This window comes from Lissotriton helveticus, chromosome 3_2, assembly GCF_964261635.1.
Source record: "Lissotriton helveticus chromosome 3_2, aLisHel1.1, whole genome shotgun sequence".
NCBI lineage: Eukaryota > Metazoa > Chordata > Amphibia > Caudata > Salamandridae > Lissotriton > Lissotriton helveticus.
Genome location: NC_136062.1, coordinates 361,405,279 through 361,477,367, shown reverse-complemented (window position 1 = coordinate 361,477,367; position 72,089 = coordinate 361,405,279). Strand labels below are relative to the sequence as shown.

Sequence of the window (72,089 nt, the reverse complement as noted above, 5' to 3'; positions counted from 1 at the left end):
CTCCACTCTGCACTCTCCATGCACTCTCCACTCCCTATGCACTCTCTATGCACTCTCCACTCTGCACTCTCCATGCACTCTCTATGCACTCTCTATGCACTCTCTATGCACTCTCTATGCACTCTCCACTCCCTATGCACTCTCCACTCCCTATGCACTCTCCACTCCCTATGCACTCTCCACTCTCCACTCCCTATGCACTCTCCACTCTCCACTCCCTATGCACTCTCCACTCCCTATGCACTCTCCACTCCCTATCCACTCTGCACTCCCTATCCACTCTGCACTCCCTACCCATTTGCTGTTAATCACCTTTGCAGCACGTACTTTATGGCCTCTGATGCTCTTCAGCGCTTTGCAGTGCGGTTAGGATATGAAGCGCTATATAAATTCAACTGTAATGCATTACGAAAAATGCCAAACCATGAAAAAACTCCCTGTTGCAAATCTTATGAGCAGTTTTACAAGTGTCTCACGAGGGGCACGAGACGCTTAGCCCATACGAGTCTATTTAGGCCGTTTGGGTACTGGACACCCGCAGTTTTAAGGACATTATTAAAACGGACTGTAAAGTCGAACTGAAAGAATGAAAACTTATGCATGCTGCAACAAAGGGGATCAGCCGAGCAATTTCATATCAGACAAACCACTGCGGAGTCCTCACTACAAATAAAGGGGCAAAAACTACTTTTAGCGCCCATGCACTTGATGAACAGCCAGATCGTGGCCTGTGTCTTCATCATGTATTTTTAACCAACGTACACTGAATTCACGTGCTCCACCACTAAAAAACAAGCACTCACCTGGGCTTCCTCGCATGGAATGACCAAAACAAACACAGAGGAAAAAAAACGAAACTCCGCCCACCGCCGCGATGACGACATCGCAGAGGTGGAGAGGGAAAAAACCGCGGGAACGCCCCCGAATCTGGTCCGGCCTTGACGGACAGATCCGGCTCCCAATGGCTAGCCTCCATTTATGGAGCTAGCTAATGGGAGGTGGGGGACGTTCCGATAGCCAATATGGTAAACAAAAGATTTCACCTGCGCGAACTGCTTGCGCAGATCGCCAGGTCGAAACCTAAAAATGTTTGTCTTTCAATACTGTTCTGATAAAATGATTAACTGGTTTCAGTGTGATTAAATAACACTGCAACTACAATTATCTTTTGCTTTGATTCCTCAATAAGAATATTATTGTATCTCTTCTCTTTTGACACGATCATGATGTTTTAATACTGGGACCACTCAATATATATTGTTTCATGATCGTGCTTGCAGTTCTGCTGTGTTCCATGATCATGCCTGCAGTTATGCTATGTTTCATGTTCATGCTTGCAGTTATGCTATGTTTCATGATCATGCCTGCAGTTATGCTATGTTTCATGTTCATGCTTGCAGTTGTACTGTGTTTCATGATCATGCCTGCTGCGGTAATACTGTGTTTCATGACAAGGCTTGCGTTTATGCTGTGTTTTTTGATCATGCCTGCAGTGATTCAGTTTCATGATCATGCCTGCAGTAATGCTGTTTCATGATCATGCCTGCAGTAATGCTGTCAGGTTTCCAGTTATGCTGTTTCAGAAGCAGTGTCTGAATGATGATAAGTTAAGGTCTAGACCACTAACATCTTGGCAGTGATAGCTGAGGCTCACAGACTGTTGCCGGCAGAGACATGGGCTCGGGAATTGAGATGGCAGGCTGTCAGTGTCTAAGGGCCATAGCCGAGGACAGAAATTACTGTATTACCTCTATTTTCTTTTTTTCTTTGGGTGTGGGGTACTAATAATTCATTGTAGTGACACAAGCAAAGTACAATAAAGGCCTTGCTCAAAAGCAATCCCACACTGAGACATATTATTTGTTTTTCAACCATTGCTGAAAATTGCTATAAGGAACTCTAAGGTGCGCTATATGAATTGGTGATGGTTTGGGAGAAGGTTGTTGTATATTCTGAAATAGCATATAATACACACATCTTCTGCCTGCCTGTTTGTGACTGCTCTCTCTTCTGCCTTAGCGCACTGTTATAACATTTTGGATATTTGCAGGGTGCATACAGAAGCAATTTTTTGTATGACTGTGTTTCTACTCCGACGGTGCTATGACAGCATTTTAACAGCCAATAATCCCATGTATTGATGATGTTTCGCTCCCTTGATGAATAATGGGATCATCATCCGGACATGTAAAATGTATAGAGTACACCTGGACCTTAAGAAAGAATCAGAGACCCACAGATGAGTTACTAGAACAGAACAGAAAAAAAGTAAGAGGGAGAAGACGAGAGAAGAGAAAAGAGTGGAGAAAGGGAAGAAAAAAGGGAAAAGTGGGGAGAAAAATTGCATGGAGACAGAATTACTGAATCAGGTGTCCCAGCTGGGGACATGAACGCCTCAAAGGTCAAAGAATGGGAGGATTAGTCGCAGGTAAGTTAGTTACATGTTTGGATAGGGTTGGAGGTGGTACTCTAAGTAGTAGTGAATAAGCCACAATGGTCAAATATCGAATAGGCTTCTTGTGTACAAAACGGAGAGGTGATGTGCAAATGTAAAGATTTCGTTGTAATCCATTGATAAGAAGCAAAAGGCACCATTTATAGTGAGATGGTAGTCGTATGCTGGCATCACATCACAAATACTGTTCGGCCGAGATGGAACACTGGCTGGATACAGACGGAGTTCCATCAGCTAAACAATACCTTGTGCCTGGGTGTGGAGATACAAAGCCCTTCCAAAGGGTTAGGCTTGCCAGCGCTGAGGAATCGTTGACGAGAGCTTGCGATGCTAGGTGCTATGTCAAGATGCATCACACAGTGGAGAATAGATCCATCAATAGGGTGCTTGCTTAGTCATTGAGAAAGCCGCTGGCGGTTGCAAAGACTTGCATTGTGATGCTTTGGTGCTGTGGTTGAGGTGCATCGTACTTGGACGGTGCTGGAGAAGCAGCTGGGACTTGTGAGGATTTGCCTTCAGATGTCAAAGTCAAAGTCAGATAATTTATATAGCGCGCTACATACCCAGAGGGTCTCAAGGCGCTTGAGGAAGGGTGGGGATTTACTTGTCGAATATCCAGGTTTTAAGTTGCTTTCTGAATGCTAGGTGGTTTTGAGTGAGGCGAAGGTGAGTGGGAAGTGAGTTCCATGTTTTAGCCGCCAGGTAGGAGAAGGATCTTCCTCCCATGGTGGTTTTGTTGATGCGAGGAACAGCAGCAAGGGCTTGGTTGGAAGAGCGTAGCTGGCGGGAGGGGGTGTAGAAGGAAAGTCGCGTGTTGAGGCATTCGGGTCCAAGTTCGTAAAGTGCTTTGTGTGCGTGGGTGAGGAGACGGAAAGTTATCCTCTTATTGACGGGGAGCCAGTGGAGGTTTTTCAGGTGACCAGAAATGTGGTCTTTACGCGGGATGTCTAGTATGAGTCTGGCTGATGCGTTCTGGATGCGTTGGAGTTTTTTCTGAAGTTTTGCGGTGGTACCGGCGTAAAGGGTGTTTCCGTAGTCCAGGCGGCTTGTAACCAGTGCGTGGGTGACCGTTTTTCTAGTTTCGGTGGGGATCCAGCGAAATGTTTTTTTGAGCATGCAAAGAATGTTGAAGCAAGATGATGAAACGGCGTTGACTTGTCTGGTCATCGAGAGTGAGGAGTCCAGGATGACGCCCAGGTTCCGTGCGTGGTCCGTCGGGATGGGTGCTTTTCCAAGGGCCTCTGGCCACCAAGAGTCGTTCCAGGCGGAGGGGGAGGTACCTAAGATAAGGACTTCTGTTTTGTCTGAATTTAGTTTCAGACGGCTGTGCTTCATCCACTCGGCTATTTCTTTCATTCCTTCATGTAGGTTGATTTTGGTGGTGTTAGGGTCATTGGTGAGTGAGAGGATCAGTTGAGTGTCATCAGCGTAGGAGATGATGTTGAGGTTGTGTTGGCGTGCAATGGTCGCGAGGGGGCTCATGTAAATGTTGAAGAGGGTGGGGCTAAGAGAGGATCCTTGTGGCACGCCGCAAATGACTTCAGTGGCTTCTGACTTGAATGGTGGGAGGCGGACTCTCTGAGTTCTTCCGGCAAGGAACGAGGTGATCCATTCCAGTGCTTTTCCTTGGATTCCGATGTCTCTGAGGCGTTGTAACAGGGTGCTATGACAGACTGTGTCGAAGGCTGCAGAGAGGTCGAGGAGGATGAGGGCGACTGTGTCTCCATTGTCCAGTAGAGTTCGAATGTCGTCTGTTGCTGCGATGAGTGCGGTTTCAGTGCTGTGTTTGGCTCGGAAGCCGGACTGTGAGGAGTCGAGGGATTTGTTGGTTTCGAGGAAGGCGGTGAGCTGGTTGTTGACAGCTTTCTCAATGACTTTGGCCGGGAATGGAAGGAGCGAGATGGGGCGGTAGTTTTTGAGTTCGGTGGGGTCAGCTGTGGGTTTTTTCAGAAGGGCGCTGAGTTCGGCGTGTTTCCAGCTTTCCGGGAAGGCGGCGGAGTTGAGGGAGCAGTTGATGACGTCTCGGAGGTGTGGTGCTATGATGGAGTCTGCTTTGTTGAAGATGTGGTGAGGGCATGGGTCTGTGGGGGATCCTGAGTGGATGGAGTTCATCAGGCCGATGGTGTCCTCAGTGGAGATTGGGTTTCAGTTATTAAGGATGTTCAAGGGGGGTGAAGGTATGGTAGAAGGTTGTGTCATGCTGCATCCATCCAGGCCGGTTGTCGGTGTCCAGATGTGTCGCACTGGGTCAGTGCTTGTGTAGGATGTATGTCACTACAACGCGGGCTATTACCACGCGTGCCATTACAACGCTGTTTTTACAACGCAAGTCGTTACAACAACTTGCGCTGTAAGGGCTGGATAGTGGAATAGTTTAATTTTCTATTCCAACTCCAGCCCACGTTGATAGTAGGGAAGGTGTTGGAATAAAAAATTAAACTATTCCTTTGCCAACAGCGCCCTCCAGCGCAAGTCGTTGAGACGACTTGCGTTGTAAAAGCAGCGTAGTAATGGCAGCGCGTGGTAATGCCCGCGTTGTAAAAGATGTTTCCCGTGGCTTGAACACGAGGGAAGCTGATTCACCCTTGGAGATCTTTGGAGTCCTGGGACAACACAGGTAAGCTGGAATTAGCAAGGCAGCTTACAGCAGAGTAGTGAAGGTGCAGCACCATCAGGCCTTGGCAAGCAGAGCAGTCCTTGGTCAGCAAGTAAGTCAGCACAACATACTTCACAGCTGGGCAGTCCTTCCTGGCAGAGTCCACCGGTCCATAAGTGTTCTGAAGAGTTGGATCTGAGAGTCCAGTATTTCTATTAGGTGTCAGCTTTGAAGTAGGAGATGTTTCCACTCCTAAATGTGTTTGGAATTCCTTTACTCCCTGCCCCGGCCACAGCTTGTCTGGGAGCATAAATGACTAGTGTTAAACCCGTTGTGAATGTGCTGTGGCACATTTTCTTTGATGAGCAAATGAGGTAGGGGGCAGCTCTTACCACTCAACCTGACAGAGATAGCACATCCAGCAAACACCTATTTCCCCTTTCTCTCATTGTCTGTGAGGAATACGCAAGGACCAACTGCTAGCTACACTTAGTCATGTGACTCAAAATGCAGGCTGAAGGTACCAAATAGTTGGGAAAAGAAAATGCCTACTTTCTAGAGGTGTCCTTTTCAGAATTATTACTGAAAATCCAACGATACAAATTCAGCATGTTTTATATTAAAATTCTTTAGACACCAAACTTGTCCTTCCTACCAGCTCCCAATAAACAGTTATCACTTATTAAATCTAATAAGGTAACCCAATAGGAGAGGTATTAGGCATTGCCGTACTGAAAAACTAATTTATGAGTTTTTCACTACTAGGACAAGTAAATTGTAAAAGTACATGTCCTACTTTTTAAATAAACTGCACCCTTCCAAGGGTCTAACCCAGGACTGTCTTCTATGTATTAACAAGCTTTGGCATAGCCAATAGGTCTCGACTTTGGGACATTATAAGTGTTTAGCCATTCAACAGTTGATGTTGCACCAAGGATATTGTGCTGCATAATTAAATACTTATAAGGTACCAAGGGAGAGATCTAGTGGCGATGCCATTGCTTGTTGTGTTTGCTTTCTACCTCTTCCTGTTTAGTTAATGTAGTGTAACGCCCTCTCTTCCCTTTAGGTTTCCCATGAACCTGAGAGCTGCTAAATTAAATAAACAAACTGTGCAGTGTTATTCATTTAATTTAGAACACAATCCCAATGAATTACAGCCAATGTAATCACTTTGGTGTTTTTTTGGGCAAAAATATCAAAGGTAGTTTACATTTAAAAAAACGAAATCCATGACTTTATTTATAATAATAAAAACATAATAAGATGAAGCCAATATAAGATCTCTGTGCAGCACATTCTAGCGGTTAGCTCTGTCCCTCTCATATCACTGCTGCCTTTGTTGCTTCTTATGCCAAGCTTTGCAAAGAGGGTACAGAAGGGCTGGATTAACGCCAAATTTTCTGGGCAGCTTAATAAGCTACATTTATATGTAATCTAGTTATCAGTTATTTACTTTATCAGAATGTATCCTTAAAGTAAAATAAAACATGCCATTAGTTAAAGTAAAGGGTTTAGTGCACACTGTTCAAACTGATGCTTGAAGCATACAATAGCTCTGGACCAGGGTGACAGGAAATGAGCTGTACTGGTGGAGTGTTTGTAAGGCAAGTCTACACTGCTGCCCATAATGATGATGTATTGATTAGGTTGCTTTGTTAATAAGGAGAGAAATGTGAAAATCTCAAGTGAGGCAAAGAATGTAAAACATGTATTTACTACAACTGCCTTTACTTTCCGTCCACATCAGCTTTAAGGGGTTTGGGCACTGCCTTGAAGTCGGTACACAGCGTGTGATAAGTAAAAACACAAAATGTAACCACAAAGTGTTACTTGCCTCTAACCATTTGTTTGCTGTTTGTCGTGCTGTAGGTATTCAGGCACCACTGACCTCCCACGTGAATGCAAAATAGAGTGGTTTTTAGTTTGTGGGCATAAAATGAAAAGCTCAGTAAGGCCAGATACTATTTCCAATAGGGGAAAAATACAGTAATCTAAGACGAAGTCTTTGTGCTGATGCGTTGTGAATTTTGTTGTTTGAACAAGATTCATGCTGAAAATCAAAGCTTAAATCGTAATATAAACAACTTTTAATATACTGAAACCAATACTAGGTAGGTGGCAGGATAGTGCACAACATGTAAATATACAATGCATGCTTTAATCAGTTGGTTAAAGTTAATTAATGTTTTTCTCTTAGGTGAATCAGTGAAGCTGCTAGTTCTAAACAATCAATATATTGAACAATGAAATTATACAACTTCTCCTGCTCATTAGACCTCTTTAGAGGGTAGCCTGTGAACTGCAAAGTTTTAAATATTGAGGTTAGTTTTATTTGTTCTGTGGTATGGAAATAGTCCATCTCATCGGATCGGCTTATTTGTGTCATGAATGTAGGCATTTGTTGTTACCTGATAGACTGCAAAGTGCAACAAGCATTTGAAAAACCAATAGGACTCACATTTGTGGAAGTGCAGCATCATCTAAAGTCTAGGTAAATTTGTGATGTAAGACTAGTAATTTAACATCAAAAGCCAGTTTGAGGCATGGTTAACTGTTGTCTAGCATTCATGTATCAAGCTATATATACGTTCATGAAATCACTTTGCAATGCCGCCCAGTCTACCATCCACTTTGCTCAATAAAAGAAGGCTCCATTGCCATACGTACATCCTTGTTTTTGTTCCTGTGTGAAGTGAAGCACCAGACCACGGTGACAGGAAATGGGCTGTACTGGTCTAGTGTATGTAAGGCAAGTGTTAACTGCTGCCCATAATGATGTTGTTTTGATTAGGTTGCTTTGTTAATAAGGAGAGCAATGTGAACCTCTCAACAATGCTTTTATGGGCATGTTGGGGGATACAGCAGGAGCAAAACTAGAGAAAGGGCTGGCGCTTTGAAGGAGGGGCCAACAGCCAACCCAAAGAACGTAGCTGCTGTTCTTTGATTGCGCGAGCAAAAAGGAGACGGAGAGGGCAGAGCGAGTAAGTGGCCGAGGCCTGTGGCGAGGAGAGAGAGGGAGATGAGGTAGGGAGCAGGAGGTGAGCCTGTGAGTGGTGCGCGTGTGCGCGTGTGGGAGAGCAGTCTTCACTTTTCAAGCACTGCACTCATGCTTGTGGCGCGCCGCTGCTCGCTCCAGCAAGCTGGCATGAGTGCAGTGCTTGAAAAGTGAAGACCGATGGCAAAAAGCCCTCATAGTGCAACACATGCGTGCTGCCTAGGCGAGACCTAAAAAAGGAAGTTGAGGCCAGGAGAAAGGTATATTTTGCCAGGTTGAATTGGCTGTTTAAAACGAAATACACACGCAGCAACGACTGGCCTGACACATGTTTAGACGGCTGCTTACATGGGTGGCACAATCAGAGCTTCAGAGTCACTCCGAGCATATAATTTACAGGCACTGGGTACATGTAGTACCACTTTATTTGTTACATAAAAGTAGATTAAAAAGGCCAATTTATTGTAAGCCGATTTCACCATGTTTAAAGGAGAGAGCACAAGCACTTTAGCACTAATAAGCAGTGGTAAAGTGCACAGATTCCTAAAAGCCAATAAAAGTGGGTTCAAAAAACAGGAGGATGAAGCAAAACATTTGGGGATGACCGTGCTGAGAGGGCCAAGTCCTACAGGGAATTTTTAACTGAGTCAAGATTGTGGAGTAACATGAATGTTAAAGTTTTTCATCAATCATACTTTCTCAGGTAGAAGAAGGTAGAATTTATTCTGACTAAAGTGCCTAGAATGAGTGAGCACCTGCATAACTCTGTGTCATAAACAATAGTGGTGCAATTGTACCCCACACTGTAATTACGGTACCCTCAGTATCAATATTTCTCAGTGCAATGCTACCGTAATAGTTTGCCCCCACACCTCGTATTGGTAGGTTAGCAACAAAACCTTTAAGGTTATTCTATCCTTAGCATTGTAGAGACAAGAGGTCAGATTTACCATGTCCTTGCGACACTTTTGTGCCACTGTTGCATCACTTTTGTGACGCAGCAGCGGTGTAAAAAATGCAGCCGATTTTCAATGTAACGCATGTAGGGAGAGGTTTCACTTTTTAAAGCCCTGAGTTAAATTATACCTGCGTCAGGTATAATGTATGCAGGGTGGGTGTTCCCACGCAGGAAAACCTCGTAAAAGTGATGCAGTGACATCTACAAGATTTTACTGCATCACTATTAGGACGCCACTGGAACAAGCAGGCGTAATGAGTGACGCAGTGTAGTGGGAATAGGCCTCAGAATGCATTGCTGGAGTTGCGTTGTGATTGCGACACGACTCCAGCAATGTGTAACTTTTTGCCCAAAAGATGCATTAGAATTTCTGACGCATCTGTCAATACTTGCGCCATGGTGTGCCATATTGTAAATTTGGCGCATCCATAGTGATGCAAGGGTTTCTCAGGGTGGCGCAGGGAAAGTGACACATCTCTACAGATGCATCACTTTCTTCTAAATCTGCCCCAAGTTCTTTACTCTCCCTCTTGCTCAATGCTAACTCGATGGCTAGGCTCTGTGATTTTTAAAGTTGCCCAATTTGCTTTTGTCAATTTAGTACATATACGAGGCTCTACATGTTTTCTCTTTGAGATTACTCATGCTGATCAATCACAGTTTATTAACTGTGCATTAATCTCAGTTTTTTTATTTTCGGGAATTACACTGTACATTTTAAGCACTGAATTCTCTTTTTCTGCTTTTATTTCCCCGGATAGGTGCACTCCTGTACCTTCATCTCTTCCTTTAAAGTGTACCTAATTCCTTCCTTTTTCTTGTAACCTTCTGTTTGTTTTTATCCTATATGTTTCTTTACGCCTAGGAAAGCCCCTAGTACCCCCTGCCACTTTCCCTTTCAATTTCCCTTTAAAGTAAACCCTTCCCCTATGCTATACATTTCCCTTATTATCACCTATACAATCTTCACTTGTGTGCACATTTCCCAGTTTTTCCCCCATAATATTTTTGGTACCCCAAACGTAGGTATTAAACAGAGAAAGGATGTCACCAGCTACAATTTGCAGTATCTGGGCATGAATTAATAACTGCACCTTTCACTATAGCGACACATTATTTTCAAATGGTGAAAGGAACATTTTGAGCACATCCAGTGACAACAGGCACATGTCAATGTATGTTCTAGGACTGTTGGTTTCAACCAGGGATCACGTATACCTGGGCTATTCCTAGGACTGAAATAGGGTTTACTGAGCTCCTAAACCAGAAGCAGGAGACTAGAACCCATATGACAACCTCATCAGAAAACTGTAGGGGCATATTATCATTGAACGGCATTAAATTTATCGCCGCTTTAGCGGCAGGAAACTACTGCTAAAGCAGCGATAATGGGCTTCTATTGAAATTCTCCAGGGCATATTATCAAACCCATTGCCGCTTTAGCGGCAGTTTCCTGGTTTTCGTTCACGTTGGCTCCACCCATCCATGATACTTACTATTTAGAGAGGAATCAGTACTTTGAGATCCGCTTAAACTTTCCTTTTCACAGGGTTGAATTTGTGGTCTCAACACTACACTACTTTCACTTGTAAGATGCTGTATTGAGAAGATAAGCCTCCTCCCTTTCCTTTAATCAAGAGTTTCCTTAATCAGCACCTAACATTTGAGGATGCCTGACATAAAAGGTAAAATAAGAAAGACTAAGCTTGGAACCAGAGTACTTCTCCAACTATAACATTTCCTAATTACGTATTTGCTTGTTTTGGTAAATGGTTGTGTACACGAGCATTGCTGTCTTAAGCACTCTAAAGCTGAAAGGAATGTAGAAGAAAGAAAAGAACGAACATCAATAAAGAAAGTATGCAGAACACGTCACAGGAAATAGGACAGTGGAGAAAGTGCTTCAGTGAACAACAGGGTCAACAAGTTCTTCCTAACTAGGCTACTCGAGGGCTCTCCTCTCGGTTCTTTTAGTAGACAATCGACAAGCCCTTCAATCAATGAATGCTCACTCTCTCTAAGGAACTGTTTCTAAACCTTGAGGATCACCAAAGCGCTATATCCGGGGAGGCCAAGGGCAGCCATTCTCAGAGTATGAGCATCATTGCTGAAAACAAGTTGGGCAATGAAGAAAAAAAAATTGGGATCTAGCCTTTGAAAGTGATGTGTCACAGGTCAAGGTTTTGAATGTCATCATATATTTTTAAGTGGAAAACAACACTGGGTGTGGACTCCCCACAGTAAGGCCAAGCCTCTGTTTAACTAGAAACATAAATAATTGCCAATACTGTAATCCTCAGTAAATCATTTCTTCGCTATTGGAATTAAACTCAATATGCGAGCAAGACTAATAGTTCAGTCTGAACGAATCACTTTTTATTAGTACAGATCTCCAAAACTTATACCATCATTGAAAAATGTTTTCATAACAGAAATATTGTTGTTTATGGTGATGATTAAATGTACCATTGTATATTAAATTGTATATAAAGTGTGTTAGTTGTGTATGTGTGAGAGTGTGAAAATGGATATTGGATTGTTGATCAACAGAGGATGATAGCAGAGTATGAATTTGTGTTAATCTAGTAGTTTTCTATCACAAATTTATTCTTTTTGTATGTATCGTTGCAGCCTATAAATGTGAAATTGGTGAATTATAACCAACAAATGAACTAAAAATGTACTAATAAAAAGTGATTTGTACAGACTGAACTATTAGTCTTGCTCGCATATTGAGTTTAATTCCAATAGCGAAGAAATAGAGATGATTTACTGAGGATTACAGTATTGGCAATTATTTAGTTTTCTAATCATATATTTTTAAGCATGACTACATCAAGAACGATACAGGCAGAGTAAAAGCATAACTAAAGTTATGATATAAAAATAATAACATGATTTCTAAAACTTCCTATTATGAAATTAAAAAATAATATGGGAGGGAACCCTCCAAAGATGATACCTTGATACTTATCTTCTTACAGGTGCCGGGTTAATTGTAATCGTCCGGATCAAGGTATCTTCTTTGGATTGGACCCTCCCATAATATTTTCTGATAGCACAAATGTATCTGCCTGGATGGATCTCATCCGTGAAGATGTGAGATATTTCCTACATTAGACATTTATCCAAAATACTCAGATGAATTTCATAAATAAGATGAAAGAAATCTCCATATTGGAGTGTAAAGCAAACACATATGCAAGAAACAGGACAAAGTACAAAATCCTGTTTGAATGAAACACGTTGGCTGGATGTTCTGTGAATGAGAAAAATGTCTTTATGGACACAAAGCAAAGAAAGAATAAAACATATTTTGAAATATATATACTCTATGAACTATGATCTTTCTGGTGCACCTTACCATTTACTATTGCAATTAATTTCTGATAGACAGTGGTACTGTACAATTACGGATAACAAAAAAGAATTGCACAGGGCCATCATTTGTTGTAACTTTTAATGATGTGCTGTCTTCCTAATCTGCCGTGGATTTATGCTTTTGATTACTATCATTTAATTATTTCTCAAGTGGTGTGATAATTCCCTACACTCAATACTAGGCTTGCTATCTCTTTAAAGTTGTCAGAACACGTCAGAGGAACAACTCTTTATAGTAATGTCTAGGAAGCAAAGTATTGTTGTTATCAACTGATCATTGCACTTTCATTTCTGTTAGCATTTCTAAAAATAGTTTCATGTGCCTCACACTGCAAAACTCACAATTCAAGAGTAGGGCAATCCTGAACTATTGCCCCTAACGTAAATACTGGGGGTCTCATTTATGAAATGTGACGCATCGCTGAGTGAAAACCGCAATGCGTCACTTTTCATTACGCCCTCCTTGCGACATGCTGGATGCGTCACATTTACAATATGATGCATCATGTCGCAAGGAGTAACACATACGTCAGTATTTCTGACGTATCTGTAGGCTCAGAAATGACGCATTGCTGGAGTTTGTCACAAAAGTGACGCAAATTCAGAAATGGGTCATTTAACATGGGCAAGTCCCATTTCAATGTGCCTGTGTCAGTCTTCTGCCTGCTGTGAGGCAGGCGTAAGATGTCAAAGTATTTGCGTCCTTGAAGTGGCGCAGTGAAATGTTATAGATTTCACTGCATCACTTCTACGAGGCTTACTAGCATCAGAATACACACCCTGCATACATTATAACTGGCGCAGGTATAATGTGGAGCAGGGGTTTACAAAGTGATGCATCTACCTAGGTGCGTCACTACGTAAATATGATGCAACTTGGAGCATTTTTACGCTGCGGTGTGTCACAAAAAGTGACACACCGGTGGCGCAAACATGACGCAAGGGCTCATAAAAAAAAATCTCGTACATTCATTGCATAGAAAGAGTAACGAGATGGACTTGGCATTAGCGAATAGGATCAACCGACCGAATAGGACGAAGGCCCCGCCGAAGGAGGAAGCCCTTGCCCTACCACGAACCTATGAATCCCCAGATCGTGAAAAAGAGGAGAACATCAAAACAGTCCCGATCGACTCTAATAGAACAGCAAGAAAGAAGGATAGGAAACCCAACCACAACAATTTAAAATAAGTCCAGCTTAATTCCGAATATGAGAATCTGAATTGTAATAACACTAGAAAACAACTGACTTGCCTCCTACTCAACTGTCGATCGGCTACCAAACATGCGTCAGACATAGCAGACTTCATCATTAACAAAGAAATCGATCTGGCAATCCTGATAGAAACGTGGCTTTCGGAAGCATCATCTCCAACCATGGATCTCTTAGTACCACCTCAATATAACATTGTGAGACTAGATAGACCTAAAAAGTCTGGAGGAGGAATTGCTTGCATTCACCGATCAGATATCGAGGTCAACCAAATTCAAGCCGATCCTCTAGAATCCTGCGAATACTTAGGTCTCAATATAAGATCGGCAACCAACCAAAGATGCAATCTACATGCGTTTTACCACCCACCAGGAGAGAACGCTAAGTTCATAGAGCAGTTAATGGAGATCATTACGACCAACTCTAACACGGATGCCAACAACATTTTCCTAGGAGACTTCAACTTACACTGGGATGACTGCAACGACAAACTAGTTAACACACTCAAGGATTTCCTTGCCGACCTAAACCTCAACCAAGCATGCACACAACCCACACATTCTAAAGGAGCAACACTGGACTGGATTATCTCGGGCAACAAAAAGTCATCAATCCTCTCAATAGTCCCATGTGACTGGTCGGACCACTATGCAATAACTTTCCTGATACCTATATTGAGAAAGGGCAAGACCGTTCAACCTGCCAACAGCAAAAAATGGATCCGAGACACAAGGGAGGCTAATATTGAGCTACTAGTAGAAAGCTGTGAGAGAGACTTAAGGCCTCCTAGCTACCTGCAGAATGCAAATGAGCTGACAGATCACTACCTAACCTCGGTCGGGAATATCGTCGACAACACCTTGCCTTTAAAACTAAAAAGAAGATGAAAAATCCATGGTTTGATGGATCACTGAACGAAGACAGGCGCAAACTGAGAATGGCCGAAAGAAAATGGAGACAACACCCATCATCCCCTGAGCTGAAAGCCCTCAGAAAAATTAGAAAACAATATAAAAAAAGATCATCAACTCCAAAAAGGAATTTATAAGATCAGAATTGGATAATTCCAAAAACAGACCTCGGAAACTCTTTGAAATCCTGAAGCAACAATCTAACAAACTAGCCAAAACAGCACATGAAAACTCAAAAATATCTTTAAGCTGCGAGGAATTTTCCACATTTTTTACGAAGAAGGCCAATACGCTGGAAACAGAGCTCTTAAGTGCTGCGAGTAACCTCCCCATCCAACCACGGACTACGAGCGATCATAACCCGATACCAGTATGTAGCAAGTTAAAAAACAAGGCAAAGTGGGACACATTCGAACTTTATGATCAGGACACGATCGCCAAAACGCTATCGAAAATCAAACCCAACAACCACTACCAAGATCCTCTACCCGCGAAATGCTTAAGAGGAATCAGCCATATTGTGGTGCCAATCTGGACCAAAATAATAAACGCATCATTGTCACAAGGGATCCTCCCGGACTGCCTAAAAACAGGTCAAGTGGTTCCCTTGATCAAAAAACCAACGGCGGATGCTACAGACCCGAACAACTTTAGACCAGTAACTAACATCCCTGTATTGGCCAAGCTTATTGAGAAATGCGTGCAGGGCCAACTGAGCCAACACATCATTAAGTTCTCCTTACTAGATGAATGCCAATCAGGATACAGACCAGGACATAGCACGGAAACAGCGATACTCCACATTGTTGATGATGCGCTCCAGGCTCTCGATCGAAATCAAGCATGCTTACTAATTCTCCTGGACCTGTCATCGGCATTTGACACAGTAAACCATGAAGCATTACTGGCCAGGCTACAGGACAGGATGGGAGTATCTGGAAATGTGCTGAAATGGTTTGATTCTTTCCTACGGAACAGAACCCAACGATTCCTGGTCAACCAATCAATTTCTCCACCTTGCCCCAACTCAATCGGAGTCCCACAAGGATTGGCACTATCTCCTGATTTGTTTAACTTGTATGTCGAACCTTTCACAACAATTCTCAGAAACTCACAGATATCCTACCATATGTATGCGGATGATACGCAAATTTACATAAAGATTGCCTCTCTTGAAGACATTGAGCTAATGAATGAAACTTTAACAAGCATTGAAAATGCAATAGGTCTCGCAATAGAAGAGTTTGACATTTTTCGTTTTGCATATGGATGAGTGGCGTTGCGTGGATGAGTGGCGTTGCGTGGATGAGTGGCGTTGCGTGGGTGAGTGGCGTTGCGTGGGTGAGTGGCGTTGCGTGGGTGAGCGGCGTTGCGTGGGTGAGCGGCGTTGCGTGGCTGAGCGGCGTTGCGTGGCTGAGCGGCGTTGCGTGGCTGAGCGGCGTTGCGTGGGTGAGCGGCGTTGCGTGGGTAAGTGGCGTTGCGTGTGTGTGTGGCGTTGCGTGTGTGTGTGGCGTTGCGTGTGTGTGTGGCGTTGCGTGTGTGTGTGGCGTTGCGTGTGTGTGTGGCGTTGCGTGTGTGTGGCATTGCGTGTGTGTGTGGCGTTGCGTGTGTGGCGTTGCGTGGGTGAGTGGCGTTGCGTGGGTGAGTGGCGTTGCGTGGGTGAGTGGCGTTGCGTGGGTGAGTGGCGTTGCGTGGGTGAGTGGCGTTGCGTGGGTGAGTGGCGTTGCGTGTGTGAGTGGCGCGTGGGTGAGTGGCGTTGCGTGGGTGAGTGGCGTTGCGTGGGTGAGTGGCGTTGCGTGGGTGAGTGGCGTTGCGTGTGTGAGTGGCGTTGCGTGTGTGAGTGGCGTTGCGTGTGTGAGTGGCGTTGCGTGTGTGTGTGGCGTTGCGTGTGTGTGTGGCGTTGCGTGTGTGTGTGGCGTTGCGTGGCTGAGTGGCGTTGCGTGGGTGAGTGGCGTTGCGTGGGTGAGTGGCGTTGCGTGGGTGAGTGGCGTTGCGTGGGTGAGTGGCGTTGCGTGGTTGAGTGGCGTTGCGTGTGTGAGTGGCGTTGCATGTGTGAGTGGCGTTGCATGTGTGAGTGGCGTTGCATGTGTGAGTGGCGTTGCGTGTGTGAGTGGCGTTGCGTGTGTGTGTGGCGTTGCGTGTGTGTGTGGCATTGCGTGTGTGAGTGGCGTTGCGTGTGTGAGTGGCGTTGCGTGTGTGAGTGGCGTTGCGTGTGTGAGTGGCGTTGCGTGGCTGAGTGGCGTTGCGTGGCTGAGTGGCGTTGCGTGGCTGAGTGGCGTTGCGTGGCTGAGTGGCGTTGCGTGGGTGAGTGGCGTTGCGTGTGTGAGTGGCGTTGCGTGGTTGAGTGGCGTTGCATGTGTGAGTGGCGTTGCATGTGTGAGTGGCGTTGCATGTGTGAGTGGCGTTGCATGTGTGAGTGGCGTTGCATGTGTGAGTGGCGTTGCATGTGTGAGTGGCGTTGCGTGTGTGTGTGGCGTTGCGTGTGTGTGTGGCGTTGCGTGTGTGTGTGGCGTTGCGTGTGTGTGTGGCGTTGCGTGTGTGAGTGGCGTTGCGTGTGTGAGTGGCGTTGCGTGTGTGAGTGGCGTTGCGTGGCTGAGTGGCGTTGCGTGGCTGAGTGGCGTTGCGTGGCTGAGTGGCGTTGCGTGGCTGAGTGGCGTTGCGTGTGTGAGTGGCGTTGCGTGTGTGAGTGGCGTTGCGTGTGTGAGTGGCGTTGCGTGTGTGAGTGGCGTTGCGTGTGTGAGTGGCGTTGCATGTGTGAGTGGCGTTGCATGTGTGAGTGGCGTTGCATGTGTGAGTGGCGTTGCATGTGTGAGTGGCGTTGCATGTGAGTGGCGTTGCATGTGTGAGTGGCGTTGCATGTGTGAGTGGCGTTGCATGTGTGAGTGGCATTGCATGTGTGAGTGGCGTTGCGTGTGTGTGTGGCGTTGCGTGTGTGTGTGGCGTTGCGTGTGTGTGTGGCGTTGCGTGTGTGGCGTTGCGTGTGTGAGTGGCGTTGCGTGGCTGAGTGGCGTTGCGTGGCTGAGTGGCGTTGCGTGGCTGAGTGGCGTTGCGTGGCTGAGTGGCGTTGCGTGGGTGAGTGGCGTTGCGTGGCTGAGTGGCGTTGCGTGGGTGAGTGGCGTTGCGTGGTTGAGTGGCGTTGCGTGGTTGAGTGGCGTTGCGTGGTTGAGTGGCGTTGCATGTGTGAGTGGCGTTGCATGTGTGAGTGGCGTTGCATGTGTGAGTGGCGTTGCATGTGTGAGTGGCGTTGCATGTGTGTGTGGCGTTGCATGTGTGTGTGGCATTGCGTGTGTGAGTGGCGTTGCGTGTGTGAGTGGCGTTGCGTGTGTGAGTGGCGTTGCGTGTGTGAGTGGCGTTGCGTGTGTGAGTGGCGTTGCGTGGGTGAGTGGCGTTGCGTGGGTGAGTGGCGTTGCGTGGGTGAGTGGCGTTGCGTGGGTGAGTGGCGTTGCATGGGTGAGTGGCGTTGCGTGGGTGAGTGAATGGTTAGCTGTTGCTTATGCGACGTATAGCACTTAATACTAAAGTAGGCAGACCTTCTTAGCCTTTGTGAGAATAATAGCAAAATAAAAATAAAAACCAGATCAAGTCAAGGACGCAAACGGCACCATGCTATTGTTTATTTACTCAGATGATATGCATAAAAATGTAACTTGTGAGCACGTTTCTCTAACTCTCCAATAATCCCATTACAACACTTTGTACAAATGAGATTGGGACTCATCCTTCCGAAGTCGAGAAAAATGTGCAACGCTGTGTTGAAGTTAATTTTTTTAATTAACAAAATGCAAATAATGTGGAGAGATTTCAAGTGATTCAGGAATGGGGGCCCTTGTAAAGAGAAAGTACGGCCGGCCTGGGCAGTGATAGGGGAGGAGGGAGGAGAAATGCGAGTCACGGCAGCAGCAGCCTTTGATGTGCCTGCCGGCCGGCCGTGAATAATTAGGGGGTGAGAAATGCGCTCGGAGGGCTGCCTTTGATGTGGTAATGCGAGGCAGGCAGGCAGGCGGCTGGTGGCATTGTGCACGCGCTTTTTAGGGCTTGCGCAAGCGCAATGACCTAAAAAGCACATGCACTTGAAGGAATCGCCAGTGGATAAACACTGGATAAGCCCCTATAGAGCTTCGCCAGCTATGCGCTGAAGCGCATCAGCAGGCGAGCCCTAAAAATGGCATTGCAATGGTTAACTACCAACCATCTGAAGCTAAATGCTCAAAAAACAGAGTTCCTACTAATCTCTCCACCAAAGTGCGTCACAAAAATAAAGGAATGGACCAAGTTGATGACTGCGCTTAACTGCACTCCGACGCTTGTAAGCTCAGCTAAGTCGCTAGGAATTACTCTAGACGAGAATCTTGACATGAAAGCTCACATTAATTCAATGGCTAAAAGCGCCCGCTTCCACCTGAACTACCTAAGAAAACTGAAGCCATTTATCTCTGAAGCAGACTTGAAACTGGCAATCCAATCCTTAGTCATCTCTAGGATTGAATACGGTTGCACTACCTTAGCGGGTTTACCAAAAACTTCCACAGCACCACTAAAAGCTTGCCTCAACGCTGCAGCGAGACTCATCTCTGGATCAAGAAAATTTGACCGCATATCCCGCACTTGAAAGCATTGAACTGGCTACCCTATGAGGTGAGAATTCAACTAAAGATAGCATGTATCACCCATAAGGCGCTTCACCACAATACACCTGGATACCTATCCAAGAAAATTGAGCTGTCAGGAGGCAACAGACCAGCTAGGAGTGCCAAGGAGTTGTTGCTGCGTCCAGCCATCTTTAGAAAGAAAAAAACTTATGACAGAGCGTTCTCAGGAGCTGCCCCTAGAATATGGAACTCACTCCCTCCAAGCATCAGGAAAAACCCTAATACCTTAACTTTCAAGCGAGAAGCGAAGAGCTTCCTAATGAGTAAATACCTTGCATAGAGGAGTTAATGGATCACTTGGGATCTGATTCTGTCCTCAACCAAATCACTCACGTCATCAGAAAGAGAAGGATCGACGTGAATCAGATGAAAAATAAACTATGGACTGAAACGGACATACTGTATTCCAGCTGCTACCTCATGGCAAAGTGAATGTATATAGTTATCTCACATCCCGAAACCTTATAACCTCCTACCTCATTTATCGTAATTCGACAGATGTTAGTGTTGCATGCTTTATAGCGGCTGCGTACTTGAAAAGAATAATTAGAATGGAAGTTAGTTTATTTAATGTTAATATTGCCTGCTGCATACTGGAAAAGAATAATTCGAATGGAAGATCGTTTCTTAAATGTTAGTATTGCAAGCTCTGTAGTAACTGCGTGGTGTAGAAGAATGCCACGAATGGAAGCTAGTTACCTAAACACTCTCCAAAGCTACATAATAATATACCTCATATCTATATGTATTCAATGGTTATCATCTTGTTAATATTTCTATCATACTTTTATGTGAAGCGCTCTGATACCCACGGGTCTTGTTCGCGCTATATAAAACTTTACAATAAATAATAAATAAATAAACATAAATTAGCCCCTCTGCTTTTGACCACAAATATCAATAGAGGAGTTCTGCTGATACACATCACATCTACTGCCAGTGGAGCACTGATATTGCCTTACTTGATCTTCACCCTTTCTTATTGTGACTTGCAACAAAGCAATCGCGTAGAGGGCCGTTGACTGTACTCTAGCCTTCTACACTTGAACCCTCATGTTCCAATATCTAGCACCATTCCTATGTGTGGTGCACACTTTTTGTGTGGATATTTTGCCATCAAGTTGTGTGTGTGTGTGGGTCGAGTGGGTGAATATGCCCAAGTGTTCTGTGCAGGCAGGTTTTCTATGCGAGTATGTCTGACGGGAGTCAGTTCCAGACTGATAGGATAACAACCCATATATCACTCTATTTGGTTCTTAAATTCAAGGAACTACATATAACTATAGTACAAAGGTTCACCCAGTTAGCTATATGACGTGCTCAAGTATTTATCATAAAGTGCATCCCTTGCATGCCATCTCGGTGGTTGCACAAGAATCAATATATTCACACATGTGGGAGTCACACATCTCTATCAGTAATACTGTGTACTAGTGATCGTCATTCTCACGGCACCAAGTTTGTAGGGTTTTATCATAGAGGTAGGTAATGGAGATACCTCGACCTCATCAAATGTACCCAGAGGCTTGTTTCACTTTTCCTCCAAATAGGGTAATAAAAATTGCAGCGATGAGTCTTGTGAGAAGGTGAAAGGGATCAACCGATCTATGTCTTTGTCTAGGTTACTTCATATATGAAACTATTTGTCATGAACTCCTAGGTGCAAGTATTAAAACAAGTATTAAAAGTCCATCTCATCATCAAGTTTTTACCAATAATGTTTCAATGTTTAAACAATAAGATATGTTGTATTACTGTAATGTCTTTATTAGGATTGTTTTGTGTTCTTTAGTATTCATGCCATTAAGGAGCTTCACATTGCGACTCATTTGTTTGTGCTGACTTGGATGACTTATTTGTTGTTCCCCTTGGCACCAGGTGTCAGTTCTTGAATATGCATTAATGACCTGCTGACGCTGATGACTCATTTGTTTATGCTGACTCTGGAGACTTCATTGATGTTTCCTTTTGGAAAAAGGTGTAGGTTCTAGAACATGCTTGAGGGTATCGTCTTTCGTGATGGCACCACTATTTAAAGAGGTTGTGTCCTTTGAGCTGCACTAGCGATTCATGTTTGGTTTTGAAAGGAGTTGCCACTGATAGGAGCCAAACACGTAAGAAGTTTTCTTGTCTACCTACAGATTAAGGCTGCACGTTTCCTGACACTGTTTTCTAACTGTGTATTTTCAGTTCCCACTCACCTTTAGCTGTTCTTATGAGGTGCCGCCTTCTGGTACTCGAGCAGATATTCTTCTGGTGAATTGGGAAAAACAGCACTCTGGTAATGTGGCGAGTTGGGCAGAATGTCTAGGTCTGCACTAGTGGTTGGTGAAGGGAGATCTACCAACCATAGCATGAGAGAGACATTGAAACTTACTTCTAGTTCCCCCTCAGTAGAGATTTGTCTTTGTATATAAAGGCGTGTTTTGGGAACACACAATGAACCTTAAATAGAAATGTTACATCTTTTGCTTCAGGAATATGAAGTGCCTTGTGTTATTTATCATAAGCAACTGTAATTCTGGACTTTGCTCTCTTAGTGGAAATGACTAGTGTTTTCATGTTTGAAATGGAAAAATAATGATTTGTAAAAGTAGAACTATGGATTGTTGACTAACCCTTTTCCGTTCGGGTATTCTTCCCTGCAGTATCCACCCTAACTACTCTACCTCCTCGCTTCACATAAATACTCTGGTGAAATAAAAAATTTAGAGTTGATGCTGCCAGAAGGAGGGCATCTTGAGAGAACCCCTTACGAAGAACCGTGCCCGACACTAATATTCCATTGGTGTGGTTACCATGCAAATATATGTCTAGCTGTGTGCATAGTAGGTTCAGTGCACTTCCCCTCTTTCCTGTAGTAGGGCCCGCCTAGCCTGCCTGCCTGAGTCTTACCCACTCAGGCAGGTGACTGTCATGCATCACCCTCCTATGTATTTATAAAATTCTGGAGTTGCAGGAAAAGCTGCGTTATTCTTTCTACATAGGGATTGCTGTTTATTTTTCTTTTGGTAGACTGCAAAGTAAGAAGAGTTTTAAAGTGAATTATATGACAATCATGCTGGAATACAGTGAGCGTAAAAGGAAAGGCTGTAGGTTGTTCTTTTTTTCAACATGCAACAAAATGTAAATACCTGTAGATGAACTATATGCACTCAGCAGTTAGGAAAGCAAAAATGAAGCATATTTGTTTTGAAATTCTGAAGTGCTCTGGACACAGACATTTTAATAGGATCAAAACAAATCAAGACACTGAAATCGGTAATGCATAAACGATAATTATTCACAGTAACCTGATTTCCACATATCATTTGTGTGCTATGTTGTTTTATCAGTAAATCTGTATGTTTCATCAAAGTTAGTGGCCATTTCAATGGGAAATGTGGTGTCTGTAAATCACAATGTGCGACCACACGTTGCTTTAATTATTTTCAAAAGTTGCCCTACTCATGTTCATTAAAGGTAGGTGGGTTGTGAAAGTTTTTTGTTTGTAAAAGTGGGTTACGGTTCTAGAAAGTAAGGGGATCACTGCCTCAGACAAGCTGGTCATTGGTGGCTTTAGCCAGCCCGGTGTGTGCCTGTCCCACTCTTCGGTCCAGGGCCGGACTGGGAACCAAAACCGGTCCTGGCAAAGTGCTCGGCTGCCCTGCCCTGCCCCCCTAGGGGTTGAGGGTGCCGCCGAGCTCTTTGCCAGGGCCGGTATCGGCTAATTTTGTTACAGGGCTGATATTGCAGCTATGCTGCAAAAAAGGCACTGTAACAATATCGGCCCCCACCCGTGCGGCGCACCAGGGGATTGCCCAGTGCCTGCTAGGGCCAGTCCGGCCCTGCTTCGTTCTTAAGTCTCTAAGGAAAGGCTTTCTCGCTATAGGGTCTCCAAGAGAGCATCAAGATGCGCGCTCCAAGGTACAGCAGAACCGAAGTACAGGTTGCAGGGCTTCTTGACCTACATTGTACATAAACTCCTAGAGCAATTAGATTTCTTCAGACAGTTTATGCTTCAGACTATTGTTTGCTATACCTGTGCAGCTATGCAACTAACACATCCCGGCAGGGACCATCAGTCACACCAGGCTCTGTCCTTGCACACTACCTATCCTCTCAGATCTTGTCTCCATTCGTACTCTCCCGCTCACTAGCAGGCAAAAGGACCCCACATTTTGTAAACACAAATCCGACAGTTGTAATAAGTGCTTTGACAAAGGCTTTATTTTATTGACCATTATCCTCCACCCCTACTTTGCTTAGTCTCTCCTTACTACTTCAGATGATGCCTTAAACATATTTATGGGGCTGAGCCCTACAGTGATTTTTTTGTATAATGAGCTATTGCTGGTAAATTGGACAATAACCAGCACCCAATTAAGTCCAATCAATAACTTCATTTGTGTGTGCTTCACACCACAGGCATATTATAAGTGAGTAGTTGCTACTTCCAACATGGAAGTACATGAGTCACACCTGTCCCTCATTCTGTCTGTCAGTACCTCCTGCAATGATGACATTAACCATCAACCACAAGGTTAAAAGTGGGAATTGCATCAATTTCTGTCCACTTGTGCTGGCAGCACTCCTAAATCATATAATTTTAGGAACGATAGACAATCGTTCATGAAACCAAGAGCATGCTTCACTCTAAATGCAACTTTACCTTACTATTACTAACTAGGTACATGCCTTATCGACGATGGGGCTTTTGACGGAGTGATTGGTCTACGCCTGAAGCTCCATCATGCCCTCTCACCTGACTTTTTAACAAAGTTTATACTTTACTATGACTTTGCAAGCACTCTTTACTTGTATCCTTCCTCAACACTTTGCAGACATTACGTTGTGTAGCACCTAGAGGCGTGTTTGAGTGAAGCGCATTATACATCTGTGTTCATCATCTCATCATCAACCATGGTCCAGATTCCATTATAGTAAGGTGTTCTTTATTAACTGTTAGTACAGATAAAAAAGTTACAACTTTCACATGACAAACTTTGTTTCAATTGATTCTCCCCCTATAGTACACTCACATATGCTATGTTACGTGGAAACATTATAGTGGGGACAGAAACCTTTTTCCATTTCATAATCTTTGCTCAGAAAGTGACAAATCTTAACAGTCAGTGCTGAGTTTGTCCCTTCCTAAGTCTAGCCTCTTTGGCCTCTACACGCTAGTTCAGCACACCAGCCCTGACTACTGTGACAAGGAGAGGGTTGGGGTGAAAAACGCGCGCTCGCCATTGTCGCTACCCCTGTTTGGGCTTGATTTTCAATAGCCTTCGTCTATTCACTGCCTGTGAGCACAGTCTTTTGAAATGGGGGCCCTTTTGTGCTGGATTTTTTTCTACAGATGCTCCAGTTTGCCTTGATGCACCGCTCCCCAATAAGACCCTACCCAAAATTCTGTTTATCTGCCCTACTCTGAATGGCCTGCTAAGCGCCATCTTAAGAATAACGCTGAATAGTCACCAAATAATTACCCGATAAGCTGATAAAAGGACACGGTGGAGTAACAATGGAGAAGCAAGGCGCTCTGGGGCCTGAAAGCCCATTGGAATGTGTTGTATTATACACATTGTGGTGATAACTAACTAACAAGTTGCTCTGATGAGCGCCGGACTCTTTCGTCTTCGGCTATTCAGCATGGGCCACTCTGCGAAAATGTTGTTCTCCGCACAGCAGACCGAACCCAGGCCTAGAGACTGTCTATGGCCTTCGTGTACCTCGTGCAGCAAGTCAGTCCTCCTTCGGGCCCTTGAGCGACTGCTTTGGGAACCTCTTGGCGAGGCGGTAGTCAAGGTAGGCGCTGAGACAAGACCACAAAATGAAGCGGGTCAATATTATGAAAACCAGCAAGCCCATAAGGATTGACGACTCCATACTGGTTCTGGGTGTCTATAGGGGATGTAGTCGAAGACAGGGTTCTACAACAGAGCGTTCCCGCTAGAAGGTCACAACGCTGCAGACTTGTACATTTCCAAAATGGTCTCCCTAAATGTGATATAAGAGTACAGCTGAGAGATTTGGGACCTGTAATGTACCATGAAGTCGAGAGAGGCCCCAGTAACTCGCTCATAAAGAATTAACAGCTCTCCCACTCACAATGACTCTATTGTCGGTAGAAATGCTAGAAAAAAAACTAAATAAGACCATAAAGCCGCTCCAGCCCCCTACCCCTGATGTCTCTGAAGTTCAGACTTTTTTTCCCTCCTTGTTTCCGATGCTGACGTAATCTCAAAATATCTCCAGCGGCAGCTGCTCGGCGAATCTGGGCACCCTCCTCGTCTTTTTTCCTCTTTTCCCTTTTCCTATTTCTTTTCAGCAGCACACGCAGCAGTTTGCAGCTCAGGGCAGACAATCGCGCCTTTTATTTCGCCAATTAGCTATCACTTCAAGAGACGCGGCGCTGCCCGACAGGCCCTTAAGAATGGGCTTGCAGGAAACGAACACTGAATTTTTTGGGACAAACTGAAAGAGAGGGAAAGAAAAAAAAAATCAGAGCATAGAAATCACTGAAAATGCGTGTTCTAGTCAATTAGCCCATCCATCCTGCTTTATTCTCCGGAGCCAAACCCGGCAAACCACAGAAGCAGTGTTCACACTTTTGGAAGATTAGTTTAGACTTTTTTTTTTCAGCCGGCTCAAAGGGAAACGGAGCTTGTTATAGGAAATGTCTGGGAGTTATTAAAACAAAAAGAAAATCACACGTCTCTTGTGTTTTTTGTCAGTTTTTGTTTTATCTGTCCAACCCCTCTTACCCTGAGCAAGGAGGCCCATTCAGAAAAACACTTTGTTCCCTTAGAATTGGTGGCCGCGCTTCCTGGCCCGCGCCCAAGGTGTACCCGAGGTGCATGACAAGGCAGCGGCGCATGTATTTGCTCAACATAGTCGGTCGGGCCCGACCACAGGCTGTGACGCTTTATCTGGGCCCATGGCCGGGGAGCGCAGACAAGGACGTCAGAGCGTGCGCATGCGCTGTGCCATCACTCAAGTAAAGCCAGAGGTGCATCCAAGGGCCTTGTGGTGCACGGCACGAGGTCCATAATTAAGGGGTACCCTGCTGCGCGCTGTATATCTATGGTATGCCTCTATCTCAGGGGCCACTCACCTCCTTTTACAGGTGGCCCATCTTTTATGCTGTTCAACAGAGCATTTTCACGTTCATGGAGGTAAGGTGTTAAAGAGATTTACATGCTCAGCAGAAAAGTAAACGTCTAGACACATTACTGAATTAAGACTTACACATCTATTTGGTAGAGGAAACAGTCGTTAATGCAGGGGAGTCAAAATCTCCATACCGGAGTGGCAGCCAGGTCGGTTCAACATTTTTAGAGAACAATTGAAGGGGCCGTCCGATGAATGATGTCATGATATGTCTCAGAACCTCTTCAAACGAATACATATTCTAGAATGTTTATTAATGGTGATTTTTAGAGACGCAGTTCTTGGTAAAGACAACTGTTCCTTACCGTTCACTGGCCAGGCTCTGTAATTAACTATGAATCCTTGTCAAGGAGCCATCATAATTCCACGCCATGGCATGGTGTCCATAGACCACCATGTTCTGGCACCGTAGTCGTGGTGAACTATAATTGACTGCATTGTTTAGAGAAAAATTGTGTCTATTTGACAAATCATCAAGGATATTGTTTTCTGTCTTGGGCTTGGGTGAGGCAACCAAAGTCATTCTGGTGGTTGTGACCTGCATTTGCTTCCATTGACTTAATCACAGTAATACGCTTGGTACCAGTCATACGTGGCTGTAGTGCCCAGCATCCACCAGGGCATGGAGTGAAGTAGTCACCTAAAGACATACACTCTTAGAGTTCCAGTTAGTGAGATGAAGGCACTTCTACTGAATGGCCCTTTGTGTTGCCCTCAATGAGTTAGACCAGAGGTTTTAGTTCCTTTTCAAGCTGCCAGGCGTGCACTTCACCAGAAAGACCGTCATTGTAAGTGCTTATTGGAACACATGTACACTTCCTCAGCAGAGTGGAAGAGGGGTGCCTGGGTGTTTAGTGAGGGTGCTTCCTCCTAAGCAGGGTTGAGGCCAGTTCGTGGCACAGGACTCGGATATTTGCAGTGGCTTTCTTGTTCGGTGCCTGATCTGCAGTGACACTGGCCACCCTGGGATTTATTTAGAGTTCAGCTATAAAGTGGGCAAATGCCACGTCCCCCATATATAATGGTGCCATTGACAACAATGTTCTTTTTTCATACAGTGGGTGGAGCTGCTGCCACTTTAGTGCAAATGTCCTGCATCTACCCAACTCTGAATGAGTCCCTCTGTTTTTTAAGAATTAAAAACAAGTGATTTTCAAGGGCGCTAAGCATACATTTGATAGTACAAATTATCTTAATTTGAGTTTTATTTTTTTATCTCTGTGTTTTAAAGGCAAAGTCGAATACCTCCTTTCCTGAACCCCCTCTTCTCAATGAGACATACTTCTTGATTTTAGCTGGATTTCATGGCTGCCTGTGAGTAACTCTGCATCGCTTCTTTCATTCAGTGCTGGTCAAAAACACTTTCACATTGGCAGTGCTACCCTCAGAGCAATAATCAGCACACCTGACAAGTTCATCCTTGCACGCTGATCCGTGATATTAGCCTGTACTAATGAATCCTACTCCAATGTGTGAAAATAAAAACTTTAAACACAGAACCGTGTCAGCAAAAATGTTTAACGCACTGCCCCACACTGCACTTTATTTTCCCATTTTTAATCTTGTTGAACATACTTTATTTTACCAGCGTACTACAAAATAAAAGCACCCCTTAGAATACATGTATGGATTTCTTCAAAATGTTGCTTTACATTTAAAATTTGAGAGATAATGATCCACATTGTTGCATGGAAATACATTTAAAATGTTATCTCTTTACCTTATCCCCAACAAAAAATACACATTTTTTCAAAACATTGACAAACATAGCTGCAGTCTCAGGCAAACATTGAATACTAAAAATTAAACTGAGGATGAAGCATATAAAATGTTTCCGAAGGGCAGTAAAATCAATTATTGCATTATTTAATATAAAACACGCATGTGGAATAAGTGCCCTTTTTGTCATCTTGGGGTTAAGGTAATAATTACAGGCCACATTTACAGGGTGTATGTGTGTGTGTGTGTGTATGCATGTGTGCGTGCGTATGAGAGCGCGCACGCGTGTACCTTATGACTATACCTTGGGGACTGTGGTACTCACTAGTAATTTGAACAAAATATTTCTTTATATGTACCGAGTGATGTGATTAATGATATCATCTAACATGTATGCACATTGTTATAGGCAAATGCATCAGTGAATCTTGTTAGTACTCTGGTTGTTCATTAAAACACTGTTTCACTCAGAATAAGAGACTTTTTCTGCCATTTATAAGGACGATATTTGATGATTTAGAGAACATTTGTTGTCAGTTTGGCCTTGTAGTGCACTTCGCATGATATCTGTGACAAAATGAAGTCCCTCATTTTTTTAATTGCTCAAGGAGATGTATTCAGTCGTACAGCTTTGACTCCAGCAAGATGGCATTCCGGTGTCCCATACTTTTATCATAAAAACAGCTCATTAGAGTTCTAGTTGTTCATAAGAACACTGTGGTGAAGCAGCAGTAGAAATCCTCGAGACCACGGGGACCCCATTCTCTTGGGCCACTTAAAAAAAAAAAGAGTAGGGGGCACGCAGCCCCTCCCCGAGACTGTATAGGCTCTGAATACCCCATCCCCAGGGCCGATATACTTAATAGGGAACGAGGACGCAGAGCAATGCCACCTCCTGCAGTACCCAGGATGGGTGCTTGCAGGGAGCTGGCAGGCCCACAGGAGCCTTAGGGCACTCCCCAGTAACCCCCAACATACAGTTTGGCAGGTGGGCACCAGGGTACTCCTATAGAAATACCAGAGGCCCAGAGTCTCTAGGGATACAATTCACTTGGAGAGGGAGGCAAAACAGAAAGCTGATGGTAGTGGTCCTCGGTCCCATAGTCGCCCATAGAGAGGTGCCGTGCACCCCCTTCCCTTAAAGTGTATGTTTTGACCCAGGGTGATGTGGTCCCTGGGGCTACTTGTGGCTCATTGAGAGGATGCTGCACGCCCATTTTCCCATTCCAAATTTCACTTGGGCCCCAGGGATGTGGTCACCAGGGCCACTATTTACATGGAGAGGGGGCAGTGTACCCCCCTCGCCCATTGATTAAAAAATAATGCCCCAAGGGGATGTGATACCTGGGGCCTTTAATGGTTGAGGGAAGGGGGATGTACACCGCCTCCCCTAATGAAAAAAGTCTCTGGGGGCTAAAGTGGCTCGGGCAGGGCGACTACGCCAATAATTTATATACAAATATAGGTTGGCCACCCCATGCAGAAGTTATATTTACATTAGGGCATGAGTTATATTTACTAGTGATAACTATAAATGTTGAATTTCAGTGTTCTTTTAGTTTAAAATGTTACTTTGTCTCTGAATTCTTCACATATCTAAAATGATACATTCACCTTTGATTTTTGCAATGAATATATTAATATATGTATAAATTACAATTCTAGTGTGCAAAATTGGAGTCTTGAACCGCACACTGGAGAATGGAAACACTAAAAGAACAATTGGCAAGTAAGATTTTTTGTGATGATAACATAACGAAAGGAATAGGAAAAAGAAAAAATGAGAGAAAACACATAAAGACATATTGAGTACCACAAATAATTATTAAGTAAATGGATAAAGTGAGAATGACTGAAACTAACAGATGATGGGCACTAACTACCCTTCAGAAGTTCTTGGAATGTAAAAAAATACTGAGGGGCTTACATATATGGATATATGGTAATGCCCACATTAAACAAAATTGATGATGGCTTATTGGAAGAGTGGCAAGCAAATGCAACAGAATGATCAGTTAGATTAATACAGATCAATCAAGCATGCTTATAGAAAATTCGAGGAAGCCGCAGACATTATTGTGAGATTGCAAAAAGAACTGGAGAAACATACAGAAACAGAATATGTAAAAAAAAAGCACTAGCTGCAATGGAGGAAAGGCTTGAGAAACATGAGAAGGGGATCAAGGACAGAGAGTAACCAACATCTAATTGAGACAGGTTGAATTACCTGTATGGTTGAATATATAGAGTTGCCAGGAGATTTGCACATATTAAGAACGGAAAATTCATGGTCGGAAATGACAAGAAATATAGAAAATGAAGAAAGTTCAGAAAGTTCAGAAGCCGATCCTCGTCAGAGGAGGGGAACCATTTAACCCTAACCCTTTAGAGGAGATACGACTCTTCCACATATGAGCCAGGTAAAGGGAAAATGAATAGATAGACAAGAGAGGAACACCAGAAACTGGATACAAAGCAGAAAAAAGAGGAGATAGGTCATAAAGAGGCAGAAAGGCAAACAAAAGAAATGAAACATGGAATGGATAATTTAGTGATAAATATTTCCTCAAAGAAACTCATTGATCAAATAAGCCCCTTAAACAAAGTTGTCTCTTTTTATCAGGATACTATGCTGAATGAAGAAAATGTAATAATCGAGCTTTTAAAATGTACTAGAAAACTGAAATTGTATAAACACTTCATAAAACACCCTGGATTTGAAACCCGGAGGAGAGAATAAATATGAATATCAAATTTGAAGATCCATGAGATTCCATGTTTAGGAGCCCTTATGACACTACAAGAACATACAGAGGACACCAAGGAATTAAAACATTTGAAATTATCGCCAAAAAGTGGATTAAGCACAGACAATAACAAAGCAAATGGGTGTAAATTTTGCCTACAAATACCGTCAGTAAACAAGATAGACCTTTTCCAGGAGGTGAATTTCAAAGCTCTCAGAAGATATAAGCAAATTTAGAAAGGTGAAACTCCAATTTAACATCGAAAGAATGGAAGTATTTGAAGGAACAGTTTGGTGATTATAGTATAATCAGCAAAGCATCTAACAAGGGTGGAAACATAGTAATAATGGACTGTGGGGGGTGGCATGGCTACCAGCGGAGGAAGCTGGCTGCTTTATAAGTGAGATTCATGACGCCCGGGGCTAATGCCACCATATGACGCCCGGGGATAATCCCACCACATCCGACTCACACTGTGGTGTTTACCCCGACCCGGAGACGAAAGTGTAGAGGTGGTGATGTGGCAGGGAGAAAGAGCGGGAGAGGGCTCCTTTGGTGAAGTTGGTCCGACCCGAGGCTGATGGGGCGGCTCAGCAAAGATGGTGGCCGCGGCCCTGTCAATCCAAGGCTCGTCGGTTGGTACGGGGAATCGGTCCCTTGCTTCCAGCCTAGAAATTCAGTCCCAAGTAGAAGTGCTCCAGGGAACAGATCGTATTCCGGGGAGGTGTCGGACCCGGGATGCCCCGATCCAACAGCTCGAAAAGCTCCTGGGTGGGATACAGGACCTTGTAGGAGGTGCACCAAGATCCAAGGGGTGTCTAGAGGATCCTGTCTTCCCAGTGGCTGCAGAGGTGGCTGGCAGGCCCAGGGTGAGACACAATATTGCTTGAAGAGGGCATATCTGAGCTTGCACAGTGCATAAAAAGCAGAAGGCGTCTTTGGCGAGGTGTGAGCAACGACTCCGGTAGGAAGCCATCATATATCTGCCTGAAGTGTTGGCCTAGGCGATGAGTGAGACCTGAGTGCAGGGCCTGAGTGCTGAAGTGCGGCCCATAAGGCCTTAATTGTGCTGTGGGGGGAGGGACGGATGCTGGATTGCAAGGGGAGACCAGGACCCCTGATACAGCCTGATAAGTCTGATGTGGCCAACAGTGAAGAAAGTTGTGGGGCCAACCTGAGCAAAGAGTGAGAAGGGCGCAAGTGAGGTGGAAGCCTGGCACTGACGAAGGTGCACCTCCTGAGGCCCTACAACAAAATAGCCTAGACAAATTTGCAGTGAGGATGTCCGCATCTGGAGTACTGACCCATGGGTGGGAGGCAGTGTGGCCTCTGGAGGTGATCAACAGCAAGAAGGAGAACTCTACTGGCGCACAATACTGAATGCACTACAGGTACTGCACTGCCCCATAGTGCCTCTGGAATCTAAATTAGACGCTGAAACAGTGGATGTCAATCTGCTCCAGTCAGACTACCACATAATCTCAGTATAGGTGGCGGTGGCAGACACACATAAAGGGTATACTCTCTATGATGAAATACCTGGAAGAACTAGTACAGAACTTGACTAAGCAATTTATTTATTTATTTATTTATTTTTACCATTTATTAAGCGCACTGTTACCGGGCAGGTGTCCTGGCGCTGAAATGATATACTTTCTCCATACGATGTTAATCCCTATAGGTTAAAAAGCCATGTTTTGATGTTCTTCCTAAATATCATCAGGTCAGTGCTTTGTTTTAGGGGGAGGGGCATTTTATTCCAGATAGCAGATGCTCCGGAGATAAAACTGCGACCTCTTCATCGAACTTTCCTAATGCGATCAGTCTTAACAAGCCATTTGTAGGATGATCTTAGATGTCGACCTGGTTTATACAACTGAAAGTGTTGTTGAAGGAAGGACGGACCTAGTCCATTCCCTGCCTTGAACACTATGCACAGTGCTTTGAACATCATACGTTTCCGTATTGGGAGCCAGTGCAATTTTCTCAGTTCCCCAGTGACTGAAGCAAACTTGGGTAGACCCGTAATTAATCGGGCAGCGGCATTTTGCAGCGTCTGTAGTTTGTTGAGGATCCCTGGCTGTGCTTGCAAATACAGACTATTGCAGTAGTCAAGGCGTGACAGCACAAGTGCTCTCACGACCGCATAGCAAAGCAAAGCATGGTAATGGCCGCCAGGCTGGAGGACTAAGAAGGACAAGCACTGCAAAATAATGTACGAGTGGCAGGCGTTCCAGAGGGTTCAGAGGGACCCAGTGCGGAATTGTTGCTAGAAGATCTCATCTTTAATACATTAAAACTGAAATGCCTCTCAATCTTTTTTTCGGTGGAAAGAGCATATAGGGTATTGCCCCCCCACTAAACCTGGCAGCCCTCAGCACACAATAATCACCCGCATATTGAACTTTAGGAAGAGTGATGCGATTCTGCAGGCGACACAGACACTAGGGGATCTACATCTTGACAATGCGGTGATCTGCTTTTTTCCTGACTTTACCTTACAGGTCCAGCGCAGAAAAATGAGTTTCGACGAAGTGAAGAGAGCACTGCTGACCTTGGAGCTAGAACACATAATGCTCTTCCCCTCCAAACTGAAAGTCATCACAGATGGGAAAACATGGCACTTGGCCACTTCTGAGGAGGCGTTTGACTGGTTGGATGGCTGTAGGGTGGCTGGAAAGGGAGCCAACGGTGACAAGGAAAAGGATAGACACGGGCCCGGTGACAAGAGACCGCCCCCCTAGACGACAGGCAGGACCTGCTTTCCGCTCGCGGGGCATGTGAGCATGCCTGCAGGAAGACTATTATGATACGAATGGCATGTGATGTATATTGGGGAGTGCTGCGCGGTATCGGTTAGAGGCCATGTGGACTGATTGGCCACTAAAAGTCTGGCACTGCAATCTTCGATGTTGGGTTAGGGGGGGCACATTTCACCTGTGATCTATGAGGGATGGTTCAACCGATATATTGATTGTCCGTGAAGCCGCTGACTAGGAGGCCGTGGCTCACCCCCCACTATAGGATGTTTTGTTTGGGGTGACAGGTGCTGTGCAAGTTGAGGAAGTGGGTAGTTCGTTGTCCACAAAGCAGGGTAGCGGGGTGGGGGAATTAGGGGGCTTACAGTTTAGTTTATGGTTTACAAAGGCTTTGCAGTATGGTGCTATTTATTTGGGTGATGGTGGATCTGAGTGGGGCCTTGGCCCACAGGACGTACCGGATTCCATGGGAGGGGGGCATTTGGCAGTGGTTGTTGGGATGCTCTATAGAAGATGTCGTCGAGAGGTGTTCATAATGCTTCCCAGGAACTGAAAATATGGGCCCGGAATATTTACGGGTTTGGGATTGGCACTAAACGCACACTAGTTCTAGTATTTACGATGCCACAGTCGTGACATAGTGATGTTCCAGAAGATTCATCTCTGGGGCATCATTACAAATCTTTAGACAGAATTGTATATGTTTTGAAGGCCCATGCAGGGTATACCTCGCACTCCAGGGAGGTGGGTATCCCAGTAAAGAAATCATTGCCCTTCGTTCCTCAGGAGGTACGGCATGATCATTACGATTGCTTTGCGTTCCTGAGCGGGACGTGGGAGGGGATTGAGATAATGATCTGCTCGGTTTCTGTGCCGCAGTGGCTACTGGGGACCACTTTCCCTAATTTGGGGGGCCTACTGCTGAATCTCCCCCCCGGGATACTGCTGATAGGTGACAATATGCACCCTGTCTTAGATGTGGGCATGGATCGAATAGGAGGTGTAGCCAGGGGAGGGGGGTGAGCCCCTTAACCAGGTTTATGTCTGCAACGGGACTGAAAGATTTATGGAGGGAATACAACCTGGAGGGCCACCAATACACTTACTTCTCAGCACCACATGGTAGCTTTTACAGAATACATAACATGCTCACGCTCCGATCCCAAGTGCCGTGGGTTTTTGGTGCAATGCACCAGGCACGAGGAATATCGGACTACTCCCCGGTGGAGGTCTGCTTGTCGGGCCCACCGGCAGCCCAGACTAGATTCTTGGTACCAGAAGGACAAGGAGATACGGAGATACAGGACAAAGTATGAAACTGTGCTGAGCTGTAATTCAGACAAAACAAGGGGCGGTTTACTCTGCCGTGACTCTCTGAGAGGCTTTTATATCTGTAATTATACCTGTAATTGGAGGGGGGTTTCAGGCAATAATAAGGGGCAAGAAGTAAGACACTATGCTGCAGTGTGCGGTGATTGACAGGAACATATTGGAACTGGAACAGGTTGCACAGGAGGAGGGGGCAATAGAATAGACACTGTCTATGACTGCGCCAACAGGACCTTCTGACCTCGACGGAGAACCTTGTGAGAAAGCATGCACGAGTATATAATGTGGGGGATAAAGCAGATACATTTTTGGCTTGGTGGAAAGGCGGGATAGAGAGAAATCTTGGGTGTTGGAGATTCAAGATAAACGAGGGAACACACACACACAATAAATGCAGCTATAGCAGAGGTCTTTGCCACCCATTATGAGGCGTCGTATGCCTCCTGGACATCCATGACTGATGCAGACAGCAGGGACTTACTCTGACATGCGGCTCACCTGGTGCTGTGGGAGGAGGTCCGCGAGGCCTTGGAACTATACCTGACTAAGGAAGAAATAGCAAGAGCACTAACTGGGCTTCAATCGGGTAAGGAACAAGGTCTTAACAGCCTACCAGTCGAATTGTAGAAGGGTTTATGGTGGGGCCAAATCTAGCAATGTTCCAGGAAGCTAATTCCATGGGGTGCCTCACCATTGATCAAAGAACGGCCACAATAGTGGTCATTCCTAAGATGGGTAAGCTCTGACTGATTGCAGTTTGTACCAAACGATATCGCTGCTGAATGTAAAGACAAAGTTGTTGGCCAAGGCCCTGGATACCAGACTGCTTGGGACTTTACCCTCACTTGTATACCCTGATCAGTCAGGGTTCATCCCCAACAGAAGTACTCAACTCAATTTGAGGCATCTCTACGGGGTGCTACACCTCACTGGCTTGGACAGAGAGGAGCAGACAGTGACCTCGGTGATGGGTGTGAAAATAACATTTGATTCAGTGGAGTGGAATTATTCGTTCGCGGTGTTGGAGAGACATAACCTTGGCCCCAAATTTAGGGCATCTGGTGGATTGATATACCGTCCCCCCATAGCCAGATTCAGGGTTAATGGCACAGTATCACAGTGCTCTCTACTCCGGAAGGGTATGCGACAGGGATGCCTATTGTCTCCCATGATGTTTGCACTGGCACTTGAACCACTGGCTATATGGGTTCAACAGGACCCATTGGTCTGGGGTATAGAGGCACCAGGAGGATGGGAGGAACTGATCTCCCTTTACGCAGACAATGTTTCTTGTACGTTGCAAGCCCTCACTCTTCCAAGGTACGTGTAATGCAGGTGTTTCGTATTTTTGATGATCACTCTAGGTACACAATCAATTGATTGTACAAGTCTGTGGTGTTTCCCCTGTCCGGGAAGGATCCCCGGCCTGTCTGGGGACTGTCTAGCCCCAGTGTGCCAGGAAGGGTACTAATATTTAGAGATATACAAAGCACGTCAGCGACTTGAGTTGCGTAGGAAGAACATTGAGCCACAGTTTGAAAGACTCAGGAGTGATATGACACACTAGGATTCCTGCCACCAGGCACGGCCGGTAGTAGGTGTAACTGCAGGGCGTTGACGTAGGGAGGGGGAGGGGCAGGGTGGGGGGGTTCTAATGTATGGATTACGGACTATAAATAATAAATAAAACGAATTTCGTTGTGTGCACTGCATCACCAAATGCGAGGCAGTGCACACAACGAAATTCGTTGTATTTATTTATATGTTTACTTACCTGTTATAGTCCGTAATCCATACATCACTACCCCCCACCCTGCCCCTCCCTCTCCCTACATCACCGCCCTGCAGTTACACCTACTACCGGCCGTGGCTGCCTGCCACTGATGTTATTGGGCAGAGCAGTCCTTTTTAAGATGATGAGGCTGCTGAGACTGCTCTATATCATGCAGTACACACCCTACCCGATTCCACCAGCTTTACTTAGGGACATTGATCAGGAGGTCCGTAAATTGTAGTGGAAAGGGGCTCCCCTAGGGTAGCATTGGGCAAACTACAGCGAGGAGTGTACGATGGAGGGTTGGCTGTTCCTGATGATTGGACCTCTCAACTCCAGGTCGTGAACGACTGGGTGTTTGCCGACCACCAAGACCCGGGTTGCAAGGTGGACGGGTAGGCCATGGGTCGGGTGGGTATGGGGGCCTCCAGTATGGTTAAGTGGGAGGAGGCTGCTGGCCCTGCCATGTACTAGTAGTATATTTGTGAAAGGAGGCCACCCGTTTCTTTTTGTGGAAGGATAAACTTACCGGTCAGACGCCACTTTGGCTCAGCAGCGCACTGCTGCCAGAAATAGGGAGGCTGACAGGGTGCCGGAAGTGGGAACTTTTTAGTGTAGAAAATCTGGGAAATATTTGGAGGAAGCGGGCCCACTCACTATTTGCTGACCTCCAGAGGGAATTCGACCTGGCGGAGACTGATCGATACAGGTACCTACAGCTAGTTCACGGTCTGGGATGCCAGCCGATGGAGGGGGGAAATTGCCTGAGTCCTCATCAGTGGTAGACCGGATAGTGACTGAGGTTTTACCTCACAAAGGAGTATCCTTGATCTACAGGAAAATAGTAAATAATTCCCATGAGCTACTGAAATCCCTGAGATTGGCATGGGATGATGATGACTAGGCGGAAGCCCTTCAGGGACCTCGTAAGGAAGCTATCAGAGTGCGATTACGGCTAGTCCAATTTCAAATACTACACAGGGTTTATTATGCCCAATCATTCCTGCACAGAATAGGAAGAGCAAAACCCCCACTGTTCAGGAGGAGCTGTGGGAGTGAGGGGTCCTTTATTCACACCCTTTAGGGCTGCCCCATGGTACGAGAATATTGCGTAAGGGTGACGGCAATAATGACCAGGGTAGTAGCGAAGGACATCCCTATAGACACAACATGGCTGCTCCTGGGCATTATAGGGGAGCAGAAGTTGCCTGGTTACAACGAAACTTGGCTGAAACTGTCAGCTGGATTCGCTAAGCGCAATATAGCGAGGACGTAGGGGTCACCTGCCATTCCGCTGGACACTGACTGGGAGAGGGACCTTAACTCGTGCCAGAGGGCAGAACATCAGGTATATAAAGCGAGAGTGTCCTAAAAAATGGGAAAAGGAATGAGGGGCTTGAAGAACGTACAGAGGGTAAGGGTGATTAGAGAAGTGTGGCAGTGTATATTGGATACAGGGTGCGAGAGGGAAAGTACTGTTGTGGGTAAGTACTGTTGTGTTGGCCGTAAAAGCGATTATTCACAGTGCTGGTGAGTAGTGTGAGTTGTCGGGCTCATTGTATAAGTATTGTTACTCAAAAATATTACTGTCCTGTGATGCTCAGAGCCTGTGTCTGATTAAATACAATGATATTTTTTTGTAATAAGGGATCATATTTAATATATCAAAGAAGCTAGAAGGCACCTGGATAATCAAGAATACTTTTGAAATCCGATAAAATTTGCCTCAAAATACAATTATCCTCTGAAATGGAAAGAGAAAGATCTGTTAGATTATGAAGAATACGACTATTTGAGAAATGATAATCCAATTACGGTAGTAACATACTTCTTACAGAAAATCCATAAAAACTGAAAATATCCATCTGGCATGTTCTATAGGAGAACACATCAAGATTAATAGATCTCTTTCTCTTTCACTCTGTAACTTCACTACCTTCATATATTCAGGTTTCTGCAGACTTTCTTTTGAGAATCAATGAAATCCCATTAGAAAAGAATTGTCTTATGGCCACTATTGATGTAGTAGCACTATACATATCAATCAAACATGAGGAGGGGATCAATGCATGTAAGCATTTTTTAAGAACCAAATCAATTAGTCTACTGGAACACACAGAAATAATCACAGAGATGTTGGAATTCTGTTTAAAAAACAATGTTTTCATCTCACGAAGTAACCCACTATATCCAGTAGGCAAGTTATGAACTGGGAAGAAAGAAAAAGACTTCGTGGAGGCATTTATTGCTATGTTGAAGGAAAATAACTATAACTTACGGTTCACGCATTGAATTAGTAATTCGAAAATTAACTATTTAGATTTACATATATACATTAAATAGGGAGGGATCTGCCCAAAAATACATAGAAAAATTGCATCCAGTACTACCAGTCTCCATACAAACAGTGAGTACCGAAAAGCTATTAAATGGAGCATATCCTATGAAGAATTAGTGAGGATAAGTAAAATTGTATGGAGAACACTACATTTGAAAATCAAGTCCTCCGAGATGCCCTACAAAGATGAAGAAAGAAAAGAAGGGAGGAATTACTAAATTGTAAGCAAAAGAGAATGAAGGATGACTCATTGTAGGAAGCTGGCTCTCTTTATAGTGCACTGAAAAGAAGTACACTGTAGAGAATCAAGTGAGTCCCCAATTGGCTTACAGAGGCTAAAGTAGATAATAATAACGCTCTCCTCTGTGGTAGTGTGGGAAAGCAGATACACTTATCAGAGGCTAGTGCTTAGCAATTGTTGTACTCACAGAGACAATAACTGAGACACACTTACGGGGAATAAATCCAAGATCATATTAGAAAATTAACACTTATTTTTATATATTTATATTTTGAGAAATATAGAACTTTGTTCAAAAGTAAGTACTGTTTTAGTTATCAATTGTTAAAGGTAAGTAAATCGTTCAAATCCGTGCGCCTTTACGCATAATGCAATACTATGGGGGAAAAGTAATCATTTCATAAATGTGAGTACAATCAGTTTCAGGGGTTTACCTTCTGGGATTTGAGGTATAGTGGGCCAAGGCCCAGAGTACTACCAGCAGTTCTTCTGGAGCTGCCCGGATTTCACTGGGAGTGCTGGTGATGTTGTAGCTGGGCTGGATGTGCGGTGAACGTGGGCTACCTGAAAACAGGGGGACTCAGGAACAAGTCTGTTGGGGCAAGGGGTGACTGTCGGTGCTGTGGTCCCCGGCCATGCGGATCAGGTCCTGAGGTGTTAGGTTGGATGAGCTGGATGCGCAAAGATGCTCCTTGTGTTTAGGGAAAAGCAGCTAACGGGCATAATTATGACAGCTGGGCCACACATGAAGTGGATCTCAGTGATGCTGATATCCTTCAATGGCTGCTTGGTCAAGGTGCAGTGACAATCCAGACTGGACTCTCACTGTTGGTGTTTGGGGCAGGGCATTCGGTGCACAGGAAATTGGTGCTGAATGGCTCCCGTTGGTCCTGGTGACTTCACACTTGGTGGAGAGACCGTTCTGATCTTCCAGAGCATGAGTACCTTCTCCTGGTCATCTGTGGTGTTGGTCGCGCCAGAAAGCTGCAAGGCAGTGGCAGACCTCTGCTTGTGGTTGCCTGTGGGTTGCAGGGTAGTTAGTCCTCTACTCCAAGGGGGACTGTAGGCAATGTACAAAGTACTGGCAGACTATCCAATGCTGTAGGCGGTATACGGAATGCAGGACAAGTCACTATGTTGTGATTGTCAAGAGAGTTGTGAGCATGCAGGGTTTTGCACCAAAAAGTCCACAGCTCTTCTGCTGTTCTCACCCGGAAGATTCTACTTCGCCCTTCTTCTCTTATCTATTAAATCTGAGTTCCTGGGTTCAGGGCTGCCACCTAAATACTCAATGTAGGGGTGTTAAGGAGAGTGACAAGCAGTAACTAATGGGCTACCTACCTTTAGGGTATCTACAACCTCTGTATGACCTCTTTCTATGGGAAGTGGGCATAACCCTAACCATACAAGGTTAATTCCAACCAAAACAAGATGTAGGAATTTGAAAAGATGGTGTTCACATCAGCTAGTCCACCTTAGTGGTGCTGCTGGTATGGTGTGGGCACACCTCCTAATCTTACTAATTTATCCTCTGTTTGCTGCCAAAAGTGGGGTCAGGACAGGGGGGTTGGCAGCTACACTATTTTTGGAGAGGACTGGGTTGCATTACAAAAGTGGCAGAGTCTTTGAAGCTTCCCGCAGTGGAATGCAGTTCCTGCGTGGAGGAGGTGTAAACACCTCCGCCCAGAGCAGGCTTTGATCCCAACCTATGAGAGACAATGCTCTCACCCCAGAAGGTCAGAAACTTCTCTATGGTGGCTGGCTGGTTGAGACCACTCAATCAACACACTAGTGGTCTGCAGGTTTTGAGGGGGCACTTCTAAGATGCCCTCTGGGTGCATTTCCTAATAAATCCAACACTAGCACCAGTGACAAGATGTTTGGTACCAAACATCTGGGCGTGCAGTGAAGCCATCATGTAGCTGGGGGACTCGTAATCACAAGTGTCCAGCCCATGTACTTTGTACTGCTTCCCTGGGCACTTGTGGTATCTAAGAGTGAACTCAGATATCACAGAGACACATCTACTCAAGCTGGTATGCCCACACCTGGTAACAGTGCACCCTGCCTTTGGCTGTAGGGCCCGCTGTAGGGACTAACTTACCTATACCACCTGTAGTGCTTTTCAGGCATGCGCTATGTCATTTGTGGAGAGTTTAGCAGTTTGTCTCTCAACTCATCATCCATAAGCAGTATTTTCCCATTTCTCTGTACAATTTTTAAATCTCTTTTTGTGATTTATTAAAATCCATATTAGGTCTTTTTGTTGAGTGTAGGAAAGTGCCCCTTTTGCCCCAGTGGCGGCCATAAACAAGAGGTGGTGGTGTGGGTGGGGTTGCGCAGGAGGCGTCGCGCGGGGGGAATACAATAAAGACAAATAACAATAAAACGTACCTTTTGCCGCCGGCCACTTCCAGCATTGCGTCTCGTCCCGCCGCCTATACTCTTCTTGCCTGCTGGTCCCAGCAGTCCCCAGGACAGACTCCCTGTCCAATCCCCACGCTGCAGATCAGCTCAGGGATTGGTCTGAGCAGGCATGAAAGACGCCTTGCTCTGATCAGGGAGTCTGTGGGGTTTCTCCATGCAGCTGGCTGGAGAAAACCATAGTGCACAGGTGTGTTTTGGTGGATGTATGACGTTACAACGCATACTTTTACCACGCCTACCATTACCACGCATTTTTTACAACGCAGGATCCATTACAACGCATACCATTACAATGCATGTATTTACAACGCAGGTACCTTTACAACGCATACCATTACAACGTAAGTATTGGTAAGTATATAATATTTTTTTTAATGTAATTTAATTAAAATTAATATAATGTAATTTAATTTAATTTAATTAATTTAATTTAATTTAATTTAATTTAATTTAATTAATGTAATTTAATTTAATTTAATCAATTTAATTTAATGTAATTAAAATTTAATTATATTTACTTTTTACCCTGTACCCCTTTACCCAAAAACCCAAAACTGACCCTGAACCCTAAAAATACCCCTTTACCCAAAACCCCAAAACTGACCCTAAACCCTAAAAATACCCCTTTACCCAAAAACTCAAAACTGACCCTGAACCCTAAAAATACCCCTTTACCCAAAAACCCAAAACTGACCCTAAACCCTAAAAATACCCCTTTACCCAAAAACCCAAAACTGACCCTGAACCCTAAAAATACCCCTGTACCCCAAAAACCCAAAACTAACCCTGAACCCTAAAAATACCCCTTTACCCAAAAACTGAAAACTGACCCTGAACCCTAAAAATACCCTTTTACCCAAAAACTGAAAACTGACCCTGAACCCTAAAAATACCCCTTTACCCAAAAACTGAAAACTGACCCTGAACCCTAAAAATACCCCTTTACCCAAAAACTGAAAACTGACCCTGAACCCTAAAAATACCCCTTTACCCAAAAACTGAAAACTGACCCTGAACCCTAAAAATACCCCTTTACCCAAAAACTGAAAACTGACCCTGAACTCTAAAAATACCCCTTTACCCAAAAACTGAAAACTGACCCTAAACCCTAAAAATACCCCTTTACCCAAAAACTGAAAACTGACCCTGAACCCTAAAAATACCCCTTTACCCAAAAACCCAAACTTATAATATTTTTAATAAAATGATATACTTACCAATACTAACGTTGTAATGGTATGCGTTGTAAAGGTACCTGCGTTGTAAATACATGCGTTGTAATGGTATGCGTTGTAATGGATCCTGCGTTGTAAAAAATGCGTGGTAATGGTAGGTCGTTGTAAAAGTTGCGTTGTAAAGGTTGTATACCGTTTTGGTTGGCCTGAGATGGCCGGCCAAACACACATGAGCAGTCAGAGAGTGGAGGGCACTAGCACTCCTCCTCCACCCTCCTATACCTCGGCCTGCCCCTCCCAACACTGCTGGTTAAGAGCCAGCAAATGTAAAATAAACCGATACAAGACCATTGTTTTATTTTACATTTACTGGCTCAAAGCCAGGCAGTGGGGCGACTCTCCACCACCATTGCGGAGGAGCAGCCACTGCCCTTTTGACATGGTTACCCCCCACTTTTTCCCTGGTATCTGATGCAGCTTTTATGAAAGTGTTTGGGTTCTTGCTAACCAGGTCCAAAGTACCAGTGTTATTTTCCACAATTGGCACAACTCCAGACTCCATGTTAGTCCCTAGTAAATGGTACCCCTGGTACCTAGGGTATTGAGTCTTAAGAGTGCCTAAGGGCTGCTGCACAAATCGTGCCACCCTAAGGGACCTCTCACCAAGCTCATGCAAACTGCTATTTCAGTCTACGTGTCTTGGTGCAGGGAAAAATCTAAGAGTTGGCATATACACACAGACACACACACAATACCCTTTGATGCTTGGAGTGCCATATAAGTTGTATTCGATCTCCGATGCTGGCGGCAGATCAGCCCAGCACTATGTGACTCTGGGCATTGCTCGCATAATCTTCCCTACGGCCCCCAGCGCTTTGACGCATTCGGGTAATTGTTTGCGCTTTACAAATACTGGATTTATTTGATTTGATTTATTCATGCCGAGCTGGAAAGGGGTAAAGTCTCTTGCCATTTCTACCGCAAAGTCTTTAAGCATAGGATTAGCTAGAATCATCTATGCCAAATTGTAAAATGACAACAGCCTCTTAACACTCCAGCTCAAACAATTGGTCCCCCAACTGACCAATTGGGTCATTTGTAGGGGACTGGGTACAAAGCACACAGGTGTGGTCTTCCTACAGGTTTTTCAAACAGCAGGGCAGTCCTTCTGATTATTCACTGGTCGAGGAGTGTACGGAGGAGGGTACTGGGGATGTCACATTTATGCTCCGTGCCAGCATGTGAGTCGGGAAAACTCCTGCCACTCCCAAACCATTGGGGTAAACGTTTCCATGAGTGACCCTACCCATTTTTGCAGCATCTTTGCAGCACTTCCTGTATTTTACCATAAACTACCTCACAGTGTCCCTCTCTAACTAAGTTCAACACAGCAGAACATTTCTTCCCCTGGTCAGAGCTCACTGAGCCCAGGTAGAAATGCTGCTATGTTAATGAGCACACCATCCCTTCTGATCACTTCAAACCAGTTTTGGGGCAGCTGCCCCTCCCACTGGGTTTGGGACCAAGCTGGCTATAAGACAAGAGAGAGAGGGGCCCAAGTGTGAGCCACACCAACCAGTGACAGGGTAGGCATTCTTTGAAGTTCAGGAAGGGGCTGTACACAGCCACAAGGACGACCTGTTTATGGAAAAAAAACACATTCACATTCCTTTTGTCCACTGTCATCGAGCTAACAACATCTCACCTAAGCGAAGCCATCAAACAGTCAGGTGACATTTAAAGCATTACACTTACATGTACTACTTTTTTAATTCACTTGAACTCTGTGCTGTGGACATTTAGGACCTACCCTAGGGGTGACTTATAAGTGTTAAAAATAAAGCCTAAAAGCAAGGCCTAGTTAAAGGCCAGATGCTTAACCCAGCAGCTCCGGTGCATAAGAAAAATCATTGATTATAGAGTTACATACAAAGGGTCATGAGTGCAGTGGCAGGCTAAAGCACAGGGCCAGCTTCCCTCCCCTCCTGGACATGTGAAAGGCCATGTTCATACTACCATGTCATCATCGGTCAGAGAGAGGTGCCTGGTAAAGTACTGGCCATATGCTCAGTTGCCATTGCACAAGGCCGGTGGATATTCATAATGGGTTATATCCACATTATACCAGGACCCTATCGCCAATCTTGAAATCATGGGGGTAAATTTATATGGCTTGATCCACTGGCTTGGCCCTGCAACTAGCCATTAGTGTGCATGATTAAAGAGCCTTTTTATTTGGGTTACAGCCACATTAGCTTAGGGTAGTGTGACCAGGAGCCATAATACCCCAGAGCTCATATACAAAAACCATTCTCTGCGCAAGCTGCCACCTTGCCTCCCCTTTAATGACGATCCTCCTGAGACTGGTCAGACGGACCTTACGTTTTGGCCTCAGAGACATCTCCAATATAAAAAGGCACAGGATGCATCATTGGAGATTGAGTCGGAAGAGCGGGAGTACAGATCGTGGAGAGACGCCAAAGAGGAGGAAACAGCAAGAATGGGAATACTACAAGAGCTGCTAGGGACCAGGAGAGTAGTGGTCACTTGAGAAGAAGGCGTAGGTGAGGTGAGATGACCCACCAACTCTGAAGGAGCCCATATAGAAACACAGAAGGACTGTGAACTTTCTTCAAGCCTGGTACCCATCCGACAGACCAGCTGTCCTAGCCACACTCCAGGAGGAGCGTGTCTTTTGCAGGCAGGTGTTAGGGTCAGGGTGTGGGGGACGAGGGAGCAGCATAAAAGATATATAGACTACGGGTCGCTCATGAAGGCGGGCACATTTAAGAGTCAAGAGTAGTATTTTTTAATCTATTTTTTGAGATTCTGTCTCCCCTCACCCAGTGACTATACCCTGCGGCACCTATAACAACATGGGTGGCTTAAAACCGGCTTAGCCTCACACTTTATAGTTACTTAGGGCTTTTCTTCCATCATTCTCCAGGGGATTAAATCATAAACCAAACACTATCCCTGTCAAGCTCTACAATACTGCACATTAGAGAACAGTGAAGGTAAAGGTTTGACCCATAAAGATACATATAACATACCTGCTTTTGCTATGCTTCTCTCCTGAGAGACCGGCGGGGAAATTCCGAAGCCTGGACCTGTAAAGAAGAGAGGGACATAATTCACTTTGGTGAAGTTTACCTGATGCAAAATCCTTCATAAAATGAACTAATAAGCACCCATACAAAATGATTATGCTCCCTGTGCAATTTGTTACATACCCATAAGGCACAAGGATCACAAGTGGTGGAGAATGCGGGTAAAGTGACGTCTGATACAAGATGGAGAATCTAGTAAACCAACTCAGAGATGGTCAGGAGAACCCCAAATGGGCACTCAAGCAACATATGGCTCAAGCCAAACTGGATCATGCTGCCTTCACTAACGGCATTCAGGTACAAGGAGTACACCTGACCAAGATGTCAGAGGACTAGTACAACTTGTGGCAGGACTAGCTCAAGGAAGAGGGATATTGGCACCTGGTCCCATGGCACCCCTACTGAAAGGCGTTACCGGAGAAGAACCAACTGCGCTTTTTCTAACTTTCGAATGAGCTGGAAAGGCAAGTACATGGGCAATGGAAAACTGGGCTTATTTATTTGGCCCCTTTGTTGACTAATGTAGCCTAATCCGCTTACCAAACACATACCGAAATAAAAAGGATTATTTTGGATCGTCGTGGGATTGATGACAAGACATATAGAAACAAATTCAGGAAAGGCAGTGGGTTAGATAAGCAAAGAACCGAGAGAGTAGTGGTGACTCCAGAAGAAGGTGGAGGTGAGGCGGCATGATCCAACTACTCCCAAGGAATCGACAACAGTTCACTGTAGGACCGTTTACTTTTTCCAACCAAGTACCCTGCCGATGGGGCCAGTTGTCAAAGCCACGCTCCAGGAGTAGCTTGACTTATGCAGGCGCATGACAGGGTCATGGAGTGGGGAAGACGAGGGCGCAGCATAAAAAAGATTGTGACCGCGGGTCGGTCATAAAGGCGGTCATAGTCAAGAGTTGTGGTTTTGCTTAGTGTCATTTTTTAGATGTTTTCTCCCCTCAACCATAACTATACCTTATGGCCCCTATAACAAGTGGGTTGCTTCAAACCGTCGTACCCCTACAAATTATAGTTATATGGGGTTTTCTTTCTATCCGTCTCTTGGGAATGAAATCCTAAACCGAGCACGTGAGAGCATGGTGAAGGTTTGACCCATAAAGACACAGAACGCTTACCTGCTTCGGCTTCACATCTCTCTTAAAAGACCGCTTGGGATTTCCAAAGCCTAGACCTGTAAAGTAGAGCGTGGCAGAATTCACTTTGGTGGACTTTACCTGATGCAAAAGACTTACAATAAATAAATAAAAGGCACACATATACAATTATTATGCACCCTGTGCTATTTGTTACATACCCATAAGGCACAAGGGTCACAGGCAGGGCCAGTCCAAAAGCAAGTTCCTGCCCCAATCCCTCCTCTGCATGGCAAAAACGCATGCAGTAGGCTATGTCCACACTAGAGCTACTAATACCTAAACATCATGATAGTTTCAAGTTTTCATGAGCCGCACAACAATACCTCTCCCCCAAAATGGCTGCTAATAACCTCACACATGAGGTCATAGATGACTTCACAAATGACATCCTTAATGACATCACCAGTCTTCAGCCAGAGTCAGCTTACTCTGGATACAAGGAATGGACTCTGTTCATTATGAGACGTCAAATCCTTGATCCATAGGGAACTACTAATGTCTTTTGGTCTAGCATAGCTGATGATGGGAGCAAGACATGGCCTCTGGAAATGGCTTGCACCCAGCCTCTGCGACTACACACAGACTGAGGGTTATTATTGTTATTGGTTTTTGTTAATTTCTTTTATATTTGCACTTCTCAAACACATACACGAATCATTTTTGATTGTCTCACTTACAGTATTTGTATTTGATTTGGTTATTTATAGAGCGCACTGTGACCATAATGGTATCCTGGCACTAATATTGCTAGACTTGTCGAGGAGAGTCAGAGACAGGAGAAAAATTGCAGTAACGGAAGTCCAAATGTCCTCCTAATGTTAGTGTTGTAACATGCCCTTTAATGGCGATGCACCTGAGAGAATGCTAGATGCATCACAAGACATTGAGGGGTAGCTGAGCAACAAGACAGTGGGGACAACTTGTTCAGCTGCTGGTATTGTCCTCCAGGGGGTGTCAATAAAAACTTAAATTAAAGAGGAAATATGGTGTCAACCTCGTTTTATTAGTAAGGGGAGAGCCAAGTTTTAAGGGCCTTTCTGACCTAGAGCAAGCCATTCTGAGATATTACTTGAGATGATAACTAATTCCATAACTGTGCAGCATTAATTGTAAAGGCACACCCTCCTTGCCACACTTTGCTAAATCTCTGTTCTTGGACAAAATTGAGTGTGGCTGAGCGAAGCGACCACTCTGGGGTGCACTTCCTCAGCCTAGCCTAGCGTGCAATAGCTTTCGACCTTTTTTTCAGAGCTTTGATAACTATACTGAGTCATTTAAAGATAATCCTCTGTTCAATGGGTAGCCAATGCAGATCTCTAAGAGCACTGGAGGCGGAGAAATACTGAGGTTTATAGCCTCATAGCCCGCTGTAGCAGGCTATACCGGCTGTTAAAGGCCCGCTGCAGCGTTATTTAACGTTTACATGTCCCCGCTGGAGGAACTGGTCACCCCGTTCGGCGTGACGATCATCAATTACGCCGACGATACCCAGCTGGTGGTGACCCTCTCACACCCTCACCAAGACTCTTCCAATCTCCACGGATGTCTCACCGAAATCCACAACTGGATGAACACCTCAGCGCTTAAACTGAATGGGTCCAAGACAGAGATCCTGCTGCTCGGACACAAAGGGCCCTCCTTGCCGCCTAACATCTGGCCTGACTGCTTGGGTGACCCCCCAGCCCCTAAGGAGGAGGTCAAGAGCCTGGGCGTATGGCTCGAAGAGGACCTGAGCTTCAGAACTCAGGCAAAAAAGACGGCAGGAATCTGCTTTGGACTCCTCAGGGCATGTAGGAAGGTCTTCCCCCTGCTCCCTGCCACTTCTCGGAAACTTCTGATCCAGGGCCTCATTCTGGCGAGGCTAGATTACAGCAATGCAATCTACCTGGGCGCCCCGGAAGCCACATTCAACACCCTACAGAGAATCCAAAACGCCGCGGCCCGCCTACTCACTCTCACTCCAGCCAGATCCTCGGCTAAGCCAGCTCTGAAGCTCCTACACTGGCTTCCAGTCAGAGAGAGGGTCGCTTTCAAGGCCCTCTGTCTGGCCCACAAATTCCTCCATAACAAAGGAACACCAATCCTCAAGAACCTCATCGTTCCCTACAAAGCGACAAGAGCTCTTCGTTCAAGCGAAGAGAACTTTATCACCGTTCCCAGAGTAAAAAAAGCTCGGTCTGGAACAGTCTCCCCCGGAGACTGAGAACCGAACCTAACCTCCTTCATTTTAGGAAGGCACTGAAAACTCTTCTCTTCCCCTAAACCCTTCCTCCCTTCCGCTACTGTCCCCTCCCGAACTCAGGTTCCAGCGCTGGGATGCTCTAGGGTTACTACGCGCTCTACAAAACTTTTAAATAAAATAAATAAATAAAGGACTGAGCCGAAGGACTTTAAAAAAGCAGAGGGACTTTAAAAGCCGGTATAGCCCTGCTACGAAGGCCTATAAGACTATTAGAACATTCTGCCACTAGAGGGCAGAATGTTCTAACAAATTAAACAAAGCCTTTAGGGAGCGTGAGGGGATTGAAATCCCCTCAGGTTCGCTGAAGCCTTTGTTCACAGCCAGAGCTGTGAACAAAGAAACATTGGAATGTTGGAGCTCCAGGCTTAGACCAGCCAGATAAGCCCGGAGCACTACATTGTTTTCAAAGGAGCTCCCAACATTCCAATGTTCTAATTAATGTAAATTTGGCTGTGACTACTTGGAATCATTCCAATTTCTTTAACAGGTAGTTAGGGGCTCTCAGAAGGAGAGGATTACAATAGTCCAAACTACTGAGTACTACGCACCTGGAAATGATGGATCTTGTTTGGGCAGGTAGCATTGGGTACAGTTTCCTGAGACACCAAACAAGGGTGAAGCAAAACCCAACTACTCATGTACTTCTTAAGTGAAAGAATTTTATCTAGCATTACTCCCAGGTTCCGGACCATCATTGAGGCACCAAGAGGGGTCTCTGAGGGCAGAGGCCAAACGTTAGAGAGTATAAATACTGGAAATTTATTGGGAGAACAGCAGAGGAGCTCGGTTTTACCTCCATTTTGCTACAGGGAATTTACACACATCCAACTAGAAATGTCTAATATGCTAGGCCTGAAAATTACTGATCGAGTCCAACTGATTGTTTTTAAGTAAAAAAATCAGTTGAGTGTCGTCTTCATTATTGATAACCTTGATCCTATAGGATTTGATGAGAGAGATTAATGGCATGATTTAGAGATTGAACAAAATTAGACTGAGTGAGGATCCCTGGGGGACGCCATTTTGAATTGTTCTGAATTTAGAGCAGAAAGGGGGCATAGCCACAGCCTGACAGTGGGCTTGTATATAGGACTTTAGGCACTTTGCCACGAGACAACCAACACCCACTAAGGATAGGCTAGAGAGTAGAGTGTGGTGGTTCACCGTGTCAAAGGCTACTGACAGGTCAAGAAGGATAAGTACCATTGAGTGCCCGCTATTTGTCATCCTACGCATTTCATCAGTAGCACAGAGCAATGCGGTCTCAGTGCCATGGCGAGGTCGAGTGCAGATTTAAACTTTTTTTGTCAAATAAAGTGCATCCAGCCACATGTCTCTTGGTGAGTATTGTCCAACACAGATTTCAGAACTGTCTAGTGAACCGCACCCGTCGTGTAATGGCAGCCAAAGTAAAATCTTCAATCTGTTGCAGTCAGTCAGAGTGCTGATTTTCTTGAGCCACAAGCATAACAGGTAAAACAGCTCTATCAGTCAACTACATTTCTTTAATAATAGAGAACTGGTTCTCGAACCAGCATCAAACCGATGTATACATAATATTAACCCTTTGAAACACACCAGTACCTTTTTTCAACACACAACCAACTCAAAACTGACTTAATTCATTTACACCATACTACAAAATGGGCCTTTTCTGAGTCAAACCAGTGCATCGGTTTTTGTTGTTGAAGAAAGAACAACTTTACAAAGGATTTACAATGGGAAATGGTAATTTTGGATCACCCCAAATAATTGTGTGCTTTTCCTGATTGATGGTTGGGAAATTTATGTTTGTTTTGTTAGAGGAATGTCAAGGTTCGAATAAGATTTCCAAAAGAGTCAACTAATAGGAAATAAAAAATGGCATTTCCTATAGAAAGTGCAATGTATACATAAGTAAATTGACACTAGTGACAACTGTGTGTGTAAGCAGTGGAGCAGTGTGTGTATGTGTAAGCAACACTGTGGTACGTCGGTGTGTTTCGGGGTTCTGATATGTAAAAAGAAACATTGAAACGAGTAAACGAGCCTTAACAACTATTGGAAACTATAATATCACTTTTACATAAACTTCTACAGCGTATCTGGCATTTTTACATAGTGCACCTTACCACAGTCGTGCAAATTGCTATCACTCATTATATCGACCCCAGAATGATAAAACATTGAGTCAGGTTTCCCACTGAATCCAATAAATATCCTTGCTAGCAAGATCTATTGGTTAGGTGGATTTGCTAGTATATAGATCATTACACTAATATATTCACGGTAGAGAAAGAATAGTGTGCAATCAGAAGGAAACACCGGTGTGAGCTTGGGTCTGGTGTGCAGACATCTCTGTTTATACTGAAAGTAAGAGATTCTAATCCATGAGACCAGAGAAGTTAATGCACAAATGGCATAGGCTTGTGTACACCTAGCAGGTTATAGGCGTGACTCCTAGAATGCTATAGACAGGGACTAACTTGCCTGCTGCAGCAGAGATCTGTGTGTAACCTGCAGGCTAGAGCTTTATATTCTAGTGAGGTGGCGCAGTGGATTAACGTATCTAAAGTCAATCTCTATCTTTGACCAGCAGATCTGAAACATGGTTTCGAGATTGATGGCAACAGCCTTTCTTCCTGTTGTTAAAAGGAGCACTGTAGAGTTAGTGTAAGAAATTGAGTTACTGGTTGCCAGTGGTGTGAGCTCTGGTCTAGCAGCAAACCCCAAATTGACCTGTGCTCAACCCCCTGGTAGCTTGGCACAGATCAGTCAGGCTTCACTCAGAGGCAATGTTTAAACTATTTGTACAACACTACGAACAGTAAAACAGAGAAAACACCAAACAAATAAATCCCACACCAGGTTAGAAAACTAGAGCAAAATGTAATTAATAACACAAGACCAAATAGACAAAAATCCAATTAGTAGAAAAAGAGATATGTAAAATTAAACTTTTTCAGTAGAAATAGCACCAAAAGACGTAAAGCAGCAATTGTGGATTTGTGGTTGGTCTAGACTGGTACAAATTCATAAGTTCATGGCCGACTGCGATTGAATTCAGGTCGGCTACAAGGGACCCAGTTAGGCCACTTGAACAAGAGTACCTTCAATCCTGGCTTGCAGAGTTTTACGGGGATCCGCATAGCTGTAACGTTGCAACGGTACCAAGGTGCGGTGAGGCTGCATTGCAAGGGCTGGTGTCATTGTCGAGGATCCTGTCAATGGGGCTTGCGTTGCAAAATCCGGTGTCAGGGTTGAGGTGTGCAGGTGAGGTGGTGCATTGGTGCCGAAGAGCTGCAAGGCTGCGATGCAGGGCGATGCGAGGGCCAGCACCAAGAATGTGTAGCGCAGTGGCGGTTCCGAAGGCGATGCGGGCTGTGGCAGTGATGCAGGTTTATGTCACAAGTCCAATCCACGCAGCAGCAGAGCTGTGTTGGTTTTACTCAGGTTGGGCCACATAGCAGAGGAGATGCATCGGATCCACTGTATCGACAGAGGTTGGTAAGCAACTTAAGGCCACTTCCAAGGTTCCAGGCCTGTGGTGGCACCACTAAGTAAGGTATACTCACAGATTGAAGAGTCTAGGTGCAAGGTTGTTGGAAGCCTGTTATGTTCTTGACCCCATTACACAGTAATGGGGGAAACCCAGTATACTGTAGAACCTTGGTACAGTTTGATAAGCTAAAATTGGTTCTAATGGAGGGTGTGCAGATATGGCACCACTACTTGCTCATCTGGATTCCAATAAGATAGTCAAAAAACCCCAGTTCAGAAGTCACAGAATGACATATTACCAGACAAGATGAGTGTACCAAACACCTCTACACAAAAAAAGCATCAAGTACAATTGAAATTAACTCAAAATTGTTATAACATTTAAACATATACACATAATCTACTTTTTATTTACAATGGTTGCTCCAAAAGTTAAATAGCAAGTGCTAGAAAACGTGCTTCTGCATAAGTGACAAAAGACAAAAGAGATATAGTACAATGATTTACAACCAGATAATAATCATGACTACCTGATTTTTGGTTTAGTACATTTTACATCCATAATCCATAATGCATAGGTACAGTGTAATGCTGTCCCGCTGCACCAGGCAGGGCTGTCCATTGTCGTCACTTTGTAGTGATAGCTTTAGACCCACTTGTTCTTCATTTTCAGGAAAAACATCTGCACAGTGGACTGCAATTTAACACAGGCCAGGTGCTTATTTCCTTATATGCTGATGATGTTGCCTTGTATGTGCGTCACCCTCAAGAGAATCTGGAGCCGCTAATTAGGGAGGTTATCCGCTTCGGGGGCTTGTCGAGATTGGGTATTAATTAGAGCAAATTGGAAATATTCCCACTGACGTCAGCTACTACTAAGTGAGAATGCCCCTTCCCCTTGGCGTGGTGTGAGGACTCAACTAAATATCTGGGTATACAGCTACACAGAGATATAGAGCAGATTATATTGTTGAATTATGGCCCGTGCTAAATACTACAGAACAACAAGTTGAGCATTGGATAAAGTTGCCCCTCTCACTAGCCGGCAGAGCGGCCCTCATTAAAATGGTAGTACTTCTCAAATTTCTGCATTTATTTTACAATGTTCCCAACCCCCTCCCCAACATTTTTTTTCACACAATACGGTGCCATCTGATTAGATTGGTGTGGGGAGGTAACAGAGCTAGGATAAGTTGGGATACTTTGGCCCTCCCATATGAGCGGGTGGTTTGGGAGTCCTTAACTTTCACATTTATAATTTGGTATCGCAGTGCAGTTTTGCACACTCTTGGTACCATCCAGACGCCAAAATACCCTATTCCAGACCGGAAGCCGATTTAGTTCTCCCTGCTCCACTCAGGATGATTCTTCCGAGAGGATTTCACATGACATACAGACAGTCTCTACTACTAGCTGGGCGTGGTTGAAGTTGGCTAAGATTGATGGTCTTCGCACATTATATGCGTCTAATCTCCCAGCAATTAATAGTAATAGGATACTCATCACAGCAGAGAAGCTAGTACAACGGATACGTAATACTTACTTGTTGGTAATACCTGGGGATATGTTCCCGGGTGGCCTTGCCTTCTCAAGCACGGAGGAGGATCGTTTTAGTGTAGCCTCCTTTATGGACCATTTTATCCTTAGGAGAATACACAGCATTCTTCGGGCACAGATCCCAGAATTTCCACTTGAGCCAACCCCCTTCCCACCTGACCCTTGTGATTGCCGATCCAGATGGTGCTCATCTCATATCCAAATTGTATAGAGCCACTATGGCACTAATCCCAAGTAGCGACTCTAAAATACGCAAGACCTGGGTACATGACTTAGGCCACAAAATTGATCACGTTTTTGGTCCTTTTGTTGCACCCAGACTAAAGAAGTATCTATGAACAGCAGGCACACATTTTTCCATTTTAAATTTCTATGGCGGGTGTATGTGTCACCTGCTAAGATCCACGCCATTGATCCCACACGACCACACGCATGTCCAAAATGAGGTACACACCAAGCAGATTTTGCACACATGACCTGGACGTGTATTAAACTGTGCGATTATTGGAAGTCAGTGCATGCAATATTGTCGAAAATGGTTGCCCTTGAGCTTGTCCCTAGACCTGAGGTGGCGCTAATGGGTTATGTTCGGAACATTCTGAAAAAAGTCCGTAGATTTGTTGCTATAGCATTGGGGTTAGCCAAACGAGAATTGGCATTACGATGGGGCAGCAAAACGACTACACCAGCTAAAGCTTGGATGCACAGTCTTATATATTGTAACACCAATGATGACTCATTTGCTACCATGCTTCCCCCGAAGGTCAGACCTAGAAAGATATGGCGTCCATTGGAAAATGATTTGCTTGAAGAGAGCCAAGCTGCTTCCTCACAACCACATGATGGGATAGTCCCTACCGGAATGGGTTCAAATTCCTACGCTATCATATTGTACATTCAGGGATGAGTGAAGATTACTTAATTCATGGTACTGTTTATCAAATTTCTTCCCTAGTGTAAATGTTATTGGTCATCTGCTCTTTACCTGTATGCTCGCACAGAATGAGGTATGAACGAAACATTATCACTCCTTGTATTGTTATTTTGCTGCGCCAAGTAACAGATGTGAAAACAGGTTGGCTTTCACATCTGATATCAAATCATTTTTTTTTAAAACTTTATTTACCATTTTAAAATAAGATATTTTAAAATGGTAAATAAAGATTAATTTTTTTTTTATATCAGATGTGAAAGCTAACCTGCTCCTCATCTATAGACAAGGTCCCTTTATATTAGTCTGAATGGATCCAGTATGTCATTGAGCTGAAAGCAATACCACAAATGTCTAATAAATAATAGGTAAAAACAGTGGCGGTAACAACGACTGCATACCAGTGCTATTAATCCCCCTGTTGTGAAGGGCTTCATTGACTTATTAACTTGTCATAATAGCAATTAAACACAGAGTCGTCCAGTTTATTCAAGGTGCAGACTCTAAAAGAAAAAGAAGTGTATGCTTGCATTAAAACCTACTCAATGGTATTTAAATAAGGGGAAGAAGGGACCGCCCATATCGCGTGTCTTAAATCCAATTCAGTGAAGTCAGCGTGCACGCGGCTGGCCACACGTCATGGATGCAGTCGCTGCATGCTGCACCCAACGATGCATCACTGCGCTGCATAAGCTAGTGATGGGCCTACTGTACTGACAGAACAGCTTGAGCTCAAACGTCTGGGCACGTGATGGATGCAGTCACTACATGCTGCATCGAATTCGAAAGATACGTCACTGCGTAGCACACAGCAGTGGATGAGCCGAGCTTGTAGGCACGGGCACGTCAAACAGGGAGCATTATCCTTCTGCTTCTGTCCAGGTCTAATGATACAAGGACTTTTTATTATTGATCCTTGAATTTGACAAAGAACAACTTAATCCACACTTAGGGACTGGTCTAATGTTTTATTCAGTTCCTATCTATGTGGTAGCATTTACCAATTGCTGATCTATTAGTTATGCTGCGTTATTATTAGTTATTAGTAAGTCATATACAGCCTGATTCATGTACGGGCCGTTTTGCGTGGCCCTAATAGCGAATCATAGCGACTCGCTATTGAGGACACGCAAAACGGTATTCATGTAGGAATTGCTAAATAAATAGCGATTCCTACATGTTCTCTATTTGCGAGTAGAAATTTGCTACTCGCAAAAAAAGGAATAACTCCCCATTCATTCCTATGGGCCAAAAGGCCCATAGGAATGAATGGGGAGTATCCCTTATTTGCGAGTAGCAATTTACTACTCGCAAATTAGATAGCGATTTTAAGGGTGCCAGGGGTGTCCAAAGGACACCCTGTAGCACCCCTAAAATGCACATTTGAACAGGTGTTGCGCACACACATGTCCAAAGGACATGTGTGTGTGCAACATGCAACTTAGAAAAATGCTTTTAAAAGCATTTTTCTAAGTTTTTGCTATTTACCGAGAGGTCTGACCTCTCGGTAAATAGCGGCCCAAATTTGCAAACTCGCAATTTTTGAAAGTGTCATGAATAGCATTTAAGGAATCTCTAATAGAGATTCCTTAAATGCTAATCCTCGCATGTTAGCTAATTCTTCATTAGCGATTTTTGCATTTGGGATTGTGAATCCCAAATGCCAAAATTGCACTCGCAAAAGGCAAGAGTCTGAGAATCTTGCCCTTTGCGAGTGCAATTTAGCTTCATGAATCAGGCTGTTAATGTTATGTAATAGCAAGCAACAAATAAAGTACAGTTCATGGGTCCCAATGTCATTCTTGTTTGGAAGAAATAAAATAGGGACGCCAATTGTTCATTGTTGTTAAGATTAGACAGAAATACAACTGTTTGGAACAAAATATCATTGTTGTTAAAAATGTACTCTAAGTAAAACCACCCCTTAGGAATTCAAAATGTAACTTGATTAATTACGATGTCTTATATTGTCGCAAGGTAATATAGATCACATTGTTGATACAAGGTGTGATTGTCACAACCCATAATTACCCTTACATTTACCTAGTTCAAACATCTCAGTTCATAAAAAACAGTGTCCGATTGCTGTAGCTGTGATGGTCACAATGTGTGATCATTATGTCAGCCATTATCAATAGCGACACCTGCCATGTAATCTCTTCATACTCATGCAACCCTTGGGTCATAGTGCCTAGGATGTGCATCCATTTGCATTCTCGCAAATTGAGAATGTCAACCAAACTACCACTCCTTGGGCCCAGAGAGATGTTTTCTAGCACTATCCATCTCAGACTTCAGCCAGGTGAGTATGGAAGTGTTCCAACATATGCGCCCCTTGAACCTTGCACCCGATGCTACTACAGTGTTGAAGTATGCATACTTTTATTTTTTATTGGTTCTGGCCAATCTACAAAAATCCACAAGAATATACCATAACATATACCACATCGACACTATTACAGTTTGTGTGTCCTGTCATTGTGAATAGGTTTGTTGTGGTTGAATGTTTTTGTCTCCATCCGTCAAATCACATGCCTTGCAACTCCCACATTTACAATGGCCAGTGGCCAGTGACCTGAGGTAAATTCCTGTGAAAGTATGGGTGGTGTAGGAGGGCCTTCTACGTAGGAACTCACTACATCATCTCTAATGTACTTACCTTTCCTGAACAAATGCATTGGTGTCAATCTCATCTGCCACTAATGCCCAGTACCTGTTAATAACCTATCTTATCTCATCACTCCAAGTGCAGTAGGTCGTCACACATATCAACCTATTCCGTGTCTCACCCGCCTATTGTTTGGGTTCAAGCAGGATTTCCCTTGTCTTAAACCAAGCCCTCTCCTGGGCCTTCTGAAGTAAGATTTTTGGGTAACCCCTCTCTGCCAGTCGGATTCGTAGGTTCTCTGACTCCCTAAAGTAATCCGCTTTATGTGAGCAATTCCTTTGAGGTCTGAGGAATTACCCATAAGGCAAATTATTCCTCAAATTTCTAGGATGGTGGCTTGTGTAACGTAGGAGGGTGTTTTTCTCACTACATTTCCTAAATAGAGTGGTGTAAAGTTCACCCTTCTCGGCCTTAATGGAAATGTCAAGGAAATCTATACTGGTGGAACTATATTGAATAGTGAACTTGGTCTCTTGGGATCTCTCATTAAACCACTGATGGAAATGCCTGAGGTCTGTTTCGTTCCTTGTCCAAATCAAAAGGACATCATCAATATACTGTCTCCAAAGAGCAATATTGCCCTGGTATGGATTATCATCATTAAAGATCAATATTTTCATAGTTGTCCATATAGAGAGTATCGCTAAATTTGCCCCCAATGTGCTCCCTTAGTTTGAAGGAAATAATCCGCTTGGAAAAATAATTAATTCTTCATCATAGCGATTTCCAGTAGCTCCGCAATGAAGTCAGTGAGAACCAGTACTGTTTGATACCTCTTATCCAAACCCCCGCCTAATGACATTCAAAACTGGCCTCGGGGAATGTTGGTGTATAGGGATGTAACGTCCTTGGTTAACAGTAATTGTTCTTCTGGATTGAAGGCGAGTTTATCTACCAGTCTGATAGTCTCCATTGTGTCTCTCAGGTATGCTCTTGTGGGCTCAGCTTTAGGTTTCGAGAAAAAGTCCACATATTTGCATATTGGTACCAGTATGGAGCCAAATCCTAAGACTATTGGGCGCCTGGATGGTCTCTCCAAGTATTTTGTGGGCTTTAGGGAGAGTGTATATTGTGGGCAGTCTGGGTTGTTTTTTGTTTAAACAGTCATGTTCTAATTCAGTAAGGAATCCCTCCTCCAATCCCATATGAGTCACTATCTTGATAAAAATGGTAATCTTGTTTCTGGGGTCTGCATTAAGTTTAGTGTAGCTTTTTCTATCTTTCAGTTGTATATTGATCGTAGTATTATAGTCATTGGTGTTTTCTACAACTAATGCACCCCCTTTGTCAGCCGACTTTATTATGATGTCCCTATTGTCCTTGAGTGTCTTGAGTGCCTCACGTTCTTTTTTTTAAGTTCAAAATGAGAGTGCCTCACGTTCTGACCTGGAAATATTGTACTTCACATTCTTTCAAGGTTCACTACATCCCTCTACACCACATTCTCATATGCAATTATTTTAAGGGGCATTAGTTGTGTCCTTGAGTCTTCAGATAATGGGGTCAGCCAAAAAGCCCTTTGAGTCACTTTGGGTTCTGGGTACCAGAGATGTGGATACAGCCCTTTTCAATCAGGCAAGGGGGCAGCAGGCAGCTCAGCAGAAGTCCAGCAAGGGTTAATCCAGCAGAGTGGCAAGGCTTGTAGCAGCTCAGTAGTCCATCTTCCAGGCAGAGTATCTACAGTTCCAGAAGTGTCTTGAAGAGTTGGTGTCTGTAATCCAGTATTCATATTCAGTTGTGCCTTCGGAGTGGGAAGAAACATTTTGAAGTGCTTGGGCATCCTGCCTTCCATACCCTGGCTCCAGGTGAACAGTGGGCATGCAGCACTTTATGTTGAGGCAGGACACAGCCTATTCGGGTGTGAGTGTGGTTGTGCCCAGCTCCTTCCTCCCATACTGATAGTGATGGCCCATCCAGGCCTACCCAAACTCCCTATCATGTGTGGTTATCTAGGTGGAATACGCAAAGCTCAATTGAAATCTAAACCCAATCATGTGACCTGAGACAGGCTACAGCCTTTAAATGACTAAGATAAAAAAAATGCAAACTTTCTAAGAGTGGCATTTTCAGAATTGCAATTTATAGTCCAACTTTACCCAAAGATAAGATTTTGAATAGTGATTCCAGAGACACCAAATATGTACTGGTTGTCTCTCCCCATTTGAAAATGACACTTATAAAATGTAATTATGCAACTCCAATTTTATCCTATGGGTAGTGAAACATGAATTTACATGTTTTTACTCGCAGGGCAGGTAAAACTTAAAAGTACATGTCCTACATTGCACCCTGCCCTCTGGGCTATCCAGGGCTTAAGCTACGGGTGACATAGGGCGGTTAAGGTAGACAGTGGCAGTGTCTCCCGACCCCGCTTGGCGCCAGGTAAACATTTGCAGAGCAGAACACTCTGTTGGTTTTGTGGATCTCATTTTAAAACTTAAATGTCACGCTATTAAAAATTGATTACGAATTTTTAAATCACTTACGTAGTGTTGGAATTGACTAATAATTTTAAAACACTCACTCTCTGTGCACTTACGCTCAATCACGGAGCTGCCAGGGGTATTAGGGCTCATTTAGGAAGTCTGTGCTCAGTGTTGCAGCCTGCCCGCCCCAGTCCGACTTGGTATCCAATACCGTTGAGCGGAGGGCGGGACAGGTAAGAGCCAGAGAGACACGCCCAGACACTTCCTGACAGTTGAGCGGTTAGCGCTCTAGCCTTCAAGCTCAAAGGGCTATTTAGCCACTCGTCGGCACAACCGCGCAGCGGTTGCGTGCAGGGGGGCGCCTAAGCACGCGCCGAAGATGTGCCAAACACCAGCCCGTCTGCGCCCGTCCGCGTCCGGACGAGGCCGGAGCTATGGGGGCTATATCTGCAAACCTGGATTTGCGCTCGACCATGCGGACTACCTATTCACTACAGGTACTCCTAAAACTACGGGATAAACCGTTACAGGGATGCATAAGCGGGGAAAACGTTTATGTAGAGGGGCCTTTTTCCTGCCGTCACTGCCGCACCCAGTTTAACATCCATAAGGAGGACGCTAGCCCTATTGGTCACACTAATAGGCACCACCCCACCCCCGTTAGCAGTGACATCGTTAAGGCCTCCATGAGGAACAAGAATCTCCTCTGTAATATTAGATCACTATCAAAACATACAGCCAAGGTATGGGATCTAGGGCCAGATGTAGGTAAATCTGATTTACCGACTCTAGAATACCGAATTTTACCGATTCGGTATTCTAGATTCGGTAAATCAGATGTAGGTAAAAATTCGGTAATTTTTACCGAATCTGTATGATTCGGTAATTACCGAATCGGTAAATCTAAGGCCCCCTACATGTCAAACACCAAATACCGGTCGGTAACAGCCAAAATCGGCCGTTACCGACCCGTATTCGGTGTCCTACATCTGGCCCCTAATCTCTTCCAGAGACCCTGATCTGTGCTTTCTTACCGAGACATGGCTAAAGCCCCATTCGACTCCCGCTATAACTTTAGGAATCCCGATGGGCTACAAAATAGTCAGACTAAACCGCCCCACCAAGATAGGTGGAGGGATTGCGATTGTTCATAAACAAGGAATTGTTATTACCATATCAGAGGAACTTAGCACACCCGAATTAGAATTACTGATCTTCAAAATTACCACTTCTCCTAAGGAAAGCCGAATGGGAGCGCTGGTGTATCGCCCTCCTGGACCGTGCACAAACTTCTCTAACACACTGATTGAAATACTTGCCCCATAAGTGGAGAAGCGTGGCTCAGTGGTTAGAGGTGGCAGACCCGGAAGCTGAGATTGGCCGTGGACCAGGGTGCGGTTCCCCGCCTCGGCGGGTCTCGGGCTCAAAAATTCCACAGACTCGACAATTCTCGCTCCGGTGCCTACTCAACTCACGGGGTCACACTCTGCGACTCTGGGCAATAGCTTGCTTAATCTCCACTACGGCCCCTCGCGGCGGGATGCCTGGCTTTCACCTTGTGGATACCCTGCCGGGGTATCTCACAGGGGAATACCAGGACGGGTGCCCTAAGCAAGCGCTTAGATACCGGGTCGGTGATTTGCGCTATATAAATACATGTACATTTACATATGTAAATGATGACAGCGATTTTCTACTAGTAGGGGATTTTAATGTGCACAGCTAATTACAAGATTGTTGTGAGGCACAGTCTTTACTGACTGATTTGTCCCTACTGGGACTAACACAACGGAATTACGGGCCAACTCACCAGGCAGGTCACACCCTGGATCTGGTCCTATCCAATTCCCCTTCGGTCCTTTGCCTGCCTCCAACACAAGTTAAGTGGACAGACCACTTTATTATTGAATCTATACTCCCCACTTTAAACCCACCCCCTCAGGCCCGATCTCACTGCCCAATAAACGAACACAATGGCACAATATCAATAAAATCCCATTTAAAGAGAGGTTTGTCGAACCCTCCATCACTTCCTCAGAGAACGTCGAAATTGATCTAAAGAAATTCGAAAGGGCAACTAGGGCAGCCATAGATGACATAGCCCTTCTGAAACTGTTTAAATCCCGACCAGCCCACAAACAAGAAGTGTGGTTCTCAGAACATTTAAAAACGCTAAAACAAGCCGCCAGAAAACTGGAAAAGAGGTGGAGATCGTCCCACCTGGCGGATGATAAGAACCGTTACTGGAACTCTCTGTCCATTTATCATAAAGCCATTCGTACAGCACGCAAAATGCACATCACGTCCCAAATTACAGCTGCAGGAAATTCCCATAGGGTTTTGTACCAAATCTTACAGTCCTTCGTAAAACCAGTGGCGTGTGAAAGCTCTGAATCTACATCGCAACAGTTATGCGATGAAATTTCCCAGTTCTTTACCAAGAAAATAGACACAATTTACGAGAAAATAACTAGCTCCAACAGGGCAACTAGTACAATCCCATCACTCCCTCTGATTAATGATGAACCGAATCAGATTACACATACTCTGGACTCTTTCCCCCCATCCCTGCCGAGGAGGTATCATCGCTATCCACACAGATTAAGAGTGGAAGCACGGACGACACAATCCCAGCCAGAATAATGCCCACTCTTACTGAAGAATTATGCCCTGTGATTCAGAGACTCGTGAATCTTTCACTAACTTCAGGTGACGTCCCCAGGGAATGGAAACGAGCCCTGGTAAGACCAATCAGGAAAAACACTGCCATACCTTGGACCGAACTAACCAATCTTAGGCCCATTTCCCTACCACCATTCCTAGGGAAACTGACCGAAAAACATGTTAACCAACATCTGTCTAACTACACTGAACTTGCTGGCGGCCTGGACTATTCTCAATCAGGGTTCAGGCCAAAGCACAGCACTGAGTCCACCCTTCTATCAGTCACGGACGACCTGCATATGTATCAGGACAAAGGCTACGCCGTAATCCTGGTACTATTAGATCTGCCGGCAGCGTTCGACACCGTGTCACATACCATCTTAATTGACCGGTTGGCTAACATTGGACTAAAGAACAAAGCCCTCGCCTGGCTAAGGAGCTTCCTATCCAATCGCACCTAGAGCGTCATCGAGGGTGCTTACAGCTCAGTGGAGGTGGAGATTTCGAAAGGGGTGCCACAGGGCTCCTGTTTGAGCTCAATCCTTTTTAACATCTACGTGGCACCCCTGGCAAGAGTGATGCCCACGTATGGCTTCATCCCAGTGTCATACGCGGATGACACACAGCTCCTCTTCCCTTTCAAAACTCTCTCCACTGAAGTAATAAGCTCCTTCTCCTCAGGCATGAAGGCTGTAGCACAATGGATGTCCTCCAATGGCCTCCAGTGCAATGTTAACAAAACAGAAGTCATGTTGTTCGGGGAGGCCAAAATGCTGTGGACTCCTGACTGGTGGCCACAAGACCTGGGAGCCGTTCCAGAACCCAAACAGGTCGTTAAAAATCTAGGGATACGTCTAGATCAAGAACTATCGCTGAAACAACACAGCAACTTTGTCATAGGCTCTTGCTTCCACACTATTAGCCTGTTGCGCAAAGTTTTCCCCCTGCTCCCAGATTCTTTCAGGAGAACTCTGGTACAGGCTCTTGTGTTAAGTCGGATCGACTATTGCAATGGCCTACTACTTTCTGCAAATAAGGGTGTGCTGGCTAAGCTCCAAGTAATCCAGAACACGGCGGCCCGTTTAGTCCTAAATGTCCCCCCAAGAACGGCATCTCAACCTCTTCTGGAACAACTGCATTGGCTCTCAAACCGGCAGAGAACGAAGTTTAAAATATGCTGTTTAATACATAAAAGTCTTAACGGACAAGGGCCTGCCTACCTGGAAAAGAAATTTACCCCATATATCCTGACCCGTTCTCTCAGATCCAGCGACCGCCTTCTTCTGGTGGTACCCCGTGCTAGAAAGGCCAGGCATGGCGGTAAAGCCTTATCTATAACGGGACCCTCACTGTGGAACAAACTCCCTTTGTCCCTCAGACAGTGCTCAGAGCATCTAAAATTTAGAAAGCAGCTCAAAACCCTGCTGTTCAGTAATCAGATCTAGATTCTGCGGTTGTCATTCTGTTCTCCTTGTTCTTGGCTCCTAAGCGCAGAGATACTCCACTGGGAGTCGATTCAAGCGCTCTATAAACCCGCAAATAAATAAATAAATATGTATTTAAAATGAAGGTTTGAGCCTGGCAAATGATTTATTTTGCCTGGTCGAAATGGCTGTTTGAGAAACACACAGGCTCCGCAATGGCAGGCCTGAGACATGTTTAAAGGACTAGATAAGTGAGTGGCAAAATCAATTCTGCAGTCCCACAAGTAGCATTAACTTTACAGACCTGGGGTACATGTGGTGCCACTTTACTAGGGACTTATAAGTAAATTAAATATGCAATTGTGAATAAGCCAATATTATCATGGGTCAAGAAGTGAGAACATGCATTTTAGCACTGGTTAGCAGTGGTAAAGTTAGCAAAAACGAGATCAGGAAAAAAGGAGGATGAAGGTAAGAAGTTTGGGAGTAAGACTACCCTAAGGCTGACAGGTCTAACAGTTAGGTAATGTGCAAGACCTATACTTGCATTCAATTTTTGATATGTTTTGTGTAAATGATCATTATGTTTTTATACACAACCTTCTGATTCTAACAGCTGGTGAGAATTGAAGGGGGTTGTACGTTAATGGGCAATTTAGCGAAATTATACTAGTTGTATACCAGTGGCAGCTCGCTGAGCGAGCGCTCTAGGGCGATGGGCGGGTGGGGGAGGGCCAGGGTGGCGGGTAGTGGACTCCGACATACAACGGAACAGACTTTAGTAAGTAAGTAAATAAATACAGCAATTTACATAGCGCGGGCTGCACCACTAACTTTGCGAATTTGTTTTTATTTTGCTGAGTGCTCAGCAGCTGCTCCAACAATAACAGTTTACAAAAAAAAGATCATTGTAAAAACCAAAACAAAGACATCCAATGTCGTACATACTGGCTTTGCCAAGACTTTTTCATTTGAGGTCAATGCATGAATGTACATGCACAGGCTTCTGTGAGTGTTGAGCAGCCATAGGGATGGCAGGGCAATTCAACAAAAATAGTTTCTGCACAAGATTTTTATGTACATTTTTTAGCAGGAGAATCCTAGCACAAAACAATTGGTTTGTGTCGATTTGCCACTGAAAATTGCTCCGTTTTCAGAAATTTTCATATGTTGTTTGGCAATTTTTTATCTTCTCAAGCTTTCTTAAGTTGTACAATTGGCAACTTCAATAAAAAAGAAAGTGGCAACATTTGGAAAAGCCTACTTTGCAAATTGGGTTCGCACCTAACACTTACCTTTCCTGCACACATCTCAGTGACTCCTGAAAGCCTCAGCTTAAGATGTGCAATCCTAGGTGGTGAAGACAGGACTATGTGTGAAATATGGCATATAACTTATAGGCAGCTATACTTTGGCACAGTATCAATTACAGATGTGCCAATAAAAATTTGACAGAAGTCATAGCATTCATGATGCCTTCTGGCCACATCTCTCCAGCTTCCAGCTTCATATCATGTATACAAAGTTCAATAAAGACAGCAACCATCTGGCATTATCACAGGTTTATATTTCACACATAAATCTATTACCTGTCCTCACACTATGCAAATTATATCACAAAGTCTTAAAAACTGACTCGAACCTCATAAACAGATAAACACAGGATGGCTCAAACTGGTTAAGGAATGAACTACACAAATGCCAATAATAACACTCCATGCATCCCTTGCACCTCCACTGAGTTTCTGTTCTTCCGGAGTCAGTGGGCAATGCTTCAGACTGTAGTCTTGAGAACAACTACACTGTGTTACTGGCTATATTTGTTGCATACTCACTACTTATAAGATATGAGTCTGATTTAGAACTCGTGGGATAACCTGTCCGTACAGGTTATCCCATCGGAACGGTGATGGATTTCCTGTCCGCCATATATAAATCCCATAGGGTGTAATGGGTTTATATTTTGGCGGAATATAAGTCCCATAGGGTGTAATGGAATTTATATTTTGGCGGAATATAAATCCCATAGGGTGTAATGGGATTTATATTTTGGTGGAATATAAATCCCATAGGATGTAATGGGATTTATATTTCGGCTGATGGGATGTCCCTCTCCGTTGTGACTGAGTAACCCGTCCGCCGAGTTTTTAATCAGACCCTTTGACTTTAAAATACATCAGCACAATTCAGAAAAATAAAGGATGTCAGGGTTGTTGTATGGCACAGGGTTTCTCAAAAATGAAAGTTAATGTTAAACAATGGGAACTAAGTTCCACTACTTTTATTTTTTCTGTTATTTAGAAGCAGTTTCATAGACCTCTACTTTTCCCTTTGCAATGAAACATTCTCCTTTGAACTCTGCAATCGTATTTGATTATCTCTTTAAAACGAATTGTGTTACTTGTGCGCCTGAAATGCTTAAAGGCACCTGCACTATTATATTTTCTTACTACCTCAACCACCCAAGTACATCTGTGTGTTCCCTCGTAAAATCACCACCCAATCTACCAAAGTTCTATTTTTGAGGCACTACAGCCTTTTGGGTTTGATTGAAACTGTTCTGTTATTTTCAAGCCACAAAACAACTTAAGACAAACCTAGACTTATTAAACATACATCAATGCCAAAATAAGCACCTTACCTTCTTTAAGAAGTGAGTTAAACATTGATTCCTCTCTGAGACCATTATCCTATGTTGAATAAGAGCATTCTCACAAATTTTCTAGGTCCAACTTAGAAACAGAATTTGTAGATCTGCTGCACAAGTAGATGTCCTGGAGTGCACACTCGGAAATGTATTTCTGGATGTTAGCTGAAAACACAGACAGCAGCTAACAACGGGATCCTTTTGTACCAAAAATGTCAAACTCCACAAAACAAAATACTATTCAGATTCAGCCGGAGTCTGGTCCTCTTGAGTGACTCTCTCAGTGTAGGTAGCGCCTGAGCTCAAAATGTGGGCAATTTTACAATTGCACAGAAATATGATTTAAGAGAGTCGATATTTTCCATCCTTAACATACACTTTTCTACTAAATGTGAACGTGCGCAGGTAGAGTAAGGTTTTCTCCCCTGCCTAACAAAACATGCTTCAGGTAGATAGCTTTTACATTTCTTAGAAAAGCAGCGTGGGAATACAAAGAAGCTTATCTGAGTCAAACAGTATAGGCAAACACAAAACCAAGGGTATTTGGGATAAGCAGAGGGCATTTCAGGTATCAGAGGTCCTTTAATGAGCAGAGGACATTTAAAGAAACATGTGTAGTTGTAGTAAAAAGGGAATTTGATGCAGATATGGCCGCTATTGACCACTAGCAATTCTGCACCTCAATGGCGTGCCCAGCTGTTGTGTGGATTGGGGATGGTGTTAACCTCAACTCAAGAGGCAGTGTGTCCCATATGCAAGGTTCCCTACAGCATTTCAAAATACTGTCAATGAGAAGAGGACTCAAACAAAAAGTGGTTCTAAAGCAGAATTTAGAGAAAAATTAAGGTTTATTATTTTGAATAATGTAACAATACAAAACATAAATATTTAAATGCTGGTGCAGCAATAGTATCTTTGAATGCATAGAGTCATTGTCAGAAAGACTGTCCTTTTTAGGTACAATGTAGAAAAACTGAAAATCAGTAATAGACCAAATCTAAAATGTGCTGCAAAATCAGTCAGAAATTGGGCAGCCGCCCTAGGAGAATGGTAAACAACGTCATATCTCCATGAGAAAGCACTGACGCTATAAAGGCAGCATGATGTGAGCAAAAAATTACATTTTCAACAAATCATGTTATAGCATTATGAATCCTTATATAACCCTATCATATTAGCACCAACCCACTACATGAATATTGATTCAGCCCTTCCAAATTAATAAGGTATTCACAAATAAACAATCCATATTTTATTGCATGTAGTGTTAGGCAGAAATATAAACAGAGAATAAAGATGATGATACAGCAACCATTTTCAGCAAGATGGCGTTGAAGCCTGAGGACAAGTACGCCTAAGCTAAAAAAAACACTTTAACATGTCGTAGCAAGTTAGGTTCAATGTAATAACTTTATGGACATGTGAATTCAAATGCAGATTAATTGCTCTGCACACTATTAATGATGCACATTTTGATTTAAATGCACAAAAGCTTTAACACAAACAAGTACATTTGAGAAAAGGCAGCTGTGGCATTGGGTCCTTTTCCTATGTTATGCACTTTGTTGAATGTGGTTATAAAGTTTTTTATTGTTTAGAATGTTATTGTACAAATGAAAGGGAATTCATTATGGACTGGTGAGCTGGGAGCAGCAGATGTTCACTTGCAACAGGGTTGCTATAAAAGCCAAAGCTTGCCACATGCTGTGGGTTCCTTATGGAAGAAAGACACCTCAATTTAGGCAATGAGTTGTAGCCCTGGAGAAAGAAAAACCCAGTGAAGTTCACCGAATTACAGTTCTTGCTGAAGCTGTGGAAGGAGGCTGTTAAGACTGCAAAGCACAAAAGAAGAAAAAAACGAGCAACCAAGGAGTACAACACTACATTGAAATTCCTGCTGTTGGTTTGCCATTTTGAACAGAATTAAAAGAGAAAAAAACTGAAGTGTGAGGCAAAGACAAGCAAAACGAGTTGTGCATTGCCTTACCACATTAACAGTTGAAGCCCTGGAAACAGCGCATTCTAGAGGGACCTGTCTTTGCTTTATGTTAGTGGGGCCGCTGTGACACCGTAATGTTGTGCCATCACATAAAACTGCTGGTCATGGCTGTGACCCCTGTATGCGGCCATTTTGGATGTGATCAGAGCTCTCAGAAGTAATAGTACCAAAAGCTTGCCTTGGTGCCTACATTAAAATCCATGTGATAAAAGAGTGCTGCACTACACCTTTCAATAGTTTTTTTAAATGTATTTACATTTTTGTTTTTTCAACATACAGTGCAGCAATCATTAAGGTACAAGCATCTTAAGCACAGTATTAGGTGTCCTCCATGGGCGACAGCCTCTCACATACAGAAATTCAGGTGACAATGATCTGAAAGAGATGAAGTGCCCAGGTTCGTGTTGGGCACGCCCCCTCGATAAGTATTCTACTAGCGGTCCCCATATGTACTCAAAGTTATTGTAGGAGTCTGTTATAACGCCTGCCATGTGCTCCATAGTGATGGCTTGCCACAGGCATGAATACCATAAGGTCATAGACGGTGCGGCCTCTTGTTTCCATGCCGCTGCCACTGCCATCTTCGATGCTCCCAGGCATAACCATATGCTGGATCTATCTCCAACTTTCTAACATTTAAGAGTGTCTGACCTCAGGATTCACAGTGTCGAGCCTGAGTCTCTCAGTTTGGGGTATCCCAGGATGTCTTTAATTTGTGCCAGTATTTCTTACCAGAATGGTCTAATAGTCAGGCAGTCCCACAAGCTATGCTTAAAATCCCACTTAAAGGGGGGTGGATACCACCAATTATTCCATTTCCCTCTGTGGTAATGTGAGATTGAGCAGATATGATTTTTGTGAGGTTGACCTGGAGGGCCGCCATCTGCTCAAATCACCTGAGGTCCTCCATCACTGATGGCAGTGACGACTCTTAATATTATTATTATTAATTAGTTTTATATCGCGCGTGGTTACCCTTGGGCATCCCAGCGCTTGTCCAGAAAGAGCAGCCCTAACAGAGACGACTCATTAGGCAGGGAACAGGAAAGTCTTTAAAAATTTACGAAATCGTAAAGTGCCGGTTTCAGAACGCAAGGCAATCGGCAGGGAATTCCACAGAGCTGCCACGTTAACAGAGAATCTTCTACCACCAGACCTGGCCTTTCTTACTCTCGCGACTTGCAGGAGATGTTGGTGGTCAGAGCGAAGTGCGCGGGGGGCCTTGTAGGGTTGAACCATACCACGAAGGATGGGTGGCCCTTTCCCCTGCAGGATTTTGTGGGCCATGCAGAGTGCCTTAAACTTCACCCTCTCTCTGACTGGAAGCCAGTGAAGCGCCTTCAGCGCCGGACGAGCTGATTGCCACCTGGGAAGGTCTGTCAGAAGCCTGGCAGCGGCATTTTGTACTTGCTGCAGTTTGTTCAGAGTAGATTCTGGCGCCCCCAGGAACAGCGCGTTACTATAATCCAGCCGGGAGATGATGAGCCCCTGGATTAATAGCCTCCTGGTGGCCGTCGGGAGGAGGGGTAAGATCTTCCGGGCTGATCGGAGCAGGCCAAAGCACACGCCTGCGGTCTTTTTGGCGTGTGACTTAAAGGAAAGGTCCTGCTCCAGCCACACTCCCAAGCTCTTAATCTCCTGTTTAGGGGTAGGTGGCACTCACAGACAGCTGGGCCAGCTGCTTAGGGGCAGGGAAGGGGAAGAGTTCCCCAACATCATCAGTTCGGTTTTAGAACCATTGAGTTTAAGGGCTGAGTTGCCCATCCAGGTAAAGATCTTAACCAGGCATGCATGCAGCTGATCGGGCTGGTTCGCCAACTGGGGGAGCCCTACCACCAACTGGGTATCATCGGCGTAGCTGATGATCTTAATTCCCAGTGGAAGTACCACACTCTCCAGCGGGGCCATATAGATGTTGAACAATGTAGGGCTCAACGATGAGCCCTGTGGCACACCACACTGGTGGAGAGGGAACGATGTTGACTTCTCGTGGCCTTCCCAAACCTCGAACGTGCACTCTTCTAAAAAGGACGCGAGCCATTTCAGCGCCGTCCCGGAGACCCCCACCCCCGACAGTCGCTGGAGTAACACCTGATGGTTTACGGTGTCAAATGCCGCACTGAGGTCCAGGAGGATCACTGGCACCGATCCCCCTGAATCCAAAATGCTCCTGGCATTCTCCACGACTGCCAGCAGGGCGGTGTCCGTCCCCTGACCGGGGCGGAAACCAGTCTGCGAATCACCCAGTAGGGAGTGGGATTCCAGAAAGCCCGATAGGCGCCTATTCACAAGTTTTTCCGCCACCAAGGCCAGGGAGTAAAGAAATGGGCCTAAAGTTCGCACGGTCGGCGGGGTCTAGGCTGGGCTTCTTCAGGAGGGCCTTGACTACCGCTCCTTTCCAACTGGGGGGCACCACACCTTGAGTGAGGGATAAGTTTAGAAGATCCGTCACTGGGCCGCCGATGGTAGGGGCTACCTGCTTCAGATATTTCATCGGGCCGGGTCTCTCGGGGAGCCACTCTTCACGGAAGCCAAAGCCCCGAGAACTTCGTCCACAGTGACTGGTCCAAAGGAGGCCAACTCTGCTGTCCTCACCCCGGGCCAAGACCCTAGGTTACCCACCGAGGATGGCTCCTGGGCTAACCGAGGGAGAGATGACAAGATATTTTCAATCTTAAGTTTGAAATAAGAGGCTAGTTCTAAGCATTTCTCACGTGGGTTATCATGCGAGACCGGAGGTTCTGGGGTTTTCAAGAGTTCTCTGATGACCTTAAAAGACTCTTTTGATGAGTTGGAAGAGAGGCCTATCCTCTCCTCATAGAACCCAGATTTCGCTGCCCGGATGGCAGATTTAAAAGCAGCGAGAGCCACCCGATATTCTCTCCGGCTCTCTTCGCCCCAGTCCTTCCTCCAGATCCTCTCCCGCCTCTTGCAGCCCTTCCTCAGTATTCTGAGCTCTGGCG

At 44.5% G+C, this 72,089-nt stretch overlaps 1 protein-coding gene across 1 annotated transcript; it reads right to left on the bottom strand.

The window, feature by feature from the left end:
* Window positions 1–24,080: 24,080 nt before the first annotated feature.
* On the bottom strand, window positions 24,081–67,504 carry SMIM38 (small integral membrane protein 38). Its single transcript, XM_078684665.1, has 4 exons — window positions 67,122–67,504; window positions 47,068–47,123; window positions 45,879–45,935; window positions 24,081–25,620 (listed from the first exon to the last, which is right to left on the bottom strand). The coding sequence occupies exon 4, from the start codon at window positions 25,030–25,032 to the stop codon at window positions 24,889–24,891; it is 144 nt and encodes a 47-aa protein (XP_078540791.1). The 5' UTR covers window positions 25,033–25,620; window positions 45,879–45,935; window positions 47,068–47,123; window positions 67,122–67,504; the 3' UTR covers window positions 24,081–24,888.
* Window positions 67,505–72,089: the final 4,585 nt, after the last annotated feature.

Bases quoted from the DNA above. Each gene is read 5' to 3' on its own strand.
- SMIM38 (XM_078684665.1), bottom strand. From the start codon at position 25,032: ATGGAGTCGTCAATCCTTATGGGCTTGCTGGTTTTCATAATATTGACC.